General features: G+C 40.8%; 1 protein-coding gene across 1 annotated transcript; it reads right to left on the bottom strand.

The window, feature by feature from the left end:
* Nucleotides 1-3,163: 3,163 nt before the first annotated feature.
* Nucleotides 3,164-20,331, bottom strand: LOC127530030 (zinc transporter 1). The gene is made up of 2 exons (XM_051935628.1): nt 19,812-20,331; nt 3,164-4,294 (listed from the first exon to the last, which is right to left on the bottom strand). The coding sequence occupies exons 1-2, from the start codon at nt 20,329-20,331 to the stop codon at nt 3,615-3,617; spliced, it is 1,200 nt and encodes a 399-aa protein (XP_051791588.1). The 3' UTR covers nt 3,164-3,614.
* Nucleotides 20,332-72,089: the final 51,758 nt, after the last annotated feature.

Genomic DNA, 72,089 nt, shown 5'->3' on the forward strand with positions numbered 1-72,089 from the left:
TCGCTGGAGGAACTCACCAGTGCTCTTGGGAATCTAAATCAGAACAAAGCCCCTGGGATTGATGGACTTCCCGTCGAATTCTACAAGTCCTTTTGGGATATCATGGGTAAGGACTTCCTGACTGTGTTCGTGGAGAGCATCAGGGATAAAGAACTTCCTGTGAGTTGTCGGAGAGCTGTTTTGACTCTTTTGCCAAAAAAAGGGGATCTTTGCAACATTAAGAACTGGAGACCAATCAGCCTACTATGCTCAGACTACAAAATCTTTTCCAAAGCGTTGGCTCTTCGTCTGAGGACTGTTATGAACTGCTTGGTGGCTTTCGATCAGTCATACTGTGTCCCTGAACGATGTATTTTTGATAACATTTTCTTTGTGCGGGATTTGGTATCTGCATCTGAGATTCTTGGGTTTAAGGCTGGTCTTATCTCATTGGATCAAGAAAAGGCCTTTGACCGGGTAGACCACCAGTATTTATTTAAAGTTCTAGAGAGGTTTGGTTTTGGTGAGACCTTTCTAGGTTATATTAAATTAATGTACACAAATGTGTTTAGTGTTTTACAAATTAATGGAGGATTGGGAGCCCCATTTTCTGTTGCAAGGGGCATTCGTCAGGGGTGTGCACTCTCTGGTATGTTATACTCACTGTCCATAGAGCCCCTGCTCCACAGACTTCGACAATTACTTCATGGCCTGTCATTGCCTGTGTGTCCCACTGCATCCTTTAAAGTGGTGGCATATGCTGACGATGTCACAGTTGTCATCACTGAACCCAATGATGTTGTCCTGCTGCAGGACTGTTTACAGGTGTTTCAAACGGTGTCATCTGCCAGGGTCAACTGGTCCAAATGTAACGCCTTTCTGATGGGCAAGTGGGACTGTCCTCCCCCAAGCCTCCCAAGTGGTTTAACATGGAATTCTAAGGTGTTTAAACATCTGGGAATTTACATTGGGAAGTCTGGAGCCACAGCTGATAACTGGGAGGGCTTAATTGATCAAATTCAGGGGAGACTGAAGAAATGGAAATGGGTGGTCGCCAAGCTCTCTTTTAGGGGTAGAGTGCTGATTATTAATAATTTAATCGCTTCAATGCTTTGGCATAAATTTAGGTGTGCAGATCCTCCACTTTGGCTATTAAAAGAAATTCAGAGAATTTTGCTGGATTTTTTTTTGGGACAAAATTCATTGGGTTAAACGCAGTGTGGTACATCTGCCTGTGGATGAAGGTGGTCAGGGCTTGGTGGACATTCTGTGCAGAATTGAAGCTTTTAGGCTGACAGATTTACAGCGTCTTTTGTACGCCCCTCAGCCTTTACTGTGGAGGAGTTTGGCGTTCGCTTTTTTTCATAGGGTTGGTAATCTTCATTTTGATTTGCAACTCCTTTTCATTGACGTCAAACAATTGGCGCTGTCTGTACTGCCCGTTTTTTACCGCAATATGTTATTAATTTGGCATACTAAAGCAAGCAGAGTGGGAATTAATCTGGACTCAGTCTTCTGGTTACTTGAAGAACCAGTAGTATGGAATCCAACCTTGGAGTTTGACTCGGTTAGTTTGAACTCCCTGCTTATGAGCAAAGGCTTTACTAAAGTAGCTGACTTTATTGATCCGGTCAGCAACCAATGGAAGTCTGAGGCAGCTGTGACACATGAGCTCGGGATTAGGTCTGTCTGCTTTGGGGGGTCGATTATTAACAAACTACAAGTCTCTTTAGTGCAATTGGGTGCAGGTCCCCTGTGTGAGGAGTTTTTCTCTGATGATCTCATAAAAGAGGCGGAACCTCCTGAATGTGATATTAGAATTAAACCAAATGTAAAGGATTTTATCAGGCCTAAAAACTCAATTTTAAAAATTAATCACATAAATGGAATTTTGTTCCAAGATTTGTCAAAAAAAGAATTGTATGACTGGTGTCTTAAAGTGTCCCACTTTATACATTTGAAGGAAATGACTGATACCCTCTGGAGGAACACTCTGTGTCTGCATGACACGACATCTCCAGCATGGAGGACTTTATATAAACCTCCCATTGAGAAAAGAGTCGGGGACCTGCAGTGGAGGATTCTACATGTAGCAGTGGGCACCAATTCATTCTTAAAAACCATTGGTGCCAGCGCAACAGATCAGTGTCCATTTTGCCTTCAGAAAGAAACAATTTATCATTTATTCCTGTATTGTACCAGATTACAACCATTGCTGACTTTCCTTGCTTTATTGTTGTTGAATTTGGGAATTGTATTTAATGAACTCATTTATATTTTTGGAATGTCGGTGTCGAGAATTCATAAAAGAGAATGTTTACTTTGCAATTTTTTGTTAGGCCAGGCCAAGATGGCAACTTTAAAAACAAGAAGAAATAGAGATAAAGGTCTGAAAACCACTGACGTTCTATTAATGTTTAAGGTCCTCCTTCAAAGGAGATTGAAGATTGAATTTGCATATTTTAAACTAATTAATCAATTAGATGTATTTAGTGAAATCTGGGCTGTAAATGATGTTTTATGTTCCATGGAAAATGAATGTCTGGTACTAAATAATATATATATAATTTAATATTATTTGCTGCTGGAATATGTGAATTTCCCCCTGGGATTAATAAAGTATCTATCTATCTATCTATCTATCTATCTATCTATCTATCTATCTATCTATCTATCTATCTATCTATCTATCTATCTATCTATCTATCTATCTATCTATCTATCTATCTAAAGTCTGAGTAGGAAAACTTTACTTTTAAATGTTTTTGAATGTTGGCTGTTAATTTGACTGCAGTTGTGTTATATTTGTTAATAAAGGTCATTTTAAAATTAAAAATTATCTATCTATCTATCTATCTATCTATCTATCTATCTATCTATCTATCTATCTATCTATCTATCTATAATATAGTGCCTTTCTATCTTTCTATCTATCTATCTATCTATCTATCTATCTATCTATCTATCTATCTATCTATCTATCTATCTATCTATCTATCTATCTATCTATAATATAGTGCCTTTCTATCTATCTATCTATCTATCTATCTATCTATCTATCTATCTATCTATCTATCTATCTATCTATCTATCTATCTATTATATAGTGCCTTTCATTTCTATCTATCTATCTATCTATCTATCTATCTATCTATCTATCTATCTATCTATCTATCTATCTATCTATCTATCTATCTATCTATCTATCTATCTATCTATTAATGGTAGCTATAGATCATTATGGTGGTCTTATCTTATGGGAATTCCACAAATACAAGAGATCTTCACCAAACGGATCATATGTCCAGTTCTTTTAACACAAGGTCACACTACTTGCCTATGACTTACAATACAATGCTCAGGAAAGTGGTGCTGAGCACCCAGTATAAAGAAATAATATTTTACACAAAAAACAAACATATTGCATATTCTTTGGATTAATGTGTGCAGGTCCATTCTGAGTACCACTAGTTTGACTTCATAAAGAATGTCACCCTAATTCCAAAGTTACTATCTTTTTAAACCGTAAAGCATGTTTGAACTTATCCTGAAAACATTTCATTGGATGAAAAAAAATGAAGACTTTGAGGTCCACTTTGTATCTCTGGATCCTGAGGTCAGGTGAAAGGAGCGATTCAAATGTAAATGTTCTTAAAAATCAGATCTTTGGGTTCCTCTTCACTTTCCTGTTTCTTCTTAAACTGCTTCTCGCTCTCTTCTGGATTATGGCAGCATAGTTTTTGGGAGCATGCTTTTCCGCAAGCCAGCCAACACTGCATTTGTTTCTGGGCTGGGGTTGTGAACTCTGGTTGGATGGTGACTTGCTGTATGCCCACATTATTAAACACAGCAGAGATTCCTGCGATGAGGGCCGGGTAGCTGGTGCTGTCACAGCATTGAACGTGAAGAGATGCCACCAGGTGGGATCCCACCATCTGCCAAACATGCAAGTCATGGAAAGCCACCACTTCAGGAAGTTGGCTGATCTGATGCCCCATGTTGGCCAAGTGAATATGAGCTGGCACACCTTGAAGGAAAATGTAGCCATGGTACTTCACTTCTGGCAGGGCTAAAGTCAAAAGCACTAACACTGTAAGAAAGGAGAATATTGGATCCAAGTAAAGGAAAAGATTGCAGCGCCATCCATGCATGCAGTCATGGCTCATCAGGAGATGTGCAAGCCCGTTGGCCACCACCAGCACAGGTCCCACCATACATTTTCCATTTACCAAAGCCAAAACAAAGAGACAACAAGATGACTGCAGACTGCCTGTGGATGCCGGCTCAATCTCTGGACTTCTGCTGGCTGCTTCATCTGAAAGTATAGGAAAAAGGTCACAGATGTCAGTCAAACATGACTTTACGTTTATTAATCATCATGATGGCCTCTTCTTCACATGTCACATTACAGAGTCAGTGCACCTCTGTTTCACAATGTGCTGCCATTATCAAATATGGAATATGACACATATAAGTGACAATAACCAGCTTGAAAAAGGTGACAGACAGCATCAATGGTAACTGCTTAACCTCACGGGAAAATAATATAAATACTACATTATTACAGTGGCCTCAGAAAGCATTACCACCCCTTCACTTTCCGTACACTTTATTGTGTTGTCGATTTGTAGATTGTTTTGCGCACAGTTTTAATCTCCAGGCCACATAAAAAGGTAGAGCAGTGCTAGAAACCTAAACCTGAACCTGAGCCATAGTTAAATGATGCCATTTGAGTGTAAATGTAAAAACAACAAGCTATAAGAGTCTTTTAATATTTTATGAGACTCAAACAAACAAAGTATTTCTCAGATATTATTCTCAATAACTTTCACAAACACTATAAACACTCTCCTTAACCCATCTGTTCCTACATGTCCCTTCACAACATCAACGGTCTGTGAGGATTTTCCCCAAATTATTTGTTCTAATAATTTGCTGACATCCCATTAGGAATGATTAAAAAAAAACCAAAAAAGAGATCTTCTTAATATCTTATTGGTTTCTCTCTGACAACAATGAAATCAGAAAGAAATACAACGGAGACACGTTCTTTTGTCAAAACTCCACAAGGGTCTCCTCTCGAGTTTCAGCAGAGATCTCAGCAAAGTCACACAATGGGCTCAGATGTTCCAAGTAGTGTCTCCACATTTTTTTTTTTGAGATTTGCATTGTGTGCTCAGTAATAAATGGTGAAATGTACAAACAATTGTGTGTGGTGTAAAACACATTGCTATGATTACAAAACTGTTGTCCTTGCTTCTGTATAATTAATAGTGCTATTCACCAATTAGATCAAACTCAGTCTGGAAGAAAAGGCAGGTGGTATGACATTGTGGTTAAGCTGCTGGACTTTAAACTCTCAGGCTGTGGGCTAAAATCCCACTTCTGACACCACTGTGCGACTACAAGCAAGTCACTTCATCTGCCTGTGCTCCAACCGGAGGAACTAAAGAAATGTAACCATAAAAAGTGTGCTCTTAATAATAATAATAATAATAATAATACATTTTATTTGAAGCGCCTTTCAAAAAACTCAAGGTCACTGTACAATCAGGTTAAAAAATAAACATTCAATAACTAGACAATTTAAAATCCAAATAAAACATCAGATAAAACAGCAATAACAGTTACAATGAATAAGCAATTTTGAACAGATAAGTTTTAAGATTAGCCTGAAATTGGTGAAGGGTAGTCATATTCTTAAGATAAGCAGGTAATGAGTTCCATAAGGAAGGTGCCGATCTGCTAAATGCGCGATATCCCATCGTAACAAGACGTGCTGGTGGATTATTTAAGTTAATGGAAAAAGAGGATCTGAGCATACGAGAGGGTTTAGTGACTTGTAGGAGCTGTGAGAGATATGTGGGGGCAAGATTATGAATGGCCTTATATGTAAGGACTAAAATTTTGTAGTTGACCCTAAACTTTATTGGCAGCCAATGAAGCTGCTGAATAACAGGTGTAATGTGATCAGAATAGGGTGTTTTAGTAATTATACGAGCAGCCGAATTTTGAACAAGTTGAAGTTTATGTAGTAACTTTTGAGGCAGACCAAAGAGAAGTGAATTGCAATAGTCCAGGCCGGAGGTGACCAAACTGTTGACTAAAATGGCAGTAGAGTGATTTGACAAAAATGGACGCAAGCGATTAATGTTTCGCAGGTGAAAGTAAGCTGCTCGAGTAACAGAACTGATGTGAGACTGGAAAGATAACGTGCTCTCCAGAATTACACCAAGGCTTTTTATCTGATCTGTACAGGTAACAGAAGTATTGTCTATTACTACTGAGATCTTTGATGCCTTCGCTATTGCAGATTTCGTGCCCATAAGAAGCACCTCAGTTTTATTAGAGTTCAACTGCAAGAAGTTGGAAGATAACCAAGACTTGATCTCAGCAAGGCAATCAGTAAGTGAGGATGGTGGAAGCGATGCAGATGTTGAAGTGGAAATATATAACTGGGTGTCATCTGCGTAACAATGAAAGTTTATCTTCCATTTACGAAAAATGACACCCAAAGGAAGCAGATAAATGATAAACAGCAAGGGGCCAAGGACAGAACCCTGAGGAACCCCAGATACTACAGGAGTGGGAGTGGAGGTACATGTATGCAGCTGAATGAATTGAGTTCTGTCTGTAAGATATGACTTAAACCAAGTTAACGGAATGTGAGAAATACCTAGTGCAGATAGCCTTTTTAGCAGGGTGAAATGACAGACAGTGTCAAATGCAGCACTGAGGTCAAGAAGAACAAGGATTGTGATTAGGCCTGAGTCTGCAGCCACTAAAAGATCATTAGTGATCTTAACTAGTGCCGTCTCAGTGCTGTGAAAACGTCGGAAGCCTGACTGGAATGGTTCGTATAAACTGTTAGCAGATAAATACTGATGAAGTTGGGAAGCCACAGTTTTTTCAAGAACCTTTGAAATAAAAGGAAGATTAGAAATTGGTCGGAAATTATTAAAGTCAGTAGGGTCAACCCCAGGTTTTTTCAGTAGGGGGTGAATCACTGCAGTTTTCATAGACTGGTGAACAATTCCGGTGGAAAGTGACGAGTGAATAATTGAAACAACAAGAGGAGCTAGCGAGGGAAGGCAGGTTTTAATCAGAACAGTGGGAATTGGATCCAAGTGACAGGCTGAAGGCTTAGAGCTATTGATGAGATCCATGATTTCTGAGGTGGAAGGAAGCTCAAACATGGAAAATGAATGAGTAGGAGGAGGAAAATCATCATTGGTGGAGTCAAGTTCACTCTTCCCAGTGAATTCTCAAGCACACAATATTAGATTGGACACCTTCCCTTTTATCATCGCAGATCAGTTTAAATACCTAGGGGTAATCATCACAGGTAAACATAAAGTTCTTTACACTGCACAACAAGTTTTTTTTTATTTTTATTAATTTTTATTGTAATCATTCTATACAAACAGATCAATTTATAACCAAACAAAATTGAAGACAAATCAAACCCCACCCCTGAGAAGGAGAGCTTAGCCGAAGGAGAATTGCTTAGGGCTTTTTAATAAGGCAACAATAAATAAAAGAAAGGGAGAAATAAATATATATGTAAATGAGAGATGGAGAAGGGAGTTAAATGCGGTAATAGTTATTTCTCTTATTCTAAAATAATATTGATTAGATCCTGCCAGGTTTTGAAAAAATTTTGTACAGATCCTCTAACTGAGAATTTGATTTTTTCCAATTTCAAATAATATAAAATATCGGTTTCCCACTGACTTATCAGAGGAGAGTTAGGATTCTTCCAATTTAACAGAATAAGTCTGCGTGCCAAAAGTGTTGTGAATGCAATCACCGTTTGCTTGTCCTTCTCCACTTCAAGTCCGTCCGGAAGAACACCAAACACAGCTGTTAGTGGGTTAGGAGGGATTGTGACCACAAGGCTGTCTGAAAGGCACTTAAAAATTATGGTCCAAAATGATGTTAGTTTGGTGCAGGCCCAGAACATGTGACCCAGTGAGGCAGGAGCTTGGTTGCAGCGTTCGCAGGTTGGATCTTGCCCTGGAAACATTTTGGACAGTTTTAAGCGAGACAGATGAGCTCGATATATAATTTTGAGTTGAATAATTGTATGCTTTGCGCATATGGAGCTCGAGTGAATTCTCTGCTTTGCTACCTTCCACTCCTTTTCTGATATATTGATTAAGAGATCTTCTTCCCAATGTCCTCTTGGATCTTTGAAAGGTAGGGACTCTAATAGGATTTTATATAATGTGGAAATGGTGTTTAATTCCTTGAAATTGAGCAGTATTTTCTCCAGCATTGTGGAGGGTGCGAGGTGGGGGAAATTGGGTCATTTCTGCTTAACAAAATTTCTAATTTGAAGATAGTGAAAGAAATGTGTAGCTGGGAGGTTGAATATTGAATGTAATTGTTCAAAAGATGTAAATATGTTGTCTATATAAAGATCTCTGAGCATTTTAATCCCAAAACTTTTCCAGGTATTAAAAACTGGATATGTTTGCGAGGGTTGAAAGAGGTGGTTCTCATGCAGAGGTGCCACCAATAAAAGATTTTCCATCTTAAAATGCCTTCTAAGTTGGTTCCATATTCTGAGTGAGTAAAGCACAATTGGGTTATTAGTATATTTGCGATAACTTGCATTTATTGGAGCGCAGAGCAGGGAGTATAAAGAGGTACTACAGGATTTTACTTCTATTGCGGACCAAGCCTGTGTATGTTCATTTATTTGTGTCCAGGTTTTTATGGCTTGTATGTTTGCTGCCCAGTAATAAAAGTGAAAAAGAGGTAAAGCCATGCCACCTTCTGCCCGAGGTCTTTGTAGGGTCGCTCTTCGGACACGTGGGTGTTTTGAGTTCCAAATGAATGAACACTGCACAACAAGGTTTTTGCTTCTTGAACACTGTTGGGTGTTTCCTATAGATTTTTTGGGTGCTGATCACGAATATCACATCACAATTTACCCATCACATACCGTTTCAGAGAAATCTTCAATTTTGTCATGATTTTTTCTTATATTTGTATCCAAACATTTTTGCTCCCGTAAGTGACTTATCAACAACGGTTTGTGCAGCCTGGGCATGTCGAGGCAGGGAATCAGGACAAATTGGAAGCTGTTCTGTGGAAGTTGTCATCCTGGGCAGGACTGAACGAGCTTGACGCTGTCTCAGCTTGCTATAAAGGTGGCTTGCATACACCGATCCTGCTCATTTGGTTAATAGAGATAGTCAGTGTGTATGTAGAGTATCAGTTGTGACAGATAGGGGGCACTGTCGTCCACTTGAACCCTTAGAAACTATGTCAGACACCAGGTAAAAGTCCAAATAATGGTTTTGTTATAATAATAATGTGCACAAAGCACCCCCCACTCCACAATACTCAATAATAATCAATCACAAATAAATCAATAATAATCCTCCACACCTCCCAGCAGCTCAGTCACCCTTCCTTCCAACTTGGCTCGATCTGCTGGGGTTACCCATAGTCCTTTTATACTTCTTGACCCGGAAGTGTTTCTGTCCCTCATTCCATGTGACTCTTAATACTTCCGGGTCAGGTGAAAACTCCTTTTCTTCATCCCGGAAGTACGTCATTTCTTCTGTCCCTGTGACTGGGACATACTTCCGGGTTATAGTGCAAATAGAAGTCCCAGGGCCTCCCTGCAGCATCCCCTTGCTGTGCATTAAAACTCCAATGTCCATGAGGCCCTGCTGGAATTCGGGGCACCTCCATGTTACAGGGAGGGCTCCATCTGGCGGCCTGGAGGTATTGGCCGGGATGAATAGCCGGCCATATCCCACACAGTATAGTAAAGTATAGCATCTGTAGTAATATAACAGTAAGTAAGCTTGATGCTAAAGTCGTTTTGGTGTCGGGCTATATGTCTCGTCAATGTTGTAACAGCCGCAATACATTCTGCTATATCTGAGGCAAATATACACTTGTGCCTCAGAGACGTTGGATGACTGCTCTTGTGAAGAAAGCTTATCATCTGTATTTCGGCTGCAAAATTGGTGATGAAGACAAGGAATGGGCGCCTCACATTTGCTGTCAGTCTGACAGCCTGGCTCAGAGGCACTCGAAAGACAATGCCATTTGCTGTTCTGATGATATGGCGAGAACAGAAAGACCATGTGACGGACTGTTACTGCTGTTTGACTAATGTGTCTGGATTCTCTACCAAAAACAAGAAGTCAACTGAATATCCTAATCTGCCTTCAGCAATGAGGCCCGTGCCACATGACAACAGTCTTCCAATTCCAAAACCACCAGAGGATTGGACCTTAGACAAACCACATGAGGAAACTGCAATGCAGGGTACTGACTGTGATATTGACATGGATTTTGAACCGTGCTCATCAGGCGATCCAGATCTGATAACACAGTCCGAATTGAACGATTTGGTCAGGGATTTGGGTCTGTCAAAAGCAAAAGCCGAGCTGCTGGGTTCGAGACTGCAGGAATGGTGTTTGCTGTCACCAGACATGAACATTTCTGTGTTTCGAGGCAGACATCATGATATTACCAAATTTTTTGCACAAGTCGACAGTCTGTTTCTGTTGTGACATTGAAGGATTGTTCTCGGCCTTGAGTTGCGATCACAACCTGGAAGAGTGGCGTCTCTTCATTGATTCATCAATGTTAAGCCTGACAGCTGTTCTGCTACACAATGGCAACGTTTATCCTTCAGTACCTGTTGGTTATGCAGCACACATGAAAGAAACGTATGAGAATATGGAACTGGTGCTGAAGCACGTCCAGTATAGCAGGTACAACTGGAGTATCTGTGGAGATCTTAAAGTCGTTGCCCTGTTACTAGGACTGCAGCTCGGCTATACACAGTACTGTTGAGGGGGCTGGGGGGTCTCATGGTCTGGAACCCCTGCAGATTTTTTTTCTTTTCTCCAGCCGTCTGGAGTTTTTTTGTTTTTTTCTGTCCTCCCCGGCCATCGGACCTTACTCTTATTCTATGTTAATTAGTGTTGTTTTATTTTAATTCTTACTTTGTCTTTTTTTTTCTCTTTTCTTCATCATGTAAAGCACTTTGAGCTGCATTATTTGTATGAAAATGTGCTATAGAAATACATGTTGGTGTTGTTGTTGTTGGTTCATCTGTGAATGAAGTTTCCAACTGTGTCCCCTTGTTCTTGATGAACTCATTTTAAAGTCAATGCTTTGATCCACTGGACTAATTCCCTTCTTAATTTTAAACACTTCAGTCAGGTCTCCTCTTAATCTTCTTTTTCTTAAACTGTAAAGGCTCAGCTCTTATAATCTTTCATCATAACACAACCCCTGTAGCCCCGGAATCAGCCTAGTCGATCTTCTCTGGACCTTTTCTAGTGCTGCTATGTCCTTTTTGCAGTGGCGGACCGTGCATTTCACACCTGGGCCTTCAGTAGTGCTCCATCTGAATCAACCCGCCCCTCAAAAACTAATTTATGGTTATAAAAACCATCTTAATATGCAGAAATACAGTATAAAGAGCCATTGCATCGCAGATAGATAACTCCTATAGCCGCAGTAAATGCCTTTATTGAATAGACAAACCAGGGGTGAACAAGTTCCTTTCTACTGCAGCTACAGCCCGCGACACACATAAAAAACATCAATAATAACTCATAAACTTGCAATATTATTTAGGAAAATCGCAACATTTTACTCACCAAAAATTCGGATTATTTGTAAACAAAATCCATCCTCCTTTCTTTCCTCAAAAACAGTTCAATTACTCTGTCGTACAGATTATCCGTGCGCTTCAGTTCCTTCATGAAGTCCCTTTCTATCGCCATTGAAGCTAATGCTGAAAGTCAAACCTGCCCTGTCGTATTTCTGGCATAAATTTTAATTCGCTTTAGGGCTGAAAATGTCCGCTCGACTGAAGCAGTGGACACGGGAATGCTCACCGCCAAACATACCAAGGTGTACAGCTGCCCCATGATGCTCTCATTCAGATTTTTATATCACACCATCCTATCCAATCAACGGGTCTGAACACGGTGACGTTGCCCTACGCCTGCTAGAGGGCCCTAGTGAAACCAACTCAAAATCTGATTGGTTGAAGCTACGGTTTAATCGACATTTATTTTGTGTTAGAGGGCCTGCAGAACGGATTGTGAAGGCCTCCGGGCAGACTTCTTTGACTTTGACCCTGCCTGGCAACAAATGATGGCTGAAATGTGATTGGTCAAATGCTTTTATACAAAATTACATGTCTGGAAGCAGCACAACCATCGGAAAAGCTATGAAAGGAAGCGGACAGACTATTTGGAATTATTTAATAAGTATTTATGGACAAAATATAATTAACATCAGTTTGTGATTCAGATATTTTTTTAGGCCAGCAGAGAAGGCCTTGCAGGCCCTAACGGCCCGCCACTGCCTTTTTGTAGCCTGGAGACCAAAACTGTACCCAGTACTCCAGATGAGGCCATGCCAGTGTGTTATAAAGCTTCAGCAGAACCTATTTCGACTTGTGCCAGACACGTGCATTTGAAAGACAGTTTACGAGTTCAAACAGATGCAGTTACCCACCGAACCAGGGGTTGGCGCTGCCCTCTAACTCTTTCTCCACTCTGTCTGCAGAACAACTGAAGAATCTACTCAATAACGACATCAATTCCAGTTCCAACCCTCAAGACTCCACCTCTTACAGTTCCAGAATGCCTTTCACCCTTGACATCACTTCCTGCAGCCAACTATATACAGTATATTTTCTTTTTGTCAGTTCCATTTTTGAGCTCTGTCTGTGAAGACGTCATTTTTCCATTTTTGTGCTACAGGATCCCCCCAAACCTTTGACGGTGTTTGTCTCCTTATTTTACACTTGTAACAGATATTATACAATTAATTTAACAGCAATAACATACCATGTCTGCTTGTCTGAGTGAGGGATGAGGAATCACGTGATTCCACTGCGTATCATCTGCACTTTAGCTGCTCAGACATGGGTAGCACATACACTGTGTTGTTTCAGATCAGATATTTCTTAGTGTGCGACTGAAAAAGCTCCACGACAAATGTATTCGTCAGCAAGGACAGGGCAGACCCACTGACATTCTGCCTCCCACTCAGACCTATACCTTGACAGCCTCTTACATTTTGAGGATGAACTTCCATTTTTATACATCACTGTGTATAGCATCTTGTTCTGGACATTCAGCTATACTATGCGTTGTAACTTTTTTTTTCTTCTCTATCATCAATATGTTAATACAACACAATGTCAAGGATGATGCTGATGCTCATTCTCACTCAGCGCACGGTGCTTGTCCGTTGCAACTTTAGCATGACACAAAAATGAAATTCACTCCACTTGTAAAACTGGCTTGCAGATGAACCAGGAATTGCTTTCTTTAGGCTATTAGACCACTCACAGAAGTTGCTTCTTAAGTGCCCCCATCTCTTATGTCAAGTGGACTTGGATAGGAGATAGAAGCTGTAGGATCTACTTACAAGGATAAGAGGAGAAGGCCTTAAGAAATTCAGAAGGTTAGGAGGAACAGTGACTAGATAGGCTACCTTTGGTCAATAGTAAGTTTAGAGGAGACAGAATGCAGTTGTGTTTGTTTTGTTTCTTTTTCCCTTATGTTCCTGATATTTTACTCTCCCCAGGGACCTTAATACTTAGGGTGAAGGATCATTTCTGGACTGTTTTGTGTGTTTTTTTGGAAGAGAATGTGCCACACAGTGACCCCCATCATTACAGGATATGTTATTTTGAAGTGTGTCTACCATAGTTTGAGTGCTTTATAAGTTTGAAGGCTTCCTTTCACTAACCTGCAGAGTTTGGCTCTTCTACTGCTTCGCAGATGCCCCTTGGCTTTTCAAGTGATAAATCCATCTCTGTTACTTCACAATGTATTGTTGAGCAGTTGTCCTTGACATCTGAGATGCCCATCATGTGTTGGTTTCCCAACATGCAGCACCCAAGCTGTGATTGTGCACTGCTTGACTCAGCCTGCCGGTCATCTCTGTGTGCTTGCGGGTTTTGAAAAATGACTGTGGTGTCACAATTGGGTTGACATTTCTCTGCTGCTTTACTTGAACGTCTACCTGGAAACAAATTGAAAAGTATTTAAATTACTATGCTTTTAGGGTTTAGTCTACTCAAAGATTTTGCCAGCTTTAAGATGTAAGATTTATCTAACCTAACTTTGACAGTGTTCATGTTGTTCTTGCACAATGTACCATGACAGTGCTATCTGTCAAACTGGACTCCTCAGACAAAGGAAGGGCTTCTAGCAATTTCCTCCAGTTTCTAGGATTCTGATTCATGTATGGCAGGGGTGTTGAACTCCGGGCCTGGAGGGCCTCAGTGGCTGCAGGTTTTCATTCTAACCCTTTTCCTAATCAGTGAGTAGTTTTCACTGCTAATTAACTCCTTTTCCCTTCATTTCAATAGCCCTGTTTTTAAGGATTCAGTCCTCTGAATTGATTTGTTTCTTCATTAAATGACAACCAAACAGAAATGAGACGTGAAACGAGCCAACAGATGACCAGCTAAACTGGGATTTCAAACTCCAACCAATTTCACTCCAATCAGTCTATCAATGAGAAGCTAATTCTTGCTGTAATTTAAACCCGTTATTTAATTGAATGGCTTGTTGCTGCTCTCATTCTGCCACAGCAGACATTTCCAAATCTGTTGATTTTTCTGTTTTTTCTAAGAACGCCATCAAAATGTTTTTGTGACCTGAGAGATCAACCTTACTGAGACCTTCACCTTTCTTTATTTTCAGCTATTGTATGGTGGGCACAGGTTAGCTGGTCTTGTGGATTCTTGTTTTGTGTTTGGCTACTAATTAAGGAAAAAGACAACTAAGGGGCCTGAGTCAAGTTAATTAAAACTAAAGCAAAAGATGTTAATTAGCAGTAAAAATGGCTCACTAATGAAGAAGTTGGTTAGAATGAAAACCTGCAGCCACTGCGGTCCTCGAGGACCGGAGTTTGACACCCGTGATGTATGGATTTAACCTGCCCTCTGCTGGTTGAAAGAAACAATGTCATAACAAGACAGGTGCATTGACCAGTAAATATTCAGTTTAGATAAGTCAAACATTCCCAAGGTGCTTTAGGTTCAAATATGGTGTCATTGTGCAGTTTCCATGTTCTCCATGTGCTGTGTGTTATGTGGCGCCTGTATTTTACCAAACAGAAAGACTCAACTTAGGAAGATCTGCTTCTTGAAAACTGTCATTTGTTTTCACATTTTCTTTAGATTTTTTAAAGTGTCTTTTTCCTTTGTGGCGGATGGCTGGTGGTCATGCCCAGTTGGGACGCCTGGAAGATGGAAGGAACAGGGGAAAGGGCATTGATTAGGCTATACCTCCCCACTGGGACAATAGAGGGCAGCCCTCCTGGGCGGCTGTGACAACACGGATTCCCACAGGGCATGTCGGGAACTGGAGTTTGGTGAAGCCATGTTGGGTTCTGTGGGGGCTGCCAGGGGGAGCTGCAGAGCCTTGTAGAGGACCTCCAGCACACCTGGGAGTGATTCCAGGTAATAGTGATGAGCCACGTGGAACACTCCCAGGACCTGAATAAGAGGAGCCGCTGCACTTCATTGAAGAGCTGGAGTTGGGTGGAAGAGGACGGAGCGTGCGATGAGTGGAGTAGAGGCAGCAATAAAGAGAAGAAGAGAAAGGACTGTGAGTTATTTGTGGTGATTTGTGCAAAGGACTGTTAAGAAGAGAACTGAAAATAAAAAGCGTCAATTCGTGTAAGTGTGCCTCTTGTGTTTGTCTGTGCCAAGTTAAGCACCATCTACTGTCACACCTTGTTTGTATTATGCAATAAATTCAGAAAGCATTCATACATCTTCATTTTCTGCACAATTTACTGTGCTGTTGATTTGTTTGAAATGAAAACATTTGACATCTTAACCAATCAATATACATTGCATTCAATAAAGCAATACAAATAAAGTGTATTGTTATTATTATTTTTATTCCTTAAAGTTCTGCTCTATTCACTCGTGAAGCTGAATCCATCCCTTGAGATTAGGGCTACCATGAGGGTGTTATGGTTCACTTAATGGTCCCCCTCAATATATGAGCAGTGCCAAGGAGGACGATCTTTGGGAACTCTTGTATTTTGATATTACCAGAGATTTTGCTGGTGTAGCTTTCCATCCTTTTCATGACCAGCCTTATTTCCTATACCTATTACCAATGGTATTATTGTGGTGTCCATACTCCACATTTTCTTAATTTTTTATTTCTAGATATTTACATTTGGAAAGTTTTTCTGTAGTTTTTAGGGAAGTAAGGACAGACATGTCAATGAGCAGACAAGATCTCTCCTTCTTGTCCTTCACTACTATACTGGGTCTGTTATTCTTGATTTCTTTATCGGTTTTTATTGGCATATCCCATAATATAGTCACCTTATTATTATTATTATTGTTATTATTATTATTACTAGGGGGCTTACCCCCTGCTCGCTTTGCTCGCCAACCCCCCTGGCCTGCTACTTTGCATCCCTGCCACTTGTGTTGTGAAGAAAGGGGCTGAACGCACCACAAAGAGAGGCGGTTGCTCCTCCGAAACCCCCTCTTAAACGGTGATACAATGGGAAACAAATATGATTTTTTTTACCTCCCCTTTGCTCGATCAGCTGCTGGATTATTGCTGCTGTCTTGCAGCGTGATCTGCATCTCACATGGTGCTTCAAACATTTAAAAGCCTGTACAGCAGCTGTCCTACTCTTTGTCTTTTATTTCCAGCCCCGGATGTGGTTAAATCTGTTGGCACAAGGTCTCGTCCTGCAGGACGTGAGTTCTTGATATTTTAGTTTATAATTTAGAAATAGAATTATCTCTCCATCCATCCATCCATCCTCTTCTTCCTATCCGAGGTCGGGTCGCGGGGGCAGCAGCTTGAGCAGAGATGCCCAGACTTCCCTCTCCCCGGCCACTTCTTCTAGCTCTTCCGGGGGAATCCCAAGGCGTTCCCAGGCCAGCCGGGAGACATAGTCCCTCCAGCGTGTCCCGGGTCTTCCCCGGGGCCTCCTCCCGGTTGGACGTGCCCGGAACATCTCACCAGGGGGGCGTCCAGGAAGCATCCTGATCAGATGCCTGAGCCACCTCGGGAGGAGTCAGATGAGAAATAGAATTAGAATCTGAAAATCTAACAACATCACATTAAAGTTTGATAAATTCTGAAAAGAATGATACCAAACATATATATGTAGGTTTTAAAATAAGCCCGATTTAAAGCGTGACATTAAAACACATAAAATCGTTGCACATAAATCATTGCACTATTAGGTTTAGGATTTTATATATAGAGAGTAGATTATTATTATTTTAAAGTTAAATGTAAAAATTAAAAACTGAAATCTCTTTTTCATATAAGTATCCAGACCCTAATTCAGTAGTTTATAGAAACTCCTTTAGCAGCAATTATTGCTTCAGATCTACATGGGTAGGTCTCTACAAGTTTTGCATACCTGGATTTGGGCAGTTAAACCCATTCTTCCTAACAGATCCCCTCATAATGCATTAGACTGGATAGAAAATGTCTGTAAACCGCCATCTTTAGGTCTGTCCACATATGTTCTATAGGGTTTTTAAGTCTGGGTTTTGGGTGGGCTACTGCAGTGCACTCAGGACCTTGTCCCAATGCCACTCCAGCTTTGTCTTGGCTGTATGCTTGAGATCAACTGAAAGGTGAGCTGTCTCCCCAGTCTGAGGTGGTGTGCACTCCGGATCAGGTTTTCTTCAAGGATTTCTCTGTATTTGTCTGCATTCAACTTCCCCTCACTTCTGACCAGTCCGCGCTGTTGATGAGCTCCCCAGGACCAAAACAGCATGATGCTTTCTTAACTTCACCATAGGGATTATATTAGGCAGGTGATGAACAGTGCCTGGTCTTCACCAGATATTGTACTTGGAGTTCTGCCCAAAGAGTTCAACGATTGCCTCTTCAGACTATCAAATCTCTTTCCTCAGCTCTCAGAGTCTTTTAAATGCTCTTTGGCAAAGTCCAAGCAGGCTGTCATATGGCTTTTACTCAAGAATGACTTCTGCCTAGCCACTCTACTTTGAACACGTTATTGATGTCCTTAATTCTACTCCAGTCTTCTTCAGAAGCACTCTAATAGCATGATGCTGTGGACACCTTATTTAACGTAGCCATGGAATTAGGCAGGTGATGAGCAGTGCCTGGTCTTTTCAAGACATAGTGCTTGGAGTTCTGCCCAAAGAATTGAATTTTTGCTTCATCACGCCAGAGTCTTTTAAATCCTGCTTGGCAAACAGACTTTCATGTGCCTTTTACTATAGAGTGGCTCCCATTTAACAACTCTACAATAAGCAGCTTATTGATAAGGTTGAGTCTGAACGGTCATTCTTCTGACAGGTTCTTCCATCTCACCAGAGGACTTCTGAAGTTCTGTTAGATATTAGGGTAGGGGATAAGAGCCGTAAGGCATGCCTGGGTACACTAGTTTCATAAATAAATTTTTATTTAAAGGTATATGCATCTATTCTATAAAATGTCTAAAACCCCATAAAAGTTGTCCTAAATCTATCTAAAAATCAGTATAAAAATATTCCTAAAATTTCCATTCCTTTTTGTTTTCCAACCCTAAACTTAACATCTGTGGGGTAGGGGCTGAATTAAATACCTCGGAGGATCGCATGGTTTGCAACCCTGAGGTTAATCAGTTTTTATTAGCCCCTTATGTTATTTTTTCCCTTTTAGGCCCTGATGTTAGGATCGCCCTAAAAGGTCCTAATGCTAAGACCTCCCTTTTGGGCCCTAAGGCTAAAATTTCCCTCTGATACTGCTGTTTTAAATCCAGAATCGGCCTTCCCCCCATCAAACCCTGAAGTTAACATCTCTGGAGTAGGAGCAAAACTGAATACCCCCAGGTCCGACCCTGAGGTTAATATATCCATCTTAGGTTCCTCTGTATTATGGTTATGGCCAGATACCCTCAGTTGATTTATATGAGGAAGAGAAGGTGGATGGGGAGGTTTATTTAATTTTTGGCAGTTGGAGTAGGGAACAGATAGGAAGGGAATTTAAAGAAAAGTTTCTGGAAGTGATAATGGAGGGTGATTGGTGTTGGGAGTTTGGAGATTTGGTGGGGTACATTAATCATCTGGAGGAGGAACAAGGTCTGGGAGAGGAAAAATTATTCAGGGAAGTGGAAGAGTGGATGGAGGAGTGGGGCAGGAGATTGGAGATAAGGGCAGGAATGGAACAGATGGAGGAAAATGAACAGGGAGTGACACCAACGCCCAGGGAATGGAAGGACCAGGAAAGGAGCAGTATCTCCCCCAAGACACGAGAGGGCAGCCACCCTGGTTGGTGGAACAGAGCTTGGGAGCTGGACACTATCAGAGCCCTGGAATGCAGCACTTCTACCACACTCAAAAGTGCTGCCAGAAGAGTACTTCCTGGTGCCCATGCAGCACTTCCGCCACACCTTGAAGTGTTGCCAGAAGTTAATGGAAGAGCACTTCCTGGTGCAGTATAAAAGAGGCCACCTCACTCCATTCGAGGAGCTGGAGTCAGAAGGCAGAGGACAGAGCTTGTAACTGGAGGAGTGAGGGCGACAGAGAAGAAGAAGAAGAAGAAGAAGAAGAAGAAGAGAAGGACAAAGAGGGCCCAAGATGCCTCAAAAGCTTGCATATTGTAATCTTTCTAGTTATCCATGATGGCTAACATGGTACAACACCCTAGTACTACAGTTTTTGATTTGTAATACATTTGCAAACCTTTCTTTTTATTTTGTCATTATGGGATACTAATTGTAGATTGATTGGGAAAAAACGTAAAATTTACCTACTTAAAATTAAATCTACAACACCACAAAGTGTGCAGAAGCAGAAGGGGTCTGAATACTTTGTGAATACCCAGTAGGTTCCACCTTAACATCTCGCAAACTTTGCTTACTTTTGTGGTCCAGACCTGAAGAATAGTTCCATATCAATGAAGGGTCATCCTCTGGACTCCACCGTCCAGTGCAGCTTGTCCACGCTATGGCCAGGTTAAAGGCAATGCCCATCACTCCAGCGGCAAGTGCGAGCTCAGGCCTCTGGATGGGGTGCGGCCGCAGAAAATGACTGAGAATGTCTAGGAAGATGGAGGCGCACAATGAAGCGAGCAGCAGGGCAGAAACCATCACACCAAATGGCCGAATTCTGGCCAAACCGTATGAGGAGGAGAATGTCACTGACCGATTAGCAAGCAGTCCATGGACCACTGGCAGGCAGAGGTGTAGGAACACAAAAAGAGTGTGAAAGCTGTCCACCATGTTGATGAGGGAGTTGCACAGTCTGCTGATGATGAGCTCCAGCAACAGGCAGAGGAGAGTTAGTATCAATATGCACCAATAACCACAGCTGATCGCCAATGGAGACATCCTGGGGGCAAACAAAAAATCAAGTAAAATACAATGTAAGAGACAGTTACAGTTAGGTCCATAAATATTTGGACAGAGACAACTTTTTTCTAATTTTGGTTCTGTACATTACCACAATGAATTTTAAATGAAACAACTCAGATGCAGTTGAAGTGCAGAATTTCAGCTTTAATTCAGTGGGGTGAACAAAACGATTGCATAAAAATGTGAGGCAACTAAAGCATTTTTGTAACACAATCCCTTCATTTCAGGTGCTCAAAAGTAATTGGACAAATGAAATAACTGGAAATAAAATGTTCATTTCTAATACTTGGTTGAAAACAGATGGCTAGGGAGAAATTCCTGCTGAGATTTCAAGACCCTTGGCCGAAGAAAAAAGGAGTTTCTCCTTGTCATTAAACATGCAGAATATAAGCAACTTAATAACGATCAATGGCCGCTAGACTTGGCATTTTTTTCCGATCTGACCAACATGTTGAATGAGATTAATTTACAGCTACAAGGAAAAGAGAACTCCATGGTCAATATGATTAGCTCAGTTAATGGTTTCAAAAGAAAAATTCAACATCTGTCCTCAAAGCTGCAGCACTTTGATTTGGGGAACATCCAAAACCTCGCGTCAGAGCTGGAGACGCAATGGAAGGCGTGTGCGCAACTTGACAGCATACGCTACACAGAGGAGATTGAAAATTGTCTGTCAGACTTTGACAGACGTTTTCAAGACTCAGCTTTACTTGAGCCAATCGCTACATTTAAGTGCTATCCATTTAGGGAAGATGTTGAGGGGGATTCACCCGCATCAAAAATTGCAACACTGTTTCACTTAAAACTTCTCTACAGTGGAGGATGAGATTTTGACACTACAGGATGACATTCAGCTGAAGTCTGGGGCTCATGGACAGTTTTGGAACTTAATCACAGAGGAAAAGTAATCAAACATGAGGGAATGTACTACCTTCTTGACTGCATTATCCGGCTGTACTTATTTATGCGAGTCAACCTTTTCCCACATGAACATTATTAAATCCAAATACTGTAGTGACCATAAATGTATTGAATTGTTATTGTGCCATAAAGGTTATTCAGTTACGCAAGGTAGGACAACATATATTTTACGTATAAAGTATACTCAGTATATATATATATATATATATATATATATATACAGTTAGGTCCATAAATATTTGGACAGAGACAACTTTTTTCTAATTTTGGTTCTGTACATTACCACAATGAATTTTAAATGAAACAACTCCGATGCAGTTGAAGTGCAGACTTTCAGCTTTAATTCAGTGGGGTGAACAAAACGATTGCATAAAAATGTGAGGCAACTAAAGCATTTTTTAAACACAATCCCTTCTTCATTTCAGGGGCTCAAAAGTAATTGGACAAAATAAATAACTGGAAATCAAATGTTCATTTCTAATATTTGGTTGAAAACCCTTTGCTGGCAATGACAGCCTGAACTCTTGAACTCCTGGACATCACCAGATGTTGGGTTTCCTCCTTTTTAATGCTCTGCCAGGCCTTTACTGCAGCGGCTTTCAGTTGCTGTTTGTTTGTGGGCCTTTCTGTCTGAAGTTTAGTCTTCAACAAGTGAACTGCCTGCTCAGTTGGGTTAAGATCAGGTGACTGACTTGGCCATTCAAGAATTTTCCACTTCTTTGCTTTAATAAACTCCTGGGTTGCTTTGGCTGTATGTTTTGGGTCATTGTCCATCTGTATCATGAATCAATTTGACTGCTGTATTTAGCTGGATTTGAGCAGACAGTATGTCTCTGAACACCTCAGAATTCATTCAGCTGCTTCTGTCCTGTGTCACATCATCAATAAACACTAGTGTCCCAGTGCCACTGGCAGCCATGCACTCCCAAGCCATCACACTGCCTCCACCGTGTTTTACAGATGATGTGCTATGCTTTGGATAATGAGCTGTTCCACGCCTTCTCCATACTTTTTTCTTGCCATCATTCTGGTAGAGGTTGATCTTGGTTCCATCTGTCCAAAGAATGTTTTTCCAGAACTGTGCTGGCTTTTTTAGATGTTCTTTAGCAAAGTCCAATCTAGCCTTTCTATCCTTGAGGCTTATGAGTGGCTTGCACCTTGCAGTGCACCCTCTGTATTTACTTTCATGCAGTCTTCTCTTTATGGTAGACTTGGATATCGATACGCCGACCCCCTGGAGAGTGTTGTTCACTTGGTTGGCTGTTGAGAAGGGGTTTCTCTTCACCATGGAAATGATTCTGCAATCATCCACCACTGTTGTCTCCCGTGGACGTCCAGGTCTTTTTGCATTGCTGACTTCACCAGTGCTTGCTTTGTTTCTCAGGATGTACCAAACTGTAGATTTTGCCACTCGTAATATTGTAGCAATTTTTCAGATGGGTTTTTTCTGTTTTCGCAGCTTAAGGATGGCTTGTCTGTTTACAGCAAAATCTTCCAAATGCAAGCACCACACCTCAAATCAACTCCAGGCCTTTTATCTGCTTCATTGATAATGACATAATAACGGATTTGCCCACACTGCCCATGAAATAGCCTTTGAATCAATTGTCCAATTACTTTTGAGCCCCTGAAATGAAGGGATTGTGTTCAAAAAATGCTTTAGTTGCCTCACATTTTTATGCAATTGTTTTGTTCACCTCACTGAATTAAAGCTGAAAGTCTGCACTTCAACTGCATCTGAGTCGTTTCATTTAAAATTCATTGTGGTAACGTACAGAACCAAAATTAGAAAAAAGTTGTCTGTGTCCAAATATTTATGGACCTAACTGTAGATATCCTGAGCTAGATAAATGAGGCCTTCTTATCATTAGCAACTTCCTGATGGTACCAATCAATCAGTCTTTACTTTACAGAGCATGTTTCAGCAGAGAGCTCCATCACAGTATGCATGACCATGCACATCTACTGCTGAACTGATGGGCGATTTCGAGGACAAGCAAGGAATCAGTGAATTGAGGTGAATCCATAACTGTTGTGAAAGAAAAATGAACTGCTTACAAGCTACTAAGGGTTACTAGCTGACAAAGCCGCTTTGCTATAACAGCAGGTTATTCATACAGGCATCTGTCATAAGACAGGGTCCAGTAAGCTGATCAAAGACAATTTCCAGTTTCTTAGGAACGCATCTATTTGACACAAGAGAGCTGACCTTTCCTTGTTTAGGGTCTATCTAACAAGTGAAAAAAATAAGAACAGATGGCCCATTAGCGTACTTAAATAAAATGCTTAAGTAAATGATATTATGTTTATCTTTAAAGAAATAAGGGGAAGAGGGAGGAAGAAGAAGGTATAAAAATCCAATAGAAAAAAAATTTAATTTTGCTCTTCTGCCTTGCAACGTAGAATCCACGTACCCATCTGTGACTGCATAAAAATCTAGTTGATTGAACTTGTCCTATCTTCCTCTGAGTTTTTTCTCTTAAACACTGTGTTAATAATAATAATAATAATAATAATAATACATTTTATTTAATAGGAGCTTTTCTTAACACTCAAGGTCACCTTACAATGAAATTAAACAACATTAATAAAATAAAAACAGAACGATAAATCAAGAAGCAATAAGCAGCAAGCAAACAAAGATAACAGGCAGTAACAGTGTTAAATTCACAGTTGGTATGCCAGTTTGAAAAGATAAGTTTTGAGGGCAGTTTTAAAATGTGCTATTGAGTCTAGTTGACGGATATGAGAGAGGAAGAGAATTCCCGAGTTGAGGAGCACTAGGAGAGGACGCTCGAGCTCCCATAGAACAGAGTTTGATGTGTGATACAGAAAGTAAAGCTGCAGATGAGGATCTGAGTGAGTGAGAGGGAGTGCAAGTCTGTAGGAGATCAGTGAGGTAGGCTGTGGAGAGCTTGAAATGTTAAGAGCGGTATTTAGTAGTGTATTCGGTAGTTAACAGGGAGCCAGTGAAGTTGGGAGAGAATTGGTGTAATATGTTCAGTGGATTTAGAACAGGTTATTATCCTGGCAGCAGAATGTTGAATAAGTTTTAAACAATGGATAAGTTTTTGTGGGATGCCAGATAGAATAGCATTACAGTAATCTATACATGAGATGACTCAGGGAATTAACCAATACTTCCGTACTGTGTTGCGTAAGAACAGGTTGAAGTCTAGAAATGTTTCTGAGATGGAAGAAGGCAGTCTGAGAAACATTACTTATATGGGAAGAAAAAGAGAGGGTATGCCTAGGTTCTTAACCTGGGAAGAGATGTTTGCGTTAATATTGTTAATTAAAATAGAAGAATGGTTAACCTTAGTAAGTGTGGATTTATAACTGAGGATGTTGAAGGAGAAGTATAGAGAAGGCCAGAAGGAGTTGCATTGCATCTTTGTGGATCTGGAGAAAGCATATGACAGGGTGCCTCTAGAGGAGCTGTGGTATTGTATGAGGAAGTCGGGAGTGGCAGAGAAGTACGTAAGAGTTGTACAGGATATGTACGAGGGAAGTGTGACAGTGGTGAGGTCTGCAGTGGGAGTGACGGATGCATTCAAGGTGGACGTGGGATTACATCAGGGATCAGCTCTGAGCCCTTTCTTATTTGCAATGGTGATGGACATGTTGAGAGATGAGATTAGACAGGAGTCCCCGTGGACTGTGATCTGAAGCGAGAGTAGGGAGCAGGTTGAGGAGACCCTGGAGAGGTGGAGATATGCTCTAGAGAGGAGAGGAATGAAGGTCAGTAGGACCAAGACAGAATACATGTGTGTAAATGAGAGGGAGGTCAGTGGAATGGTGAGGATTCAAGGAGTAGAGTTGGCAAAGGTGGATGAGTTTAAATAGTCAACAGTACAGAGTAACAGGGATTGTGGAAGAGATGTGAAAAAGAGAGTGCAGGCAGGGTGGAGTGGAGATGAGTGTCAGGAGTAATTTGTGGCAGATGGGTATCAGCAAGAGTGAAAGGGAAGGTCTACAGGACGGTAGTGAGACCAGTTATGTTATATAGGTTGGAGATGGTGGCACTGACCAGAAAGCAGGAGACAGAGGTGGAGGTGGCAAAGCTAAAGATGTTAAGATTTGCATTGGGTGTGATGAGGATGGACAGGATTAGAAATGAGGACATTTAAGGGTCAGCCCAAGTTGGACGGTTGGGAGACAAAGTCAGAGAGGCGAGATTACATTGGTTTGGACATGTGCAGAGGAGAGATGCTGGGTATATTGGGAGAAGGATGTTAAGGACAGAGCTGCCAGGTTAGAAGAAAAGAGGAAGGCCTAAGCGAAGGTTTATGGATGTGGTGAGAGAGGACATGCAGGTGATGGTTGTAACAGAACAAGATGCAGAGGACAGAAAGATATGGAGAAAGATGATCCACTGTTGGCAACCCCTAACGGGAGCAGTTGAAAGAAGAAGAAGACTAGTTATATTATGGTAATATTCAAGTTGTTTTTGTTGTTATTGTACCACATGTCACAAGTGATACTTTACCTGTGTCAATCAATTGGTATATCATTGCCACTAAAAACCTTCAAAGTCAAAATCAAAAGGTTGTCTTTCCTGATTGCAGCAACCATCCCAGGTACCAGTTTTTCCAAACTTCAGCTTATCAAGACAAACTTGATGTCATCCATGGGACAACAGCACATAAGCAACTTGGTTATCATCAGTCTCAATTCAGATGCTGCACAGAAGCTGTCATGTGAGGATCTCTTAGACTTTGCCTCCATAAGCTGTAAACATCTGCTGCTCTGATATGCAACAGATAGACTGAAGAAACACTTAATAAATTTCCTTTAAAGTTTTGATTATTTTTAAAATGGTATATTTACTTGACATTAAAAGTTATGGTTATGTTTGTGATGTGTGCTTCTTTATCGGTCTGTCTGTCTTTCTATCTATCTATCTATCTATCTATCTATCTATCTATCTATCTATCTATCTATCTATCTATCTATCTATCTATCTATCTATCTATCTATCTATCTATCTATCTATCTATCTATCTATCTATCTATTTTATTCTATATAATGCATTTCTTGTTAATTTATCTAACTTTTTAATCTTGCCTACTACACCATCTATCTATCTATCTATCTATCTATCTATCTATCTATCTATCTATCTATCTATCTATCTATCTATCTATCTATCTATCTATCTATCTATCTATCTATCTATCTATCTATCTATATGATTGGACTGTATTAATTCAGTATATTGATGACTGGCTTCCAAAACTGCTGCAAAACTGCTGATTCTGTTACACCATCAAAGAAGCCAGACCCTCTCCGACAGTCAACTCTGTACAGGAACCCTGTCCTTCACCGGCCTTTCTCACACACACATCCAGTCTTACAGTTTACAGCTCACTAAGCTGCCAAGCTCTCAGGCTTAATTTCAAATCATTGCAATCAAAGGAACGTCATGTTTACAATGAACAAAGAATTAAAACAAGAAATGATAAAAGATTGGGTTTCTGGGGGGTGCACCTTTTTATGTTTGAAAAGAAAAAATGAAAAGTGAGGTGCAAAGCACTACACAAAAAGTAATTTGGCCAATATAGACACCATGTTCAGGAGTAGCTCCCTTGAGATCTGTTCAAATTACAACTCTTATAAGAAAATACTACTATAGTAGATTCAGGGAAGAGAGTTTTGAGGATGGGGGTTTGGGGGATTGTGGTAGGGGCCCCAAGAAGATTCCGCTCAGGACGTCACACTGGCTAGGGGTGGCACTGTTTGTTGCGATACCCCATATTTTCCTTCTATGTCCAAAAACATGAGCAGGTTAGAGTAAGAGGCCCTGTGTGAGCATGAGCAATTGAGGGCCCTACAATGGACTAAAACCCTGCCCAAGGATGGATCCTGTTCTTCTCCCAGTGCTGCCAGAATTACACAGGCATGGGAATCACATCACGTGACCATGACAGTTGCGGCTGTAACATCAATTTATTGTCATGTGCACTCAGTACAATGAAATTCTTAATTGCAAGTTTAAAAAATTCCAAGAATCACCCGCCAAATAAGAAACACAGATAAAAAGCATACGCATATAGAATGAGATGCACTTGCATACAATATATGCAATATATAAATATACCATAATTTATACAATACTGTGACTTTGACTGGTTATTCAGTAATCTTATGATCTGTGGGTAGACACTGGTCTTCCTATACTGGTGTAAGTGTGAATGGTTCTGTACCATTTGCAAGCATAGTGATAATGATGATGATGATGTCCAAACACAATTTTACGTATTCAAATACTAAACAGTTAATAAAAAATTTGATATAGATTAGTTTAAACCAAATTGTCAAGAACTAGAGAGTGCTTTTGCACAAAGTCACTAAAACTGTTGCAAAAAGCCTCACAGTGAAAGGGATATCAATCTTCTGCTTGTAAACCAAAAAAGGTCAAACATTAAATAAAACACTGCTGTGGGTTGGCACCCTGCCTGGGATTGGTTCCCTGCCTTGTGCCCTGTGTTGGCTGGGATTGGCTCCAGCAGACCCCCGTGACCCTGTGTTCAGATTCAGCGAGTTGGAAAATGGATGGCTGGATGGATTAAATAAAACATTTATTTATCAAAAATGCTCTGTAACACGAAGAAGCTCAAATTGCCCAGAAACTGTTGCCATTACATAATAGGCCATCCACTGGTGAACAAATCCCCAAAAAAGCAGAAATGGAAAGAAAAGTTTAAAAGTAGAGCTAGAGGTCAAGACTCCAAAGAATAATTAATAAGTGATGTAATAATCACGAAAGAACTCAACAGCATCACCAAGTGTATTCAATGAACCGCAGGGGACTGTTTGCCCACTCAGCCTTAATAGCACTGAAGGCTGTCATTTGATGGAGATGAACAGGTGGCCCTGCCTCTTGGGGAACCACCCACAAAAATACATGGAACATAATAGAAAAAGCATAGAAATATAGAGGTGAAATAATTCACAAAACTAATAATACAAATAATAAATATAAATAACAACATTAATACAAATGAATCGAACATGAGAAAAAAAGATGCATAAATAGAATTGGAACACCAGCCTGGCTGAAACATAACTCAGGTTGATTTCTGGATGCAATTTTCACCCCATCCCAGTATAAATGGTTAAACAAATTGCTATTGCTTTTAGCAGTACATTCTGTCCTTTCAGCGCTTTTTTGATATTCCAGACTTTAATCCTCTTCTAATTTCTATCCAAGCAGTGACTCTGAAGCGTGATGTTTCATTTACAGATTAAATTTGAATCACTGGATTTTGAGTTAGTGGGCTAAAGTAAAAACAGGCGCTGGGGCTGGAGCTCTGATCAAAGGGCACAATAATGAGCTTTGACTTGTGTTGTGTCATTTCAGAGTGCCGTTATTAAATAAAGGGCAATGCAATATTAAATGCAATAACTTCAGTATAAAACTATCCAACTGTTTATTGATGAAAATTCAATCAGTGCTAATTTTATTGAGCACCTTTATTACGTGCTTAATTGTGACTAAATCATTGGAGTCGGTTTAATTTTGAAAGTATTGTGGTGCCAAGCATAGCCTACTACAAAGTTGTGGGAGCTGGGGGTCTCCGTCTCCCCCTTAAAAAAGCCTGAGCTCTCTGAGAGAGTCAGCAAAATTGCAAAAATGTACTTTCATTAAACTTCAATAAATTCTATATACTATATGTGTGTGTGTGTGTGTATGTTGTCACACAGGTGTGCATTAGAGATAGTTTGCAGGCTCAGGTAAATGTTTTTCTCAGTCGGACCAGGGGTTGGCGCTGTCCTCTAACACTTTCTCGACTTTTCTCTCTATAGACCATTAGCAGAACCCGCCTCCTAAAGATACCATTTCCGGTCCTGGTCCCCAGGAACCCACCTCTTCCTGTCTATCATATATATAAATCCTCACAGGTGGTGCAGTGGTAGTGCTGCTGCCTTGCAGTAAGAAGATTGTGGGTTCGCTTCCCGGTTCCTCCCTGTGTGGATAGCACTTTGAGTACTGAGGAAAGTGCTATATAAATGTAATGAATTATTATAAATGCCATGATTTCTGCTGTAGTTCAGTTCTGCCTTGAACTTGTGTCTATAAAGACTTCTTTGCAATTTGCCTAATTTTCAAGTATAAGGGGTAGAATCTCCAACTCATTATGAGTTTGTTTTCTGTTTATTTTACTAATATATATATATACTATGGGGCTTTGCCCGCTGCTTGCTTTGCTTGCCAACCCCCCCGGCCTGCGCTACGTAGCAGCCACTTCGCACCAACAACTTTGCATCTCTGCCTCTCGTGTATGTGGATTTCACTTTCACCAAACAACAAATCTTGTATTTCTCGCCGATCGGCCTCTTCATTGGGAAGAAACACTACTTTAGGTAGCAGGTGTTTTTCTTGGAATGCGGTGTTTTTCTTCCGCCATGCAAAGCGCTTTTTGTTCTGACCAAATAACTCAATTTTTGTCTCATCAGTCCAAAACATTTTGTTTCAAAATGAATCTGGCTTGTCTAAATGAGTATTGGCATACAACAACAAGCGACTCTGTTTGTGGCGTGAGTGCAGAAAGGGCTTCTTTCTCATCACCCTGCCATACAGATGTTCTTTGTGCAAATTGCACTGAATTGTAGAACGGTGTCCAGATACACCATCTGCAGCAAGATGTTCTTGCAGGTCTTTGGAGGTGATCTGTGGGTTGTCTGTCACCATTCTCACAATCCTGTGCATATGATGCTCCTGTATTTTTCTTGGCCTGCCAGACCTGCTGGGTTTAACAGCAACTGTGCCTGTGGCCTTCCATTTCCTGATTCCATTCCTTACAGTGGAAGCTGACAGTTTAAACCTCTGAGATGGCTTTTTGTAGCCTTCCCCTAAACCAGGAGACTCAACAATCTTTGTTTTCAGATCTTTGGAGAGTTGCTTTGAGGATCCCATGCTGTCACTCTTCAGAGGAGAGTCAAAGGGAAGGAAGCACAACTTGTAATTGACCACCTTAAATACCTTTATATCTCATGATTGGACACACCTGTCTATGAAGTTCAAGGTGTAACGAGCTCATCCAACCAATTTAGTGTTGTAAGTGATCAGCACTGAGCAGTGACAGGCATTCAAATCAGCAAAATGACAAGGGGACCCACATTTGTGCACAGCCAGTTTTTCACATTTGATTTAATTTCATACAACTAAATACTGCGTCACTAAAAATCTTTGTTCGTAAAACACCGCAGTACTCAGATGTTCCTAGGAAATGAAAGACAAACCACTGTTATCTGTTTTGTTGAAAGGAGAGTCAATTATTATGCAGGCTGAGAGGGGTCTATACTATCTATAAAGTATACACACATGTACATATATACATAGAGATAGAGCTAGAGAAAGAGAGTAATACATGCACGTCTATAGGTCTTTATTGGTTCAGATCAGATGTGCTACAACACTTTTTTGACGAGTGTGGGGGGGGGTCTTGTCACTAGCAGCTCTGAAAAGACACCCAATGAGGGCCACTGACCCCGCCCTCATTGCTTTGAGATGCCCTGCCCCTTCTGGTCTGAACCTTATAAAGGCAAACGTTCCTGGAAGGAGGTGTGTCAATCTTGACAGACCTTTAGCATGGAGCCATCAGAGGCTGAAGTTCTTTTGATTTTCTTTTCCCCTTGCTTGTGCCATCGATCACCTGTTTATTTTGATACTAACTCTACTTTTTTTCTTCTTTCAGTATTAAATGGGGTGGCCGGGTTGGCACCACCACTTTCCTTCGGACTTTGTCAGTCACTTGCACCCGACAATCTATAAAATATCATTTTGTTCTCGTGTTTTTGATGTAGGCAAAATGCTGATATTGCAAGGATTCTGTCCATTCTCCCTCCATATTTCTGTTACAATAATACTATACAGACATTTTAAGCTTATGGAGCAGCAGCAGCAGCAGCAGCAGCAGCCCTGTCACAAACTGAACATCATTTCTTTCTTTGGTTTTAAATTTTAAGAGAAAAATGCAAAAACTTGCAAACTGATGTTAGTCAAGTGTTTGGTCCACAGAAAAAGTTCAAAGTCACGAATGCTACTCATTATTTTCTCTTTATGGTTTTCAAGCAACTACAGTAACAAAAAGAAAACACAAAGCCTTGCCAGCTATTTTTTTTTTGTTTTGTTTCCTGCCTCTCACTTGCTGCTGCATGGATACACTCCATTCTACCTGAACCCTGAATTGGATTATTCAAATCTAAAACAGCTATGTTATGTTATGTACACTTTAGTCTCGCAAGTCACATCGGCAAGTCACACCTGCTCTATGTCAACAGATAAAAAAATGAAGCTTTCAAAGAAAAGACCACCATAGTTACTGTAAAACATGGAGGAGGCTCGGTTATGTTTTAGGGCTGCTTTGCTGCATCTGGCATGAGGTGCCTCGAGTCTGAGCAGGGAACAATGAAATCTCAAGACCATTAAGATATTCTGGACTGAAAACATCCTGCCCAGTGTCAGAAAGCTCTGTCTCAGTCGCAGCTCATGGACGCTCCAACAGGATAAGGAGTCAAAACACAAAGCAAAAAGCGTAAAGAATGGCAAAGGACAAAACATTGGACTAATCTGAATTGGGGCTTCTATGAGCCCTGATCTGCTGGGGGTTGGCACCCTGCCCGGGATTGGTTCCCTGCCTTGTGCCCTGTGTTGGCTGGGATTGGCTCCAGCAGACCCCCGTGACCCTGTGTTTGGATTCAGCGGGTTGGATAATGGATGGATGGATGGATGGATGAGCCCTGATTTGAATCTCATTGAGCATCTGTGGAAAGAACTGAAACATGCAATCTGTAAAAGACCCTCTTGAATCCTGACACAGCTGGAACAGTTTCTTTAGGACGAGGGGGCTGAACAACCTGTGAGCAGGTGCAGAAGTCTCATGGAGAGCTCCAGGAATCGTTTGTTTGTAGGCACTGCCTCTAAAGGTCATGCAAGAAAATATTAGGTTAAGGGTCCCATAATTTTTGTCCATGCCATTTTTCATTTGTGTTCTTAATTGAAATTTTCTGTGGAATTTCAAACTCCAGAGCAAAGTCTGATTTTTGTTAAATACGAAATTAACAATGATGGGTGCCAATTACTTTGGTCAGTTTTTCACGATGTTTCAGAGACAATTGTGGGGTTCTTCTTTTTTCGTGGAAGGGCACCAACAAATTTGTACATGTCTATATGTAATAAATGTTAATCAAACACTACCAAATGAACCATATTAACAAACAGTTGCCAGAGTTACAACAGAAGACATGCAATTTGAGATAACTCATATTGAAGTTAGGTTCATAGGGGGGCTACTTGAGGATTAACATCATACAGATAGATAGATAGATAGATAGATAGATAGATAGATAGATAGATAGATAGATAGATAGATAGATAGATAGATAGATAGATAGATAGATAGATAGATAGATAGATAGATAGATAGATAGATAGATAGATAGATAGATAGATAGATAGATAGATAGATACTTTATTAATCCCAAGGGGAAATTCACAAATTTAATTAAATTTAAATGAAAAGTTAAATGAAACTCCCCTGGCATGTCTCCTGTCATGCGTTGATACCCCTCAGTGTGTACCCTCAGCAGAGCTTGCCTTCTTTATTTACACTCGCCTATTTGAAATGTGCCCATTCTCTACCATGCCTAGTGATGCATACATCTGAAGTGTTTTCCTGATGCTCAATAAAAGACATTTTGCTCAAACAGCTGTGTTTGGTAAATAAACAAATAATAATGGAAAATATTGTGGTATGTAAACACAACTGTTTTTCAACCTTCCTTGATATTATTAAAAAATGTACCAGCCAATGAAAGACATCCACGATGTGGACATGGGATGCTTATTTGTATGCTTAGTTCTGTTGAGACATTGCAGTGTGAAACGCAACTGAACTAACTGGAAATTGAAACAAAGTAACAAATCACCCCCTGATTTGGAACAAAGCAGACACGACAGTCTAGGAGTGTAAAAACGCCATTAGCCAATACAACATCACATACCAGAGAGCTTCCATTTCTGTGGTACAAACATCTAATTCATATTTTGTCATGTCATTGTCTAACCCACTTAATCCAAATTAGTGCTGCAGTGGCTAACATAGGATGTAAGGCACAAACACACCCTGGACTGGGCGCCAGTCCATCACAGGCAAACACACACACACACACACATACGCACACACACACCAGGGCCATATTTAGAATCCCCAGTTCACCTAACCTTCACGTCTGTGGGCTGTGGGAGGAAATCACAGCACCCAAAGGACACCCGCAGGTGGAGTGCCAACTGAGAGGAACCAGGATGTGAGGCAGCACTGCGCCACCCCAATTCAGAATTCACTCTTAATTGAATAATCATTAAAATAGAAAACATACACCTATTATCATTATTAAGTGCAATATCCATAAGCAGTAGGCAAATGCAGAAGGAACCTTCAAATTGGAATTTGGCAACTGGTATATCTGGCCAATGAACAAGGCTGGATTAAGACTTTTATAGGCCCTAAGCACTTAACAGATTTTTTTGCCCCCATACATATCTAATTCAAAACATAAACAATAATAAATCGTAAAATAAAATTTTGTTTTTCATAATGAAACAAAGTTTATAGTAAGATGGACAATAATGTTTATTTTGCAGTTTTACACTATATGGTCCATGGCAAATCCAGAAATGGAAAATTTCTGTTGTGCCCCGCTGCTCTTGATGCCCTAAGCACATGTTTTTTTATTTTATTTATTTATTTATTTTATTTTTTTGCTTAATGATTAATCAAGTGGGTGGCATGGTGGCACAGTGGGTAGCGCTGCTGCCTCGCAGTAAGGAGACCTGGGTTCTCTTCTCGGGTCCCCCCTGCGTGGAATTTGCATGTTCTCCCCGCGTCTTCGTGGGTTTCCTCCCACAGTCCAAAGACATGCAGGTTAGGTGCATTGGCGATCTTAAATTGTCCCTAATGTGTGCTTGGTGTGTGTGTGTGTGTGCCCTGCGGTGGGCTGGCACCCTGCCCGGGGTTTGTTTCCTGTCTTCAGCCCTGTGTTGGCTGGGATTGGCTCCAGCAGACCCCCGTGACCCTGTAGTTAGGATATAGTGGGTTAGATAATGGATGGATGGATTAATCAAGCCCTACCAATGAATGATCTGATTTCTATTCTTTTTAATGTAATATTGCCTTTACATAATCCTATTACAATATTAAAACTGTTATACCTTGTAATTTGCCTATCCTGTCATGATTTTCACTGGCCCTATCTGGCCACCCCACAAAACATCTTGCTCGGGTTTACCCACGTACTGTGTGATTGCACTCCAAACAAACAAACAAAAAAAACCATTTACTATTAAAGAAGTTTACATCCAGGCTAACGCAGGAGCCGTTTCTTCAGTGAACAGTTCAGTTTACATTGCCACTGTCTTCATGGGTGCTCTCCATGTGCCACGTTTGCATTCCCAAGTAGAAAACTATGAAAAGCCTCTCTAAACTGGTCCAGTAGTAAAGAGCGTGCACATGCCTGCGAATCCTCTGCTGCCCCATCACAAGTTTCTGTCTTATAAAGGTGCACAAAGCCAATGTATTCATATCAATTGATCTTCAGTAGACTAATGCAGTGGTTTTCAAAGTGTGGACCGCCAAGCTGCGCTTGGGTCACCGTGGTACACTCCTGGCGTGGATGACGTCCTTAAATTTATTAGCGTAGTTTTTGAAACTGTTCTGCAATTTTGGTATGAAAGTCCTTCTGTAACAATGTAGTCATAGACTATAGTGCTGCAGTTCTCAGCAGGTGCGGTTGGGAGGCAGATGGCACACACACGCACACACAAATACAGTAGATAGGTTCGGGGATGTGGGTCTTAAAAAGAACCATTAGTTATGCACAGCGTCCGAACCCGAGAGTACTGTACATGCTGAGCTGTGTATCGGTTCCACCACGCTGTCTTATAGTGCCTCTGCATTGAGTCTCCCCTCCTTTACCGCTTGTTCGAACCAACCTTGGTCTCCTATTCCGTGTATGCAGCCCGTGCCAATTAGAACCCTCTCAGGTTCACCACCTCTTTATGCCATGCTATGATCGGGAATGCCCGGCATGTACATGCCAAGACTGACCGACTTTATTCTGAAAGAATGCGACTTAATCACACTGAGAGAAGCAGTCAGTAAAGCGTCTCTCTCTTTCTCTCTCTCTCTTTGTCTACTGCCCACTCTCTCACTCTCCCTAACTCTCTCCATCTCTCTCTCTCTCTCTCTCTCTCTCTCTCTCTCTCTCTCTCTCTCTCTCTCTCTCGCTCTCTCTCTCTCTCTTTAGTTTTAGGTCCAGTGCGCCAATGTTACAATATTTTAGTATTAGTTTTCCTTTCTTTTTCTGCTACTCCAACAAATTAAAATTGTTCCTAGCACTTGAGATATTCGAAAATACATTTTTTTCCCTATTTCTTTTAACCTTGTATTATTAAAAAATAAAAATGACCGTTTTATTTTCTTTAAAATATGCAATAATAAACTGTAATAAATGGTAAATGGAAAGTAAGAACGAATGTAGCAAAGAAACACTCACTTTCCATCCTATTTACCTTTTTACTGCATAAAAATAACAAACTGAATATGTCTTAGGTCATAGAAGTCAAAATTATTTTAAAAAAAGACCTACATTGAAATGCATAGTTTTGCATATTTCAGACAAGTGCCTCAAGCTGTTGAGAAACAACAACATTTAAAAATGCATGTTAATAAAAATAGGTAAGGTTCAGATTATGTACATGCTGAATATTCAATTAAATACCCCACATTACCTTAACCTTCCAGTCCACCTGTAACTCCAGTTAAGATTTCCCAACACTTCAGCCGAATGCCTTTGAGATTTCTGATTGAGTTAGGATTTCTAACGAGGCTCATTTCTCTTTGGCAGCTGTAACCCTATGTCATGTGAGATGAAGAATGTGGTGTTCTCCGCCCTCCCTTCGGATTTCATTATGTAGCTGAGTTAAACGAATATTAGGAATGCCTCCTGTACGGTAAATAATGGACAATGGGGCACTGGAGTGTGTTCAGTGGGGCATCACAGTCACTATGTGAGATAAATATGCTTTTGTTTAAAACACTCGGCCAGAAAACTAACGCTGAGAGTCATCAGACTTGTTTGACTTTTAAAACTGTAATTAAAGAATTAAAAGATACATATAGTGAACTAAGGTTATTCTTTCAAAAGTGCTGGCAATCTGAGATCAGTCCAATCAAAGTCTTAATCTAAAGCAGTTATAGTCCTGGAGGTCTGTAGTGGCTGCAAGTATGGCAGTTGGCAATGATCCCCTTGTGGAATCGCAGTTGGGACTCCCGCAGTGGTGCCTGGGTGTAGGAGTCTGGTCGTGCAACCATGTTGGGGTGCCAGTAGAGGGTGCTGTCGGTGGAGGACCTCTCTAATTTCTATATGACCCAGACGTGTTTCAAGAAGAGACAAAATGTGGCATTGGAAGAATTCCCAGGTCTGGCTTGAAAAGGCACCTGCAGCCTCACATCAGGGAGTAGGAGTCGAGAGGGAGCAGGTGACACTCTTGGAGGAAGGAAGGAGGAAGCACATGACAGAATTTTACATTTGATTACTGATGTTGTGATGGGTGATTGTTAGATAGCTGATTTGGTTTAGTAAATACCTTTCATGTAAACCCAGAACTTTGTTGGGCATTGCAATGTGTGGTGCCCCTTGGTGGGTACTATATACTGTATATCCATCCATCCATTATCCAACCCGCTATATCCTAATTACAGGGTCACGGGGGTCTGCTGGAGCCTATCCCAGCTAACACAGGGCACAAGGCAGGAAACAAACCCCGGCCGTCTATTACAATATATATATACTGTATATATATTTATATATTGTGATAGACAGCCAGCGGCTCAACCCGGTCAGAAAGCTCTGAGGATGGAAGGATGGGGGGTGGCTGCTACTTTTGGACACTGCCTCCCCCAAAATGCTAGATGGCAGTTCCACTGGAGTGCAGTGGTGCCCCGGATTCCCACAGGGCATCCTGGGACTTGGAGTTCGGTTTCTCAGCCCTGTTGGGAACCGTGGGTGCCACCAGGGGACGCTATGGGAAGATGGTAGGAGACAAGGTTCTCACCTAGCCAGAAGTACTAACAGATCACAAGGACGGGAGCCCTGAAGTCCTTCCGGGCTGAGTACAAACTTGACTTCTCCATCTGACCCAGAATTGCTGACAAGTCAAATAGACGGAAGAGATGAAGCACTTCTGGGTTAAGGACTATATAAAGGACTGCTGAAAACCCAGCAAAGGAGCCAGAGTTGGGTGGAGGTGAACAAAGCTTGCTGGGAGGTGCAGATGAGAAAATAGAGAGAGGGAGGGAATTGTGTTTTGTTTATTATTGTATTTATTTGCCTGTTTAATGTGGCTGTGGTGCTTGGGGAGCACTGTTGGAGAAGAAAAGAATTAAAAATACTTCTTCATGTTTTTACCTGGTGTCCTGAGTGTCTGTCTGTTGGGTTTAAAGGGGCAACAGTGACTCAACAGTGTCCACAATATATATATATATATATATATATATATATATATATATATATATATATATATTTGCACTCACAAAATTTCCAGTTTTGGGAAACACATTTGATGTGTGAAATAGATATATATAGTAATGGACAGCCAGGGCTTCTACCCGGCTGGTACACCTTCATAAGGAAATGACCGGAGGAAAGAGCTTGCATGGGGCACTATCAACCCCTGGTATGGCAGAGGCCAGTTCCCGTGGCTTAGGATAGTGACAGGGATAGGGAAATTGGAAGCTCAGCCATGTTTGGGTCCCGTGGTCCCTGCCAGGGGGTCCATGGAGAACGGCAGAGCCCTTCATGGCAGGACTGCTGCCACACCTGGATGTGCTGGCAGAAGAAGATCACGAGAAACCTGGAGCACTTCTTGGCGCTCTATAAAAGGAGCCTCCTCACTCCATTCAGGGAGACAGAGTTGGAAGGGAGAGGACGACACTTGCCTGAGGAGGAGTGGAGACAGAAGGATAGAGGGAAAAGGTGCTGTGTGCTGTGTATTTGACTGCTTATTGTGCTTATTGTAATGTGCATAGGTGGGAAACCAAAAAGGAAAGCATTTCCCACACTTTAATAAAAGTTTTCTGTGTGCTGGATTTATGCCTGTGTTTGTTGTGTTGTGATAGGGAGCTGGCACGACCCCCCGGTGGTCACTTTATATATATTGAAAGTTGCCATTTGTTGTATTTTGTTTGTGGTTCTCGTTGCATTTGCAGCTTTCATTGTTTGCGGCACCGTGGCACAGTAATTAGCACTGCTGTCTCACAGCTCAGATCACGTTTTTGACCACAATAATCCTCTTAACAAAGTTGGGTAGATGTTTCCATTAGCCTTCCTGGACACTTAAAATACCATTGCAGCATTATAAGCCACATAAAACCAACTCAGTTCCTTCTTCTCATTTGATTTCAATGCATTACATTAGAACATTAGAACAATTTAGACGAGAACAGGCCATTCAGCCCAACAAAGCTCACCAGTTCTATCCACTTATTTCTTCCAAAAAAACATTAAATCGAGTTTTGAAAGTCCCTAAAGTCTTACCACACTACTTGGTCAATTATTCCAAGTGTCTATCGTTCCTTGTGTAAAGAAAAACTTTCTAATTCCCTTCATAATTTCAAACACTTTAATCAGGTCTTCTCTTAATCCTCTTTTGTCTTAAACTGTAAAGGCTCAGCTCTTTTAATCTTTCCTCATAACTCATCCCCTGTAGCCCCTCAATCAGCCTAGTTGCTCTTCTCTGACATTTTCCAGTGCTGTTATGTCCTTTTTGTAGCCTGGAGACCCAAACTGCACCCAGTACTCCAGATGAGGCCTCACCAGTGTGTTATAAAGCTTCAGCAGAACTTCCTGTGACTTGTACTCCACACATCAGGGCACTATATAACCTGACAAAACGTGGAGTTCGGTGAAGTTTGCGAACATTTCTGTGATTACGGCAAACTCATGGCAAAGCAAAATCGGCAGCATTCGTTCATTACTAGTTGTTATCTGTAAATAATTGAATATACAGTGGATTTAGAAAGAACACCCTGTCACACTTAACACATTTTGGTGTGTTGCAGCCAAATGGCAAAATAATTTAAACTCATTTTTTTTCTTTCATCTAACAACTCAATACCCAAGAAGAGCAAAGCAAAAACAGGATGTTAGAAATTTTTCTACATTTATTAAAAATTAAAAAACTGAAATCTCAGATTGACACAAGTATTTAGGCCATTTCCCCAGTGCTTAGTTTAAGCACCTTTGGCAGCCATTCCAGCCTGGAGTCTTCACTGATGTGATGTGACAAGCTGTTGCCACTCTTTTCTGTAAAGCTTCTCAAGCTCTGTGAGGTTTTGTGGAGATTATCATTGCCCAGCTATTTTCAAGAGATGTTCAATTGGGTTCAAGTCCTGGTTCTGACTAAGCCACTCAAGGACTTTCACCGAGATGTCACTAAGCCACTCCTGTGTTGTCTTTGCTTTGTGCTTATTGTCATTATCTGTTTGAAGGTGAACCTTCACCCCAGTCTGAGTTCCAGAGGACTCCAACTTTACATTAAAGGGTTTCCCTGTACTTTGCCATGTTCAGCTTTCCCTGGCACCTGGACTAGCCTCCTTTTTCCAAAACCCACAGCCTGATGCTGGCTGCCACCACCATGCTGTACTGTTGGAATGGTATTGAACAGGTGATGAGTGGCACCTGGTTCCCTCCACACATTATGATTAGAACTGAAGCTTCATCAGACCAGAGAATGTTGTTACTCACAGTCTGGGATTTTTTTAAATTTCTTTTTTTGTAAACTCCAAGTGGGTTTTCATGTGTCTGTTAATGAGGAGAGGCTTCCATCTAACCATTTGGCCAGTAAGTCCAAATCAGTGCAGTGTTTTAGTGATGGTGGTCTGAAGGGTCGGACTGGGAAGCTTATTCATGCCGGGAATACTAAGTCTAACCCTGGCCACACAAAATACATCAGTTTTCATGTACAGGCACATACTCAAAAAACCAACAAACACCATTTTGTCTTAGAATTTTTTATGAATGAAGAGTCAGTAGATTCAGATTTTACACTTACATTCACTCTTAAATATTAGTCTCAAGATAGCCTCTGATAAAGTGTGGTATAACACTTCATAAATGTAAACATTGTTGTAGAGATATCTTCAGAAAAAAACGAGCAGAGTCTTCAGAAAGGCAATCAGAATTTAAGACTTTATTGCAAAGAATAGAAAACAACAGCAGAGCACATAAAGCCTGTCTCAGTTCATGAAGTGAGGCTGGTGGTTTGGGTGCGGTTCGTTTTTATTTGCAATTCTAATCACAAAAACATCCCCAAACAAATCACCAGGACCAGACAACATTTATCCTTGAGTTCTTAAGGAGGCTAGTGAGTACAGATACAAACCCTTGACACATATTTTTAGGAATTCACAGTGCACTGGGGAAATTCCGAAGGACTGTAAAATGGCAAATATCATCCCATTATAGAAAAAGGGTGACAGGGCAGATCCAAGCAACTTTAGGCCAGTAAGCTTAACATGCATCACAGGAAAATTAGAAGGAAGGAATTATTAAGGATAAGATTGAGAAACACTTGGCAAAGACAGGAGTTATTATAAACAGTCAGCATGGGTTCAGAAGAGGGAGGTCGTGTTTTACTAACATGCTGGAATTCTATGAGGAGGCAACAAAAGGATACAATCAAAGTGGAGTAGATGATATTATTTATTTTGGCTTTCAGAAAGCATTTGATAAGGTGCCACATGAGAGGTTGGGCATCAAATTAAAAGCAGTGGCAGTTCAGGGTGATGTTTGTAGGTGGGTTCAGAATTGGCTCAGACACAGGAAACAGAGGGTGATGGTGAGAGGAACCTCATCAGAATTGGCCGATGTTAAGAGTGGTGATCAGCAGGGGTCAGTGCTAGAGCTGCTGCTATTGTTAATATATATAAATGATTTAGATAGGAATATAAGTAACAAACTGGTTAAGTTAACAGATGATGCCAAGACAGGTGGATTAGCAGATAATTTGGAATCCGTTATATCATTACAGAAGGACTTGGACAGCATACAGACTTGGGCAGATTTGTGGCAGATGCAATTTAATGTTAGTAAATGTAAAGAATTACACATAGGAAGTAAAAATGTGATGTTTGAATACACAATGGGCGGTCGGAAAATCGAGAGTACATCTTATGGGAAGAACTTAGGAGTCAAAGTGGACTCTAAGCTATCAACTTCTCGACAGTGTTCAGAAGCCATTAAGAAGGCTAACAGACTGTTAGGTTATATAGTTCCTTGATGTTGTGGAGTACAAGTCACAGAAGGTTCTGCTCAAGCTTTATAACACACTGGTGAGGACTCTTCTGGAGTACTGGGTGCAGTTTTGGTCTCCAGCTTCATCTTAGTTTAATCCTGTATCTCTGTATATTCAATTAATCATCATTATTAGTCATGGTGGCTCCAAAATCCATACTAACCCTTACTTTCTCTTCTGTTCTTTTTCCAGTTTTCTGTGTTGCTGATCTGCGCCACCACCACCTGATCAGGGCACCGTGATGTCCTTACATTGATGGATTAAAGGCCAGAAGTCCACATGACCATCATCATTAAGTTCTTCCATGTAAACCCTGAATACAATGAGGACTGATTGAGGTCATTTATGTGAGGTAGAATGCCTCAGAATGGCTGGGTGGTCTCGTGGCCTTGGACCCCCTGTAGATTTTATTTTTTTCTCCAGCCATTTGGCCATCAGACCTTACTTTTATTCTATGTTAATTAGTGTTCCCTTATTTTAATACTTATTAATTTAGTGTTTTTTTTATCTTTCTTCATCATGTAAAGCACTTTCAGCTACATTATTTGTATGAAAATGTGCTATAGAAATAAATGTTGTTGTTGTTGTTGCTGTTGTGAATGCCTGTCCTAACCAGATTCACTTCATTGAATCGATCACACGCTGAAAAAAATGGCATGTCAGATTAAAATTAAAATAAGATGTACATAGGTTGCACATAATAAAATCCATCCAACCCACTATATCCTGACTACAGGGTCACGGGGGTCTGCTGGAGCCACAGGGCGCAAGGCAGGAAACAAACCCTAGGCAGGGTGCCAGCCCAACCCAGGGCACACACACACACTAGAGACAATTTAGGATCGCCAATGCACCTAACCTGCATGTCTTTGGACTGTGGGAGGAAACCCACGCAGACACGGGGAGAACATGCAAACTCCACATAGGGAGGACCCGGGAAGCGAACCCAGGTCTCCTAACTGTGAGGCAGCAGCTCTACCCACTGCACCACATAATAATAATAAAATTGTTTTATCAAAAATAATTTAATTATGCTCAATGAACTAAATTAATATATCCTGAATCAACATGATATTTTTATATAAAATGAATGAAAATTTTTCATTCTCTGTTAAATGAATTATCCATCCATCCATTATCCAACCCGCAATATCCTAACTACAGGGTCATGGGGATCTGCTGTAGCCAATCCCAGCCAACACAGGGCACAAGGCAGGAAACAAACTCTGGGCAGGGCGCCAGACCACTGCAGTAAATGAATTATATTTTGTTAAATGAACATGTCAAGAAACCATACGTTTTTTAACAATTGTTTTATAAACTTTTTAAAAATGCACCTCACCGAGTTACTTAGCTATAATCTTTTTAGGTTGTCAATAATACTTGTTCCAGTATCATTTTATAATTCATGTTCAAAGTTATTAATAAGAAATATCAATAGAATGGGATGCTCCTGAGCCAAACTTCAAGTGTCCCTAACAAAGACTTTGAATACTTGTGTCAATGTGAGATGTCGGGTTTTCTTTTTTAATACAATTTTTAAAATGTCTGAAATTCTGTTTTCACTTTCACATTCTGGGGTGTTGAGGGTTGCTTGAGGAGGAAAAAACTGAATTGAAGCGATCTGAACAGAAGGCTGCAAGATAACAAAATGTGAAAAATGTGAAGGAGTCTGAACACTTTCTGAATACCCAGTAAATAAAATACTTAAAAACAAACTTGTTTTTAAAGAAATTGCACAGCGCGTGCCCAAACCATGGATTGAGGAGCATCAGCTGTTCATTGCACAATGGTTTCTGTATTTCCTAAAACATAAAGCTTTTCATTTTTTTAAATTCTTTTTTTTTCTTTATATTTCCCTGGGCAAAGAGTCAATTGAAGTTTAGCTTTACTAATCCAAAAATATGACACATTAAGATGTTGCTTGAACTTTTGTATACTCTTTAGAGAAGCCCATTGTGCTCCATGTCCATTCATTTTCTATACCTTTAGGGCATTTTGAAAATTTTGATGCAATTTGTGACTTACAGAGCCAACCAAAATAGCTGAAGGAACACTTGATGGATCACATGTTACGGCAGCCATTTTTAAGTTTCTGAAATAACATACTATAATAATCTCAAATATGTTTAATGTAATTCAGGATTGAAGCATCCCAGGATTCAACGCCAGTCATAGTAAATGATTTTCTTTTGCTTCATTAGTGTAAATAGCAGTAAACTTTTAGTAGGAATTAGTATTGAACAGTGAAATTCGTGAAGAGTTTTTCGCAGCAGTTATGCTGTATTCATCTGCATGCATGGTAGAAAACAGCTATGAACAGTGGACCAGTCTTTTGCATGGAATACACACACATACAAAGTGCAAGGACATATAACGGCCAGAGAGACACTGGTCCACCCAGATAAAAAGCTCAACCACCCAGTCAGAACTAAGAAAAGTTTATGGTTGGGACAAAAAGAGGAGAACAAATAAATAAAACTGAGTTCATCTGATGTTCAAAGAAGAAAAAAGAAAATGACTGGTCACTAGCCAAAGCTCGACCTAAGAACCAAATCAGGTCAGAAATGGCCTGGAGAGACTCATCTAATAAAATATTGAAAATGAGCCTGTCACTTTGGAAATTTTGAATTGAATAAAATAACGAAAATAGCCAATTCTTGGTCAAAATCTGTCTCAAAATCTCAACTTTTGGACTGTGAGGTTTTCTGTAGTTCCTCTATTATGTTCTGAACTAAGCAATTTTTATTAATTGTGACTTCTTTGAAATCACCTTTTTTTTTTAAATTCCCAAATTTGATATGCCATTCAACTCTATCTTGGCTTCATGTTTTTTTGGGCTTTCGCCCCATTTTTGGGTCCTATAGATGTAAAAAAAAAAATTAAATTAATTTTGGACCAATTTTATAACACACTGGTGAGGCCTCATCTGGAGTAATTGTGTGCAATGTTGGTCTTCAGGCTACAAAAAGGACATAGCAGCACAAGAAAAGGTCCAGAGAAGAGCGATTAGGCTGATTCAATGGCTACAGGGGATGAGTTATGAGGAAAGATTAAAAGAGCTGAGCCTTTACAGTTTAAGACAAAGAAGATTAAGAGGAGACCTGAGTGAAGTGTTTAAAATTATGAAGGGAAATAGTCCAGTGGACTTTTAAAATGAGTTCAAGAACACGCGGGGACACAGTCTGAAACTTGTTAAGGGGGAAATTTTGTACAAACGTTAAGAAGTTTTTTCTCCACAAACACTGGAATAAGTAACCAAGTAGTGTGGTAGACAGTAAGACTTTAGGGACTTTGAAAACTCAATATAAAAGAAATAAGTAAATAGGAACGGTGAGCTTTGTTGGGCTGAATGGCCTGTTCTTGTCTGGAGTGTTCTAATCTTCATTTTTTGTGTAAGAAAGTACACCCTTATGATAAATTCTAAACTAATTGGTGTCTTCAGCAAAAAATGGTCAGTAGGACTTGAAGTTGTGCTGCCACACACATCGACAGGTCCCAGGGTTCACCCATTAATGTGAGATGAGAAGTCAAAATTACTCTTTTCACAAAAAATGGGGATTGGTAATATAGGTGTGTGGAGTGTCGCTTTGTGCTATTTCTTGGTTGCTGATCATGAATATGATAATATTTTTGTTATTTGATTTTCCACAGGTTGTCCCTATCCCTCTAGAAGCCACTTGTAATAGGTTAAAAATTTCAATTGAATGCAGCTATTCTTAGTTTTATGTACTTCTACCTCATGAAGTAAATCATTACATGTGTTACAAATTCCCTGACTAAGATGGCTTACACAAATTTGGACTTTGTTTCAATTCATAAGCAAATATCCCTGGGGGTGCATAAGCAATAGATTACTGCAAACAGAATGTCTATTCCTCACTGCACAATGCTGTAGATTTGCAGTTTAACAAGCCACATGTAGGTTGAGTTTAACTAAATCCACATCAATTAAAATAGTTTTATATTATATAGTCTGAAGAAGACTCGTTTTGCGTTTAACACATGTTTGTTTTTCAATTATTATTCATTCGATTATACAGGGCTTGCAGTAAAAATGGATGAGAGGTCCCAAGAATATAGAAAGGCATCCCGGCCAAGAGAAGGAAGGAGGTTGCACCTGGACAAGGCTTCCATAGGGGATGGATGGACATGGGACAGGGGATGTGGTTCCAGTACCTTCTCTGGATGGGAGAAAAGTGAAGGAATGGGAAAGACTATTGCAGAGAGATATCTAGTTCCCCCAGGTGCTAGATGGCAGCAGTCCTCCATGACAGTGCCCATTCGGGAACCAGCAGGGAATGATGGGAGATGTAGTCCGGCAAAACTGCTCTGCTGGGGACCATGGGTGCCACAAGGGGGAGCTGTAGGGAGATGCGCTCCCCAATTTATGGAACTTCCATATGACCCAGAAGTACTTCCATTGGGCAGTGGCCCTGGCACCTCAATAAAAGGGACAGCACTCCCTTATCCAGGCAAGTTGGAGCTAGGAGGACGTGGAGCAACATTCGACTGGAGGAGGGCAGTGTGGTGGTGAGAGTATTGTGGAGGAGGAATTCTGGAAAGAAAACCTGTGATCTGTGTTTGTGTGACTTTGGAGGTATTGTGTGGAATAAACTGTCCAGTATCTGAACCTGGGACTCTTTGTGTGTCATTGTATTTAGGGATTTGTGGCTTGCTGAAGTTCTGGTTCCATTACAATATATACAGTATATACATTTCAGTAAGCAGGCTTTTATACTGTACAAGTTCAAAGCTTATTAAATAGATAAACCATAGTGACACATTAGATATTGTTGGTCTTCAATAACATAACAGCAATTTGAAATAATCCAGTTCATGGTAAAGGGTGGCCAAAGCCTATACCAACAGTATGAGGCACAAAGTCCATGGTTCCCCAAGATTCATGCCTCCAATTCATCCTTTTTTTTGATCTGTAATTTCCATTGTAGATTAACAGAATTCAGAGTTTCCCTGTGGTGTGTTAGAGACATGACCAGCATGAACTTTGAACTTCCACGCTCCTTCACCAGGCATATTTACTCAATCTCTCTGTCTCTTTGACATATGTAAAGAAATCAAAGTCACTTTTTGTTGTTTTGTTTTTAGCATTGGGAACAAAGAACAAATTGTGGAAGGACACCAGTTCATCACAGAGACCAGTGACACAAACTCACAAATAATAAACTCTAAAATCAATAAGTAAACTAAAATTCCCTTCTTGTAGATCAGGCTGGAACAACCGGAGAGTTGAAGAATTTGCTGATTCCATACTGCTCTGTTTAGATCTAGCAGTCGGGACTGTACTTTCTCCGGTCCTGTTCAGCCTATATACATCGGACTTCCAATATAACTCGGAGTCCTGCCACGTGCAAATGTTTGCTGACGACACTGCTATCGTGGGCTGCATCAGGAGTGGGCAGGAGGAGGAGTATAGAAACCTCATCAAGGACTTTGTTAAATGGTGCGACTTAAACCACCTACACCTGAACACCAGCAAAACCAAGGAACTGGTGGTGGATTTTAGGAGACCCAGGCCCCTCATGGACCCCGTGATCATCAGAGGTGACTGTGTGCAGAGGGTGCAGACCTATAAATACCTGGGAGTGCAGCTGGACGATAAATTGGACTGGACTGCCAATACTGATTCTCTGTGCAAGAAAGGACAGAGCCGCCTGTACTTCCTTAGAAGACTGGCATCCTTCAACATCTGCAGTAAGATGCTGCAGATGTTCTATCGGATGGTTGTGGCGAGTGCCCTCTTCTACGCAGTGGTGTGCTGGGGAGGCAGCATTAAGAAGAAGGATGTCTCACGCCTGGACAAACTGGTGAGGAAGGCAGGCTCTATTGTTGGCATAGAGCTGGACGGTTTGACATCCGTAGCAGAGCAACGGGCACTCAGCAGGCTCCTATCAATTATGGAGAATCCACTACATCCATTAAACAGGATCATCTCCAGACAGAGGAGCAGTTTCAGCGACAGACTGCTGTCACTGTCCTGCTCCACTGACAGACTGAGAAGATCATTTCTCCCTCAAACTATGCGACTCTTCAATTCCAACAGAGGGGGTAAACGTTGAACATTATTCAAGTTATTGTCTGTTTTTTTACCTGCATTTTTTATTACTCTTTAATTTAATATTTTTTGCTGCTGGAGTATGTGAATTTCCCCCTGAGATTAATAAAGTATCTATCTATCTATCTATCTATCTATCTATCTATCTATCTATCTATCTATCTATCTATCTATCTATCTATCTATCTATCTATCTATCTATCTATCTATCTATCTATCTATCTATCTATCTATCTATCTATCTAGATAGATAGATAGATAGATAGATAGATAGATAGATAGATAGATAGATAGATAGATAGATAGATAGAGAGATAGATAGATAGATAGATAGATAGATAGATAGATAGATACTTTATTAATCCCTATGGGGAAATTCCCATATTCCAGAAGCATACTGATACAAAAAACAATACTAAATTAAAGAGTAATAAAAATGCAGGTAAAAACAGACAACAACTTTATATAATGTTAACGTTTACCCCCCCCCCCAAGGGGTGGAATTGAAGAGTCGCATAGTGTGTGGGAGGAACGATCTTCTCAGTCTGTCAGTAGAGCAGGACGGTGACAGCAGTCTGTCGCTGAAGCTGCTCTTCTGTCTGGAGATGATCCTGTTTAGTGGATGCGGTGGATTCTCCATAATTGACAGGAGTCTGCTCAGCGCCCGTCGCTCTGCCACAGATGTCAAAACTGTCCAGCTCCATGCCTACAAAAGAGCCTGCCTTCTGAAAATGCAGAAAAAACGATTATTAACTGTAATGTTTATAAGTATCCATCTATCCATCCATTATCCAACTACTATATCCTAACTGCAGGGTTGCGGGGGTCTGCTGGAGCCAATCCAGCCAACACAGGGCACAAGGCAGGAAGCAGACCCCGGGCATAGAGCCAGTCCACCGCACATGATTGATTATAAGTATTTAACTCAGCAAAATACCAATGACTGAATTGTGTATTAATCGTGCTGCAGAGAACTTAATGATTTTATAATTCTATATGATTTTATCTGCATTTAGGTAGGAAATGAATTATGTTTATACACAGAATATGAGACTGATTTAATTTTTCTATGTGAAAGTGCTAACCTCTTGATATAAACAGAACACCCTGTGATATTATAATTCAATGTGATCTTTCTTTACTCTTGTTTAATATTATAAGAAAACAAGTTACTTATGAATTAATAAATAAGAATTATTAATCTAATCAAACAAATATAATCTAATGAAGATATTAAAATTAAAAGAATGTAATCTCTTTATAACTAATGCAATGAACTTTAAGAAAACGGCATAAAATGGGTTTGTACTAAGACGGGCACATTCTTTAGATAATGTAGGCGCCTGGTACTGCTGTTGTTTTTCTGTACTCCTATGTCATAAATTTAAGATGTTCCCTAATCTATGGATGACCTCAAAATGAACTGTTATGTTTTTTTCTGTTCTCTCTTTAGCTAAATGAACAAGCTAGGTGATAAAAGGGGAAACACTTTTTTCTTTTGCAATCTGCCCGCATTCTCCAACAGGGCAGTCTCAGTTGTTTTTTACTCACAAAGAATAAAGAACAAAAGAATAAAGAAATTGTTTTTTATTAAAAATTGGTTTTAGACTCCCGTTGTTGATTTCGACTTCAGCACTCACAGTTTTGGTGCCCCGTGTGAGGACAGAGACGGCCAAGCGACTCCTTGAGCGAGATCGTCCAGAGGACCGGTAAAAGGACCGACACCGGCTGGGTCGGTAGGACCAGATCCAGAAAAAGTTAGGACTGGCCTGCCTCGGGTGAATCCTGCATAGGGAGCTCTTGACCTCCTCTGATTCTTCCTGAAAGTCGAGTGAACTGGGAACTTTCAGACGGGAGGAAAATTCTTGGTGAGTACCTGGGGTTTTCATCACTGGGAAAGATAGTCTTAGCCGATTAAGGCGCCTCCGGACGGAAATAAAGGTGCCAGAATGTTAGTGAGTACGCCCCTAGGAATTGAAAGAAATAATAAAGAAAGAAGGGGTTGGAAGAACAGAAAGTAGAAAAGGAGCACTTTTGATCTGGGCGCCGAATAAGTGAGGTGTTGTGAATGCTTAGTTAGTACGCTCCCTGAATGGGATGGAGTCTTTTTACCGGCTCGGAAAAATAAAATAAGGCGGGGAGTGGGAAGAATAGATAAGTGGGAAAACACCTCACGGGCGGGACATCAAAGCACTGTTGCGGGAGGGCGAGACTCTTAGCTCTAAAGGTCTGATTATATCCTGAACTCAACGGGTCACTCAGGGAATCGATCACCTAAACAGCGGTAAATAGTGGCCTTCGGGTGAAACTGTCAGTCCACTAATCAGGTTGATCGTCCCGGTGGACCGGGGGACAGGAGGGACTGGGAGTGAAGCGACAATTGAGGGCTGGTTTAGCAAAAAGTGTGGAAAACTCACTGACCCATGGGGAAAACTAAATAGTGCAGTTAAAACTGCTTTGGGAAAACAAAGCATGAATCCACGTACTCATCTGTGACTGAATAAATGACAAATTAAACTATTCCTGTCTTCCTCGGCTGTTACTTCCAAAGTTTATTAGACATGTGAGCAGTTCCCCTTCTGTCGGAGAACCCGAGTGAAGGTGCGAATTGCAGACAGGAATAAGATCGGTGACCGGTGAGCACAACTGCTTGACCGTCCGGGAGAGGTACTGGGACGTAACGATAAGAGCGCCTCTTGGAATGAGACGAAGTCCTAAGTAGACTCGGAATTAGAAGACAGAGGTGGAAGTTTAGTAAAAAGGGAAAGTACCTCCCGGTCGGGGATTCGCTAAAGAAAGAAATTGAAAAACAGGGTGTGAATGAGGAGCCTCTGTGCGAAGGATTGTTTTCGGAAAACGTGCCAAGGAAAAAAAAAAAAGTGTCTCTCTGAGATTGCTACATAGAACGGAAAACAGGCTTAGATTAAAAAACAAAAAGTGTAACTGTGGAATAAACAGAGCGGGGGCAGGTGGCCAGAAGGCTCTGGTGATTTGAGTGAAATACTAGAAGTTAGGAAGATTGTACATACAGTAGAAATGCACGAGGGTGCTGTAGTCGAGAAAATGAAAATGTTTGAAAGATGGGAATTGATAATTAAAGAGCCTCTGAAAGCTATGCAGAAGTGCAATGAGGGACTGCAAAACCAAATGAAACTTATAGCAGAAAAAGAAAAGTTGTTATTGATAATGCAAGAACCGTCCCAAAAGTCCGACAAAGAAAGGAAGAATAAATAAATAAATATAAAATAAATAAAAAGGAGAAGAACAGATAATGCCTTGATTTAGCGACAGCATGCGTTTCCCCTCCCTTTGAGGACAATAGTCCCGTCACCACCCCTTGGAACAGCTGGAGGAATTAATGAGGGAGAGGAAGAAGATGGTCCCGATGATTTTTAAAATTAAACAGTTTCAGCCAGAGAGGGATAAAAGAAGGGGGAAAGGAATGCATAATAAGCCCCGATTCTGACCCCTCAGGGTCAAACATGAATATGAAAGGATGGAATTTTAAGTACTATTAATACAAGTGACCATTTCGCAATATAATGTACAACAGCCTGACTCAGATTAAAACCGTCACATCTTGATTGTGAAAGAAACTGGGATCTGCGAGAATTAAAAGAGGTGGTGCAGGAATTACTGAACCAGTTCATGAGAGCGGAGAAACAGTTAGATGACATGAATAAGCCAAATGCTGCAGAATGGATTCAGGTCCTTAGATGAAAGCTAATTCCAGGCTGGAATGATGTGAGAGTGCAATGGAATGGGACTCTGGGACGACAGGGGGTTGATAGTGGCCAGTTCAATATTCGGTGGACAGTTACAAGCACAATAAATGCAAAGTATATCAGCCCTCTAATGCCCAGTGAACTTTATTAGACAAGACTTGTGCCTTTGCATCTCAGTTATGGAAAAGGGAGTGAAGGTCACATCAGAACAACACACCGCCCTTTTGACCGACCACCACCATTATATGATCTTATGCTGCCTTGAATGTTCATGTTTTTCTCAAAACAGCAAAAATCTGTGCTGTCCTGAGTTCCTCTTGGATTACAATATTAAAAATCTTTTTACTGTATTGCATGCTTTTTGGACTGTATTATGGTGAAGTCTGGCTCTTGAACTTTTTAGCTGCTGCTGTCAGAGGGGGACACTTTTACAATTTTTTTGTGCACTGGGTGGTTCCATTAGGCACCCACTGTTGGGACTAGCGGGGGTGAGAAGTTAAAAGGCTATCTGTACTTATTAATGGTATTTGCTGTCCTGCAAGAGAATCACTGCTTTGAAGTCTGGCCTTGGTAGAATGTCTGTATTTACCTGGCTTGGAAATATTGGTTCCGAATCAGCATATCTGTACTTATTAATGTTTGGTAACCATACATTTTGTTAACTTGTGTTTTTATTAATTGTTAAACCCAGGCAATTTAGATGTGCCATATGATGACAAAGACCCTGATAATAAAATTATTTCTTTACAGAACAGTTAATTTCTTTACAGAGTGCTGCCACTGACCGAGAAAGGATAAAGTGGTCCAGAGAAGGATCCCTCTCTGCTGGGGTTTGGACCCATAAGCAAACTAACAAACCTTTCCTTCCAAAGGCTTCTTTTCCAGGAATGGCAAAAATCGCACATGGGCCTGGATCACACAGGAAAAGACGCTATGACTCAGGATGTCGAGTGACATTGGGAAACCACAGGGTTCTCTGCATATGCTGAACAATTCTGCTGACAGTGTGTCCTATGTCAAAGTCTTACAGGTCTCCAAGCATCGCCTGAAGGAGAGTCCACGAACAGGTTAACAAGGCTTGGCGGACCGGTCCCCCACCGACGGACTTCCAGATCCCCCTTAGAACCCGGATACTGGTCAGAGACATCCAAAGGAAACATTGGCATCAACCTCGCTGGAGGGGACCATTCCAGGTGCTGTTATCCTACACCTCATGCCGTTAAAGTCGAAGGACTTCCTGCTTGGATCCACATCTCACATTGCAAAAAATGGCAGTCTTAGTCGCTGTTTATTAATAACTTTTTCTGTCCCCTTGAATACGGGACAACAAACTCATGGGGACCTTCCCACACTAACTTTCCAAGTAGGGAAAACCACTTCATTCCAGATTGACTTTTGTGCCGTCGTTCTTGTGGAACCGGCAGACATGAACAATGAACTAAGCCTGAAAAATATGTGTGTGTGACTGCTGCCTCATCCCCTGTATTCGCGGCCTCCTTCAGAGACTTATTGACACTTCTCTCACAAAAGCCTATTTTCTCCATGCCCACAATTCCCAGGACCCCGATCACAACCCTTTGCTTCCGGAACCTTCACCTCCTTCTGAACATGATGATGCTGCACCCGATGACTGGGTCTAATTATTTTAATGTGCACAATTTATGTGCAAAGGGGGGAACTGAGAATGCAGAAAAAACATTATTAACTGTAATGTTTATAAGTATCCATCTATCCATCCATTATCCAACCTACTATATCCTAACTGCAGGGTTGCGGGGGTCTGCTGGAGCAAATCCCAGCCAACACAGGGCACAAGGCAGGAAGCAGACCCCGGGCATAGAGCCAGCCCACCGCACATGATTGATTATAAGTATTTAACTCACTAAAATACCAATGACTGAATTTTGTATTAATCATGCTGCAGAGAACTATATGATTTTATAATTCTATATGATTTTATCTGCATTTAGGTAGGAAATGAATTATGTTTATACACAGAATATGAGACTGATTTAATTTTTCTATGTGAAAGTGCTAACCTCTTGATATTAACAGAACACCCTGTGATATTATAATTCAATGTGATCTTTCTTTACTCTTGTTTAATATTATAAGAAAACAAGTTACTTATGAATTAATAAATAAGAATTATTAATCTAATCAAACAAATATAATCTAATGAAGATATTAAAATTAAAAGAATGTAATCTCTTTATAACTAATGCAATGACTTTAAGAAAACGGCTTAAAATGGGTTTGTACTAAGACGGGCACATTCTTTAGATAATGTAGGCGCCTGGTACTGCTGTTGTTTTTCTGTACTCCTATGTCATAAATTTAAGATGTCCCCTAATCTATGGATGACCTCAAAATGAACTGTTATTGTTTTTTTCTGTTCTCTCTTTAGCTAAATGAACAAGCTAGGTGATAAAAGGGGAAACACTTTTTTCTTTTGCAATCTGCCCGCATTCTCCAACAGGGCAGTCTCAGTTTTTTTACTCACCAAGAATAAAGAACAAAAGAATAAAGAAATTGTTTTTTATTAAAAATTGGTTTTAGACTCCCGTTGTTGATTTCGACTTCAGCGCTCAAACTTCCTCACCAGTTTGTCCAGGTGTGAGGTGTCCCTCTTCTTAATGCTGCCTCCCCAGCACAACACCGCGTAGAAGAGGGCGCTCGCCACAACCGTCTGATAGAACATCTGTAGCATCTTATTGCAGATGTTGAAGTACACCAGCCTTCTAAGGAAGTACAGCCGGCTCTGTCCTCTCTTGCACAGAGCATCAGTATTGGCAGAGAATCACTAATCGATTGGTGTCTGGTGTATGTGGAAGGAGTAACTTTTAATGAGTTAATATGGCAGCCTAACTAGCAAAATAAAGACAAAATAACACACCAAACAACTCCATGAAAAAGCACAGGTACAGTACCCCCCCAAAATTCGTGGGAGTTATGTTCCTAGAGCACCCGCGAATTGTGAAAAACCGTGAATTTTGGATGTGGTTAAAAAAATGCCTATTTTCATAGTTTAAACCCTAAATATGCCACCAAAACACTTTAACTTAATTTCAAATTAAGAAAAGAAAAAGCACAGCAGCATGATATTTACATTTATAAGACATGTAGAAATATTTCTGCTTCTGCTATAGATCTGCTGTAAATGTTTAACTCTCTTTTGTTGATTTCATTATATTTTTTCTTTTTTTCTCGTGCAGGTTTATTGTATCTTATTAATGACAATTAAAAATGAGCAGAGCCGACACCCCAGGCAAAACAACTAATGATTTACTAATAAGTAAATAATGGATTAATTAAACAATTAGAACACCTGGAAAGGTAGAATGAAAATCAAGATGAAAATATTGTTATAAAGAAAAAAATGCATTATTCCTATATAACTACTTGATACATTATAATATTTTCTTTTTTTACCGAACTTAAGTTTTCTAATTTCTATATTGTTCCCAAAACACAGAACTTGGGAAATAACAGTTCACTTAATTAGCCTAGGAGCCCAATTAAAATCAAGCTGATTGAAACAAAAACCTGCAGCCACAGTGGGTTCCCAAGACCAAGTTTGGGAAGCACTCAGCTAAAAGAACATTCTGTGGTGCAATGAGACCAAATATCAAAAACACATCAACCACACTGTGGAGCATGGTGATGGCAGCATGATGTTGAGGGGATTTTCCTTTGCAGCAGGCTCTGAAAGACTTGTCAGGGTTACAGGAAGACAGAAAAACACAAGGAAATCCTGGTGGAAAACCTAATGGGGTCTGCAAGAAACCTGCACCTTGGAAAAAGAAAAATAACCTAAGCATAAAGCCAAAACTACACAATATGAATATTCCAGAGTGGCCCGTCAGTGTCCAGATCTCAATCCAATGGAGAATTTCTGGCTGGACCTGAAAATGACTGTTCACTCACAATCAATATAGAACAGAGCTTAAGTGCCTTCATGGAGAAAAATGGAAAGTGGCCAGATGTGCAAAGCTGATAGAGAGAGTCCTGTGCACACCGACTCAAGGCTATCATGGCTGCTGTCTGCTGAAGACTGACTTGAATCTGATGAACACTTACACATATAATTATTTCATCCATCCATCCATTTTCCAACCCGCTGAATCCGAACACAGGGTCACGGGGGTCTGCTGGAGCCAATCCCAGCCAACACAGGGCACAAGGCAGGGAACCAATCCTGGGCAGGGTGCCAACCCACCGCAGTATAATTATTTTATGTTTTATATTTTAATTAATTTAGACAACTTTGGCAGAGATCTGTCTTCACTTGGAAATTAAAGTCTCCTTTTCTGGTGATCTGTGTCAAAATATTCAAATTACAGTGCCCTCCCTTTGTCCCTTTGTTTGGAACAAAGACCCATTTTTCCATGATTTCCCCCTCTTCTCCACAATTTAAAATTAACAAATCAAACAATTCAGACATCTTGATTAAAGTGCACATTGCAGACTTTCATTTAAGGGGAATTTGCAAGACAATTTTGGTCATACAACCACCATTTATAAATGGTCCCCCTATTTCAGGGCACCAGAATTTTTTTGAGACACAGCAAGGGCAGGTCTATCAAAGCCATTGTGATATTTAGGACTTTGTCGCATATCCCTCATGTGTAATCACTGATTGACGTTGGTGATTCATAGACATCACCAGGTGTTGAGGATCTTCTATGGTGATGCTCTGTCAAGCCTCTCATCCAGCCATCTTCAGCTTCTCTTCAGAATATGGAAGGCCTGCTCAACTGGATTTAAATGGGATAACGGGCTCGGCCATTCAAATGTTTCCATTTTTTAGCTTTGATAAACTCCTGTGTTGCCTCGGTAGTATGATTGGCTCATTATCTTGTAGGATGAAGTGCCATCCAATGAGTTTGGACACATTTACTGGAACTACAGCAGATCAGATGTTACTACACACCTCAGAATTCATTGTGCTACTGCCGTCAGCAGTCCCATCATCAATGAAGAGAAGTGTGCCATAAAACCCCCAGCACCATGTGTAACAGATGAGGTGGTCTGCTTTGGATCTTGAGCAGTTCCTTTTCATCTCCACACTTTTGCTCCTTGACATCACTCTGATTCAGGCTCACTCTTTGTCACGACTGTCCACAACACCTACTTTCTAGAATTCTCCTAGCTCTTTTAGGGACTTTTTCACAAACTGTAATCTGACACTGGTGTTTTTGTGGCTACGTTGTGGTTTGCATCTTACAGTGTGGCCTCTGGATTGCTGTCCATGAAGTCTTCTGCAGATGGTTGTCTCTGACCCGAACATCTTTCTCCTGATCTGTTGTACAGGCATTTGGGGCTTTTTCTTTACCACAGTGAAGATTCTTCTGTCATCAGCAGTGGCGGTCTTTCTTGTCCTACCTGTCCCTTTGTGATTCCTGAGCTCACCAGTGCGTTCTTTCTAGACAGTTGATTTTGGTCATCCTAAGGTTTTACTGATGTCTCAATTTGTTTTTATTTTTTTTTATTTATTTATTATTTGTAGCTTTGGACTGGGTTATCATTTTTATGCAGACGATACTCAACTCTATTTCAATGTTAAAAGTGGAGCTTTCTCAGTTCACAACTTGCCTCAGTGAAATTAAAACCTGGATGGAACAGAACCCTATAAAATTAAATTGCAACAAAACTGAACTCCTACAAATTGGGACTAAAGTGCAACTTAATAAAATGAGCTCCTTCCCAGTCCATCGTGGTGGTGATCTCATCAGACCTGCCTCTACTGTAAAGAATCTTGGTGTCATTTTTGATTCCTCCCTTTCCTATTCCGCGCACATAAATCACATTAAGAAAGTTTTCTACTTTCACCTCTGTAACATATCCTGTGTTCGCTCCTTTCTCTCCTTTTCTAATGCAGAGAAATTTGTCCATGCTTTTATCACATCCTGCATCAATTATTGTAACTCGCTGCTGGCAGGTGCCCCTTCTAATCTTCTATCACAGCTCCAGCTTATTCAAAACTCGGCTGCAAGAGTTCTTACACGGACCGGCAGCAGCGAGCACATCACGCCCATCCTGCTTCGCCTTCACTGGCTCCCTGTGTCTTACAGAATCGAATATAAAATCCTACTAAAAACCTACAAAGCTATAAATACCCTTGCGCCAAACTACATCAGTGACCTTCTCCATCACTATGTGCCTGTCCGCCCACTAAGGTCTTCTGATTCTGGTAATCTTGTTGTGCCCCTCACTAATCTACACTCCATGAGTGACAGGGCCTTCAGCTGTATAGCGCCCAGACTCTAGAATGACCTACCGAAATTAATCAGGTCAGCGGACTCCATGAATTCTTTTAAAAAACAACTCAAAACTCATCTGTTCAGGAAGGCTTTTAGCTCTACTTGACTTTATTACCTTTCTCTCAGTTTACTTCTCTGTCAAGATGCAAATGTAACCTGTGTGTGTGTGTGCGTGTGTGTGTGTGTGTGTGCGAGACCATCAATTATGTTGTCTGTTAGGCATTTTTTCTGAATTTACTGTCTTAATCTTCTTTATTTATTTATCTGGTTTGTAAAATGCTATATACTGTATACCCTGCCGTTCTATCTTAAACTCTGTGAAGTGCCTTGAGCATGGAAAAGGTGCTATATAAATAAAATGTATTATTATTATTATTATTATTATTATTATTATTATTATTATTATTATTATTATTATCATAACAGCTTCTTTTACTTTCATTGGCACAGATCTTGTCCTTATGATGAACAATGACAGCTACAGACTCCAAAGGGTAGAAGCAAGCCAAGGTACCTTATGAAGCCATGAAACACACCTGAGGAATCACAAACGCCTATAACTCCAGTTGTGCTAAACATTATGGCAACTTGAAATTGGGAGACCATGTGAAAAAAGTGTTGTCGTTTCTGCATGCTGTGACTGAAATGTCTGCAAATTCCCTTAAATGGAATTCTGCAATGTGCATTTTGATCATATCTCAATTGTTTGATTTATAGTTTTAAATTGTGGAACAGTTGGAGAAATAAGGAAAAATGTGTATTTGTCCCAAACATTATGGAGGGCACTGTAAATCCAATGTGATTTAATGCTGTATAACTATAAAATCTGAAAATGTCCAAGAGGGTGAATACTTCTTATAGGCACTGTAATTGTGCTAAGGCATTTGGAACAACTCTTGTATGTACAATATAATACAATACAATTTATTTTGTATTGCCCAAAATCATACAAGAAGTGCCGTAATGGGCTTTAACAGGCCCTGCCTCTTAACAGCCCCCCAGCCTTGACTCTCTAAGAAGACAAAGAAAAACTCCCAAAAAAATGGAAGAACCCTTGGGAAAGGCAGTTCAAAGAGAGACCCCTTTCCAGGTAGGTTGGGAGTGCAGTGGGTGTCAAAAAGTAGGGGGTCAATACAATACAATACACAGAACAGAACAAATCCTCAATACAGTATAAAAATAAAAATTTTACAAGTACAGAGCAGAATTTAACAGTAGATGATATCACATAATATGATTTCGATTTGTTTAGAGTCCTGGAGACCTCAGCCATCAAGCTGCCTCCCCCATTTGGCCATTCCACAGCTGAAACAGCGCTGGGCCTGCCAATCCAATGAAAGGACCCCTCTACCCCATGATTCCTGCAATCCTCCATCAGGGATGACTTTACCTTAGGCAGGCAAAACAACTTGGCAGGTGGGCCGTGGCACCAAGTGCCACATTTGAGTACCGAGAAGAGAAACAGAATAGGTGAGGGTTAGTAACAAATTATAACTGTCATGTTACTTATGTTTAAGTGCTAATGACTAACAACAGAGATGCAGTCTGTACAGTTAATCAGCAGCTCTAGTCAGGGTGTGCTAAACTGAAGTAGTGAGTCTTCAGCCGGGATTTAAAAGCTGAGACCGAAGAGGCATCTCTTATAGTAGCAGGCAGACCAGTTCACAGTTTAGGGACCCTGTAACTAAAAGCTTGACTTCCCACTGTTATTTTATTAATTCTTGGAATCCTAAGCAGACCGGCATCTTGAGATCTTAATGTGTGCTCTGGTTTATAAGTCATGATAAGTTCAGACAAGTAAATGTCCATCCATCCATCCATTTTCCAACCCGCTGAATTCGAACACAGGGTCACGGGGGTCTGCTGGAGCCAATCCCAGCCAACACAGGGCACAAGGCAGGAACCAATCCCGGGCAGGGTGCCAACCCACCGCAGCAAGTAAATGTCATACTACGGAATTCTTCTGACAGCAAAATAAGAGAAGAAAAAGGGACAGCTAACTGAACAATGAGATCAATTAGATGTAACAGTGGCCCATTAGTTTGTGAAACTAGTTGGAGTAAAAATTTGCAGTCTCAGGGGCACCCACTTGACACATACTGGAGAGTTCACATTCAGTCAGGTAGCACCACTCCATTCTTAATGCTAACTCCTCTGCATTAGACCTCGTGGGTACCGGACCCCAGCTACAGGTCTGCTGTCCACTACATTATGTAAGGTGCACAAGAGTATGGCCAGGATGAATTTCCCATGATTTTGATTAGGGAGTGCAGGGTTGTTTTCTGTTTTGTGCACAATGCTGCTGTCATGTCCCAAAAACAATTCCAAAATTGTCCTCAGTGGGCATTTACCACCAAACCCCAGCTAGATATAAAGGCAAGTACTAGGACTTTTTTAAACTATAAAGTTTACTTTCACAAAATTCTGTGTTACACTATGAAGCTCTATAGAGCACAAAGGCATAAAGATGTTGCCAGCAAAGCCAATTCCAGAGGAAAAATTTCAAAACAAAAATCTAATAAATCACATAACACAGTAGGAAACACAAGAAAGTTCACTGACTCCATAGTGCATTTGAAATTAACCTCTAGATGTATAGGGCAGTAGGGCATGTGGCAGGTGGCCAGGGACCTTGCCCCACCGGGATGCCCAAATCAGGGAAGGACTGGGAGAGGGGCAATATCTTCCCTGGACGAAAGAGGGCAACCCCCCTGATTTCCATCAAGGGGCTGCCTGGATGGTTCCTGAGCCCTGGAGGACAGCACTTCTGCCACACCAGGAAGTGCTGCCGCTCCAGGAACTGTGTATGCCCGGAGTGCTTCCGGGTGCAAGGGCAGCACTTCCTCCGGAAGACCATCATCAAGCAACTGGAGCACATCCAGGGTGGGATAAAAGGGGCCACCTCACTCCCTTCGAGGAGCCGGAGTCGGGAGGAGGAAGACGGGGCTTGCGAGGGAGGAGTGGAGGAGGCTGAAGAGAAAATTAAAGGACTGAGGAGTCATGAGTGTGTGGAACTCATTGTATATAGAGTATTATAAACCCGTGTGTTTTGAACTTTGGTGTCGTGTCTGTCTGTGGCTGGGCTATCTGTTCCAGGGAGTGATTGGCAGACACCTCTTAAGGTCCACCCACAAAACACATGGAACATAATAAAGGCTGCTTGTATACATTGACAAAACTAATAATAATGAAAGATGTGCATAATCAACATAAAAAGGATCCAAAATGAGCCCAAAAGTGACATCAAACATGCATCGGAAAGTAAGCCAGGGAGGATCCCTGACTGAGACATGAAAGCTCCGGCCCCCAGAGGCCCTGAATTGGATTTAATTGGATTTCAGAATGTATCTGGGTATGAAGAGATGTAAGATTAATAGACTTGCATATGAAATATGCTGACTTCCCTAAAATTAATCTTCATCAACAACCAAACAGATCCTTCTCTCTGCCACTAGATGGCAGGCTCAGCCCTTTTAACTATCAAAACTAAGCTCCAGAAAAAAAAAATGAGATGAGAGTAGAGTCCCCAAAAGGAAAATTAAAATTTACAGACACTCACAATAATAAAAAGAATCTATATCTATCAAACAATGCTTACATAGGAGATGTCACAGCCATCAGCAAACAATCAGCACATGCCCAGCTTTATACATGGTTCAAACCTCTTAAACACTCGCAATACACATATAAGAACATCACAATGATGTCAGAAGCAAGGACCCACGGTCTCTGATATACACACATACCAATTCAAACGGATACATGTTTAAGTGGGACACGGTGCTAGTAAAATTTAGGGCTAACACTAAAAGTGCCACAGAGCTGGATGAATCATGGCTATCAAATGAAAACACCATTAACAGACATTTGGACACAAACTAAGAATATGCAGGCTTAAAAAGAAGAATAAATAAATAAATAAATAAAAACAGACTTTATGACCAAAACCACCTGAACCCAAGCTTACTGCTTCCCATCCGGTGCCCCCACCCCCTCATTTGCTATATACTGCCTTTGATTCCTGTAAGTCTAATCATTTTCCTCTGATGATGACACCTGGCAATCTGTGATAAGCTTAGGAATAAAAAACTATTTTAAAATACATGATTAATTTTCTCCCTTTGTAGATTACTACCTACAGATATGCAAACCATAGCAGAGACCTTTGCTTCCATATCTATTGTGAAAAGAACAGCCTCAAAACACACAGAAAGGTATGGGGAAGCCACCCATATATGCACTCGTGTGCATCGTTTTGAGTCCTGAGCCGAAATGCCTTGAATGGAAAAGATGGCGGCTTCATAAGCCAAAAGACGGAAGTGATAGCATCAAGAGCCAGAAACCAGAAGTGATGTCAGTCTGGACATCGGAAACAGAAGTGATATCATTGGTGGGGCATCTGGTAAGTTTTCCCATATCTGGCCTGCAAAGATAACAGAAGTGGGATTAGTGCACCCTGCCACCCCCTGGCCTGGCGGATAATTACCTTGACTTGGTCCACTCAGCTTCCTTCTGTTCGCACATGTGTGACAATATATATACATATATATATATATATACTAGGGACTTTCCCCCTGCTCACTTCACTCGCTAGCCACTTTGCCGCTTGTGTTTTGAAGATGGGGGCTAAACGCACCCCAAAGAGATCTCTCCTCCGAAACCCCCTATAAACTGGTGATACAATGGAAAACAAATACAGTTATTTTTTTTAACTCCTCTTTGCTCGATCAGCTGCTGTCTTGCTGCTGTTGTTGCTGTGCCGTGTGATCTGCATCTCGCATGGCGCTTCGAACATTTAACTGGTTAAATCTCTTGGCACAAAGTCTTGTCTGGCAGGACGTGAGTTCTTGCTATTTTTTTAATTTATAATTTAAAAACGGAATAAGAATCTGAAAATCTATCAACATCACATTAAAGTTCGATAAACTCTGAAAAGAATGATACCAAACATATACTGTATATAACAGATGGAGAGCTACTGTGGCTGCAAGTTTTCATTATAACTTTTTTCTTAATTAGTGACCAGATTTTGCTGCTAATTAACTATTTCCCTTTATTTTAATTGACTTTTGTTGAGACTCTGACTGCTGAATTGATTCCTTTTTTTCTTACATGGCACCTAAACATAAATTTGATGTGAAGAGAGCCAATAGATGACCAACTAAGTTTGGGGCCTTAAACTGCACCCTTCATTCAGTTTCTTAACTTGAAACCATTTCTTGTTGCTCATTAAGATAGATAGATAGATAGATAGATAGATAGATAGATAGATAGATAGATAGATAGATAGATAGATAGATAGATAGATAGATAGATAGATAGATAGATAGATAGATAGATAGATAGATAGATAGATAGATAGATAGATAGATAGATAGATAGATAGATAGATAGATAGATAGATAGATAGATAGATAGAACTGCTGGTTCCTTGCTGTAGGCAATACGCTCATAAAGACAAACCTCTTTTATTAAGAGAATGGAATTTTAACCTTGCAATGATCCGTAGGGAAGGCCAAGGTGTAGCATTGAATTTTGTGTAAGCCATGATCATGAATATTACAGATTTTCGAGGTTTGATTGACATTTTTGCCAGTAGGTGACAAGGGGGACTTGCACCTGCAGCTTACACTCGGCCCATCATTCCTGCTGATGGTCCTGACAACAGTGCAGCATTTTTAACTCTGAGTCACGTCTGTTTATGAACTGCAGTGCAGGTGTTATTGGGGGTGCAAAGCTCAGTTGCTGTGTTTTATTGCTTCACGGCATACCGGCACCCATTGCTTCATTGGGGGTCTCCAATCTCCAAACATCTCAATTATTGATGGTGTGTCCTTTTCTTGTGGCGTTTGATGCTTCACAGGTAACCCCAACCTCATGATCATCAAATGAGTGTCTAAGCATCATGTGGGACACATTTACAAGGTTACTGGGATTTATAAAGGAAATTCCTCAGTTTATATTTAAATTTTATGCACCGAGTTAAGCATTTTTTTTTCTTTTTTGTTCAATTTGATCACCCGCAGTGCTGTATGCAGTTAAGTTTGTGGTTCAAAAATGAGAAATTTGACATCTTCATCTTCAAATGTGATTTTACTTTTCTTGGAATGTGAATATATATGAATTTTTTTCTAGGGTGTGGGACATAGAGAAGGTTGGAAACCACAGATATAGGCAGGTGTGTCAGCATATATACATCTCAGCGTATGGCATGCTTAAATACGAACTGAAATCAACAACAACAATATGTATTTCTGTAGCATGTTTTCATAAAAAGGTTGTAGCTCAAAATGCTTTACAGGATGAAGAAAGAGAAAAAAGACAACATATATAAGAAAATAAAATTAAGCAATACTAATTAACATAGAATAAAAGTAAGGTCTGATGGCAAGGGAGGACAGAAAAACTCCTGACGGCTGAAGAAAAAAAAAAAATCTGCAGGGGTTCCGAGGCCACAAGACCACCCAGACCCCTCTAGGCATTCTACCTGACATCAATGGTCTCATCAATGGTCTCAATCAGTCATCATGGTTTTCAGGCTTCACATGGAAGAACTTGATGATGGCAGTCATGTGGACCACTGGCCTTCAATCCATTAATGTAGGGACATCATGGGGCTTTGATCAGGTGGTGGTCGAGCAGATCTCCACCACAGAAAAAGAACAGCAGAGAAAGTAGGGGTTAGTATGGATTTCGGAGCCAACATGAATGATAATGAACTGGAGGAGGAGTTGGCTGACCTGCATTGTAATAGAGAATTGGCGGACTTGGCCCAGGTGTCCTTTAGAGAGATAGTGTGCACCCCCAAGGTGGCGCGGGAGGAGATTTCAGACCAGACAGGTAGAGATAGGTGGGTCACGGTCACAGAATTAGAATTGTCAAACCGTTATCATGTTCTTGCGGAGGTGGACTGTGTCGCTGATAATTCTGAGGTGGTAAGCAGGGATGAGGAGCCCCAACGGGCCACCTCAAAACCAGTTCCCAAAAAGAGAGAGGTAGTGATAGTTGGGGACTTAATCATTAGGGGGATTGAAGTGCAGGTGTGCTCCAGAGAGGGAGAGTCTCGCACAGTATGTTGCCTTCCGGGAGCAAAGGTGGGGGGCCTCCCTGGAAGGGTGGATAGGCTCTTGGCCAGAGTGGGGATGGATCCAGTTGTCATTGTCCATGTTGGAACAACTGACATACAGTACTGTGCAAAAGTTTTAGGCAGGTGTGAAAAAATGCTGTAAACAAAGAATGCTTTCAAAAGTGGAAGTGTTAATCATTTATTTTCATCAATCAACAAAATGCAGTGAATGAACAAAAGAGAAATCTAAATCAAATCAATATTTGGTGTGACCACCCTTTGCCTTCAAAACAGCATCAATTCTTCTAGGTACACTTGCACACAGTTTTTGAAGGAACTCGGCTGGTAGGTTGTTCCAAACATCTTGGAGAACTAAGCACAGATCTTCTGTGGATGTAGGCTTCCTCACATCCTTCTGTCTCTTCATGTAATCCCAGACACACTCGATGATGTTGAGATCAGGGCTCTGTGGGGGCCATACCATCACTTCCAGGACTTCTTGTTCTTCTTTACGCTGAAGATAGTTCTTAATGACTTTGGCTGTATGTTTGGGGTCGTTGTCCTGCTACAGAATAAATTTGGGGTCAATCATACACCTCCCTGATGGTATTGCATGATGGATAAGTATCTGCCTGTATTTCTCAACATTGAGAACACCATTAATCCTGACTAAATCTCCAACTCCATTTGCAGAAATGCAGCCCCAAACATTCAAGGAACCTCCACCATGCTTCACTGTTGCCTGCAGACACTCATTATTGTACCGCTGTCCAGCCCTTCGACAAACAAACTGCCTTCTGCTACAGCCAAATATTTCAAATTTTGACTCATCAATCCAGAGCACCTGCTGCCATTTATCTGCACCCCAGTTCCTATGTTTTTGTGCATACTTGAGTCGCTTGGCCTTGTTTCCATGTTGGAGGTATGGCTTTTTGGCTGCAACTCTTCCATGAAGACCACTTCTGGCCAGACTTCTCCAGACAGTAGATGGGTGTACCTGGGTCCCACCGGTTTTTGCCAGTTCTGAGCTGATGGCACTGCTGGACATCTTCCGATTTTGAAGGGTAATAAGCTTGATGTGTCTTTCATCTGCTGCACTAAGTTTCCTTGGCCGACCACTGCGTCTACGATCCTCAGCATTGCCCGTTTCTTTGTGCTTCTTCAAAAGAGCTTGAACAGCACATCTTGAAACCCCAGTCTGCTTTGAGATCTTTGTCTGGGAGAGACCTTGCTGATGCAGTAGAACTACCTTGTGTCTTGTTGCTGTGCTCAGTCTTGCCATGACATGAAACTGTCTTCCACAACCTCACCTTGGTAGCAGAGTTTGGCTGTTCCTCACCCAGTTTTAAGCCTCCTACACAGCTGTTTCTGTTTCAGTTAATGACTGTGTTTCAACCTACGTGTGACATTGATGATCATTAGCACCTGTTTGGAAGAATTGGTTGATCAGACACCTGACTAGAATCCTACAAAATCCCTGACTTTGTGCAAGTGGACCGATAAGAATTGATGCTGGTTTGAAGGCAAAAGGTAGGAACACCAAATATTGATTTGATTTAGATTTTTCTTTTGTTCACTCACTTTGCATTTTGTAAATTGATAACAATAAACAATCATTATTTATATTTCTGAAAGCATTCTTTGTTTACAGCATTTTTTCACACCTGCCTAAAACTTTTACACAGTACTGTACATAAGGGTAGTCTGTCAGTTCTGCAATCCAAATTGAAGGAGTTAGGTGCCAAGCTGAGAAGCAGAACTGACAAGGTAGTCTTCTCCGAAGTTCTGCCTGTGCCATGCGCCAGTCCAGGTAAGACTGATGAGATTAGAAGGCTTAACGCATGGCTCAAATCTTGTTGCAGGGTAGAAGGGTATAGGTTTATGGGGCATTGGGACTCCTTTTGGAACAGATGGGACCGCCGTGACAGGTTACATCTGAACTGGAGGGGAACCAATGTATTGGGGAGGTGTATGTGTAGGCTAGTCAAGGATTGTTTAAACTAGGGAATGGGGGGGCAGGGAGTTTAGGACAGGCCAGGTTTAGATCTATACATGGAAGAACAAACAGTGGTGTAGAAATAAAAATGCATAGAAATGTAAATTCTAAGCAAACATTTAAATGTAGAAGGAGTAACGCATTAAAAATAGCTTGCCTTAATGCTAGAAGTATCAAAACTAAGGTACAGTAAGTGAGTTGGAGTTGTATGTAGCCAGAGCATAATTATGATATTACAGTAATAATGGAAACCTGGCTAAATAACAAAGATGGGGATGAGTGTAACATAGAGGGATAGACATTTTTAGGAAGGATAGACAGAACAGAAAAGGAGGTAGGGTATCTGTTTATACCAAACAGGATTTAAATGTAAGTCCTCTTCAGTTGGATGATGAGCCCCATCTTAGTGAGGACATGTGGCTTTGCCTGGAATATATTAGGGAAAGAGGTCTTACTTTAGGAGTGTGTTATAGACCACCCAATTCAGACAGTAATTTCAACACACATCTTTTTAGTAATATCAAAAAGGCAAGTTTACAGGGAGATATTATAGTCATGGGGGACTTTAATTATCCAAATATTAACTGGGATATCCTTGCAGATGGAGGAGCACAAGAGCAGGAGTTTTTAGAAGTAATCTGTGACTGTTTTTTAACACTGCATGTTAAAGCACCAACACGGGGTGAAGCCTGTCTGGATTTAGTATTTTGTAATAATCAGGATAGAATTGAGGGTGTAGAGGTGATTGAACCACTAGGGTCAAGTGACCATAATGTAATACAATTCTCAGTATTTTGTAAGAGTGCAGATGCAAAGACTAAAATTGTTAAGTTGAACTTTGGTAGGTTAATTTTGAGCAGATGCAACAAAGTCTAAGTAGGGTACACTAGGATAAGCTTTAAAGTGTGGAGACAGTCGAGGAGCAGTGGAACAGGTTTAAAAATGTTTTACATGTAATGCAGGACAGATACAGACCTAAATTTGGAATTAATAGGAAACTAAAAAAAACTCCACGGTGGATTAATAAAGATTTAAAAGAGAAGTTGCAAAGGAAAAACTGCTTTATAAGGCATATAAGACTATGACTGCAAAGTGTATTGTAGAGCGTATGAGAACATGAGGGCAACCATTAAGAAAGATATCAGGGAGGCTAAAAGACAGTTGGAGAGGAATATAGCAGATAAGGCGAAAGATGACCCTAAGAGATTCTTTCAGTATTTTAGTAGTAAAAGAACAGTCAAGGAGGAGGTCAAGTGCATCAGAAATAATAAAGGGGAATTAAAAGATGCAGACAGTGAAATAGCGGATGCCCTAAACTTACATTTTTCTGAGGTGTTCACGAGTGAGCAAGTGGATAACCTCAGAGTGGTAACAGGGACTACTAAGGAGGTACTGAGGGATTTGGAAATTGTAGAGGGAGAAGTGCTGCTCAGATTAAATAAGATGAAATCAAACAAATCACCAGGACCAGATAATATTTATCCTTGTGTTCTTAAGGAGGTTGGTGAGTACAGACATAAACCCTTGACACATATTTTTAGGAAGTCACTGCGCACTGGAGAGATTCCGAAGGACTGGAAAATGGCAAATATCATACCGTTATATAAAAAGGGTGACAAGGCAGATCCAAGCAACTGTAGGCCAGTAAGCTTAACATGCATCACAGGAAAATTAATGGAAGGAATTATTAAGGATAAGATTGAGCAACACCTGGCAAGGACAGGAGTTTTTCTGAACAATCAGCATGGGTTCAGAAGAGGGAGGTCGTGTTTTACTAAAATGCTGGAATTCTATGAGGAGGCAACAAAGGAATACGATCAAAGTGGAGCAGATGATATTATTTATCTTGACTTTCAGAAAGCATTTGATAAGGTGCCACATGAGAGGTTGGGCATCAAATTAAAAGAAGTGGGAGTTCAGGGTGATGTTTTTAGGTGGGTGCAGAATTGGCTCAGACACAGGAAGCAGAGGGTGATGGTGCGAGGAACCTCATTACAACTGGCTGATGTTAAGAGTGGTGACCAGCAGGGGTCAGTGCTGGGGGCTGCTGCTATTTTTAATATATTTAAATTATTTAGATAGGAATATAAGTAACAAGCTGGTTAAGTTTGCAGATGATACCAAGATAGGAGGATTAGCAGATAATTTGGAATCCGGTATATCATTACAGATGGACTTGGATAGCATACAGGCTTGGGCAGATTTCTGGCAGATGACCCTGTGTTCGGATTCAGCGGGTTAGAAAATGGATGGATGGATGGATGAAGTTTAACGTCAGTAAATGTAAAGAATTACACATAGGAAGTAAAAATGTTAGGTTTGAATACACAATGGGCGGTCGAAAAATTGAGAGTCCGCCTTATGAGAAGGATTTAGGAGTCATAGTGGACTCTAAGCTATCAACTTCCCAACAGTGTTCAGAAGCCATTAAGAAGGGTAACAGAATGTTAGGTTATATGTATGAGGGAGTGAGGACTTGGGTTAAAGACAGTGTTGAGGTAACACACAAGATCCCAGTTAGAGAAGATCTGCATCGGGGATCTTCTTTAAGTCTTGACCTCTTTGATCTGGATATGGATGCGATGAATCATGAGATAAAAGACCAATCTTGCCAATGACATTGTGTTATGTAGCACCAGAAAAGAGGAAGTGGAGAGGAAGTTGGAAGAATGGAGAAGGACTTTGGAAGACAGAGGATTGAAGATTAATAGGAAGAAGAAATCAGAATATATGAAATTTAGTGATGATCAGGAGGATGAAGCTAGCCAGCAGGGAGAGCTATTAAATAGAGTGGATAAATTTAAGTATCTAAGATCAGTGGTAGCCCAAGATGAACATTAGATGCAGAGATAACCCATAGAGTGCAGTGTGGATTGAACAATTGGAAGAAGGTATCCGGAGTATTATGAGATCGAAGGGGGTTAAAGGTAAGGTTTTCATAACACTAGTAAGACCAATAATGAATTATGGGGCTGAGGCATAGGTAGTAAAGGAAGCACAGAAGTTGGATGTGGCAGAAATAGGAATGTTGAGATGTATGCATGAAATTACAAACAAGAACAGAATAAGAAATGAGACAATCAGAAATACAACAAAAGTGTGAGAGACATCTAAGAATCAATACACTTCAATACACATAGAGCAAACAAACAGAGACAAGGCCAGGTCAGTGGCCAGGTTAGAATGTTCCCTGCATCAACCATCGGGTGACAGACTTGTTATACGGGGAGGCTGTGAATTTACAGTTGCCTCAGTGGTGCTGCAAACCTGCGGTTTACTTGGCAAAAGACAAGCAACCTTTGAAAAAAACGTCAATTGTGTTTCGTCCTGCATCACTATTGGGGAGGGTCTCAAAAAAGCTCAAAAATCTCACATTCCCCCTTTGCTTTGCTCATACAAAGTCACCGCCTAAACTGGGCTCAGCCAGATGCAAGAGAACAGCAGCGTTGACGTGTATAGCACCGTGACGGTAGCAGACATGAAAAGCAAGTGGCTGCAAACTAATAAAACCACCGAATGAGCTGGGCTTTTGTATCCTTCTGTCTGTAGAGCCACAGGAGTGGAGTGTGGTCAGTCACCATGGTAAACCGCTGACCACATAAGTAGTAGCAGAGGATCTCCACCACCCACTTAATAGCCAAACATTCTTTCTCAATTGTGGAGTAATTATGCTCCCTGGGGAGCAATTTCATGCTCAAAAATGTGATGGGGTGTTCCTCCCCATTGAAACTGAGAGAGCACTGTCCACAAACACAAAGCATTCGTATCCATCTGTAGAATTAATTCAGATTCCACAGAACCGGGAATGACAACAAAGCGGCTTTTAGGTTAGAGAAGGCCCTCTCACAATCATCAGTCCAGGCAATGGTGTGGATTTTTCTGCCCTTCGTCAGGCTGGTGTGAGGAGACGCTTGATATGCCAAATTTGGAATGAATTGTCTGTAATAACCAACAATGCCAAGGAAAGCTTGAACCTGCTTCTGTGCTTCTGGCAGCGGATACACAAGTACCTCACCCACTTTGTCCAACTGAGGTTTAATTAACACATTCCCTGGCTGATCACAGTAAAAGCACCTGCGTTCAATCACAGCTGTGGAGTTCCCACAATAGCACCTTCTGCCTGTGGTGTCAGTTTGTGTGCACCCAGCAGTGGCATGGACAACTCTGAGAGCCTGGGTCTTAGTAGAAGAAACCAAGGTAGGGTGAGAAAGCAGAGGTCATTCTGAGGAAAGTCGAGGATGAGGGGGAGGCAGAGGCTGCAACCAGTAGCTGCGGTAGTTGGACATCGGGTGGAAGTCAGTGCTAAGTTAGGATAGCTCCTGTTTCCAGGTGGTTTGGGCGCCCTCCAGACTGCGGAGCAGGTCTAGCAATGAGTGGACATTGTTCTGGAGCATCTTATCACAAAGCTTTTAGTTTTATCGTGGCTGCCAAAGGTGAATAGTTATGCAATCAATTATTTTGTATTTCATATTTGTAACTAAACTAGAAGACCTTAAAGTGGTCTGCTTTTACTTTGATATTAAAGGGTCTTTTTGTGTTGATCAATGCCAAAAAGCCATATTAAATCCATTGTGAATCTGTAATGTATAGCAGTAAACCCCAAGGGGTTGAATACTTTTTAAAAGATAGATAGATAGATAGATAGATAGATAGATAGATAGATAGATAGATAGATAGATAGATAGATAGATAGATAGATAGATAGAGTGGTGTGAAAAACTATTTGCCCCCTTCCTGATTTCTTATTCTTTTGCATGTTTGTCACACAAAATGTTTCTGATCATCAAACACATTTAACCATTAGTCAAATATAACACAAGTAAACACAAAATGCAGTTTGTAAATGGTGGTTTTTATTATTTAGGGAGAAAAAAAATCCAAACCTACATGGCCCTGTGTGAAAAAGTAATTGCCCCCCTGAACCTAATAACTGGTTGGGCCACCCTTAGCAGCAATAACTGCAATCAAGCGTTTGCAATAACTTGCAATGAGTCTTTTACAGCGCTCTGGAGGAATTTTGGCCCACTCATCTTTGCAAAATTGTTGTAATTCAGTGTTATTTGAGGGTTTTCTAGCATGAACCGCCTTTTTAAGGTCATGCCATAGCATCTCAATTGGATTCAGGTCAGGACTTTGACTAGGCCACTCCAAAGTCTTCATTTTGTTTTTCTTCAGCCATTCAGAGGTGGATTTGCTGGTGTGTTTTGGGTCATTGTCCTGTTGCAGTACCCAAGATCGCTTCAGCTTGAGTTGACGAACAGATGGCCGGACATTCTCCTTCAGGATTTTTTGGTAGACAGTAGAATTCATGGTTCCATCTATCACAG

The sequence above is a fragment of the Erpetoichthys calabaricus genome, chromosome 1, assembly GCF_900747795.2.
Source record: "Erpetoichthys calabaricus chromosome 1, fErpCal1.3, whole genome shotgun sequence".
Taxonomy (NCBI): Eukaryota; Metazoa; Chordata; class Cladistia; order Polypteriformes; family Polypteridae; genus Erpetoichthys; species Erpetoichthys calabaricus.

Bases quoted from the DNA above. Each gene is read 5' to 3' on its own strand.
- LOC127530030 (XM_051935628.1), bottom strand. From the start codon at position 20,331: ATGTCTCCATTGGCGATCAGCTGTGGTTATTGGTGCATATTGATACTA. The intron at 4,295-19,811 runs GTATTCAGACCC...CTATACTTTCAG, and splicing joins ACCTACTGGGTATTCACAAA to ATGAAGCAGCCAGCAGAAGT.